We start from the raw sequence: 61,489 nt of genomic DNA on the forward strand, positions 1-61,489 counted from the left end.
CCATACTGCTTTCCACAGGGGTTGCACCATTTTACACTCCCACCAACAGTGAATCAGGGTTGCAGATTCTCCACAACCTCACCAGCATTTGTTGCTTGCTGTTCTGTTAAATTTTGCTATTTTGACTGGGGTGAGATGATATCTTATAGTTGTTTTAATTTGCATCTCTCTTAGGGCTAGGGATTTTGAGCATTGAAGAAAATGAATTTTTACTTTAGTAGATTCTGCTATTAATCATGCAAATGTTCTCTTAAGATAGAGTAGTTAAGTTGTTTGCAAATGTTTCCACAATAAAAATGTAATGATGAATTAATACATTTGTACTTGACTATATACACTATCTGGTCAATACTTTGGAAAAATTTATAAAGATAAAACTGGAGATTTAAAAGAATGCACATTTAAAATTGTACAGAAATCTGCATATTTTTCATTAGAAAATATGTATCAATCTATTTTCATATCAGTAATATGTTGCTAATAACAATTATTATTAATAATGGCATTAATAATAATAATAATTACTATGTCAGAGTTAGGATGGTGAAACTTTGTATATTCTTAAAAGCAAGGATGGTGCAACTTCATCTCATACATCTTGAATATGTTGTTCGGGTTAGGAGGGGCCCATTCATAAAAAGGAACAATGGATGGATGGAAATTCAGTACAAAAAAGAGGAGGAATTTCAGTGAGATGCACTGACATAGTGACTTTAACAATGGACTTGCATATATCAGTGATAGTGAAGATGGCACAGGACAGGGAAAAGTTCAGATCTGTTGTTTATAGGGTCACTAAGAGTCATAATTTACTTGATGGAAACTAACAACATTGTAACTAAGTTAGTTAATGATTTTTATATCAGACTTCAATACAAATTGAAGTTCAACATCAAGAAAACAAAGATTCTCACCACTGGACCAACTGGTAGCATCAGTATGGTTAGTGAAGAGATTGGGATAGTTAACAGTTTTAGTTTGCTTGGCTCCACAGTCAACACTCTTGGTATCAGCAGCTAGGAAATCAAGAGACGAATTGCACTGGGAAAGTCAGCTGCCAGGGACCTCTTCAATAGTACCGAAGAGCAATGACATCAGGCTGGAACTAAGGTGCACCTGATCTGGGCTATAGTTTTCACAATTATGTGCTATGCATCAGAGAGTTAGACGGTGACTACGGATGATAGAAAGAAAATTGATGCCTCTGAGCTGTGGTGCTGGAGAAGAGTGTTGGATAAACCATGCACTGCTAAGAGAACAAACAGATTTGTCCTGGAGAGGGTGAAGCCTTGGAGGAGCTTTGCACCTTGGAGTCAAGGATTCTGAAGCTTCGTTTGACATACTTTGGGTATGTTGCAAGGAGAGACTGATCCTTGGAGAGGGACATCATATTTGGGAGAGTGGAGGGATGGCACAGGAGAGGGAGACCCTCAATGAGATGGATCGATTCTGTCATTAGGGTGGTGGGAGTGTGTCAGAGATGGTGAGACTGGCATAGGATAGAGCAGGTGACTCAACAGCATGTAACAACACATTAGCCCTTTGAGGTGTGCATTATTATTCTCTCACACAGATAGTACTACTAAAACACAAAGAAAGTGATAACTAGTTATTGGCAGAGATGTTTTTCAAATCTAGAAAAGTATACCTGGATCAACATATTGAATCCGTTTTTACAATTACTCTCCTGCAGCATGTTCTACACCTTTCTTTCTTCCAGTTTCACTTATGTGAATTCATTATTTTCTATTAATTAATGCATTGATCTATCTCTAATGACTAAAGATCAAATGAGTTAAGGGATGACATCTGATATATCATACATAAACCAAAAGATCATTAAAAAGGCAGGAAAGAAAGAAAAGGACAAACTGATGTCAGAAGAGACTGAAATTTGCTCTAGAATGCACAGAATAAATAAATGCACAGCTTAAAAATAAATTAACAGAGATGAATGGAAGACTTCAAAGAGCTGCTCTAGATGACAAACCAAGGTATTACATGAAATATGAATGCAACATGATTGTTAGAAAGGGACTATAGAGTTACGGTTTAAAGCCTCTTTTTTTCCCTGCCAAATCAAGATATTAGTTCAAAGATGCTTTCAAATAATTTTTTTCATGTCTAAATTTAAAGATAAGCTGGAAATAGATTTTCTTCCACTCTGTGAGTGGCATCCACTTCATAAACAACATGTCTCTGGAAACTCTATGAACTTTGATAAATGTCGATAGTTATAGAAAGGCCTCATGTCTTTTGTTCTTAGGGTCACTGTGAGTCATGTTCAACTTGATGGCAATCAACAACTGTAGAAAGAAACATATTTCTTAAAGCAGATTCTTATAGATTGCAGTTTCACAGGTACTTTGTAAGGTGAAAATCCAATGTCCCTAAAGGATAGCTAAAACTACTGTGTCTAGGTATAAATGTTGTTGTTGTTATGTGCTGTCGAGTCGCTTGCGACTCATAGCGACCCTATGCACAACAGCCCTAAACTCTGCTCTGTCCTGTGCCAATCGCACTGTCTCTGATACACACATCCCGATTACCCCAGCCACTGAATCAATCCACCTCATAGAGGGCCTTCCTCTCCTGTGCCTCCACCCTCCCAAGCATGATGTCCCTCTCAGAAGACCAGTCTCTCCTTACAACATGACCGAAGCATGTCAGACGAAGCCTCAGAATCCTTGCCTCCAAGGAGCAGCCTGGTTTAACCCTCTCCAGGATGAATCTGTTTGTTTTCTTAGCAGTCCATGGTACATTCAATATTCTTCTCTACCACCACAGCTCAAAGGCATCAATTCTCCTTCTGTCTTCCCTAGTCATTGTCCAACTCTCTGACACATAACAAGTGATTGCAAAGACCATGGCCTATATCAGATGCACCTTAGTCTCCAGAGAGATACCATTGCTCTTCAGTACTTTGGAGAGGTCCCTAACAGCAGACTTTCTTATCACAATACGTCTTTTAATTTCCTGGATGCTGCTGCCAAGAATGTTGACTGTGGAGCCAAGCAAACTAAAGCTGTGAACAATCTCAATCTCTTCACCATCCATCCTGACACTGACAATTGGTCCAGTGGTGAGAATCTTTGTCTTCTTGACATTGAGCTTCAATCCATATTGAAGGCTGAAGTGCTTCAGGTCCTCCTCAATTTTAGCAAGCAGGGTTGTGTCATCTGCATAACGCAGATTTTTGATAGATCTTCCACCAATCCTGACACCACATTTCTCTTCACAGAGCCCAGCCTCCCAGATAATATGTTCTGTATACAGGTTGAAAAGGTATGGAGAGAGGACACATCCCTGGCATACGTCCTTCCCAACTTTGAACCATTCAGTGTTTCCTTGCTCTTTTCTACTGACTGCCTCTTGGTCCAAGTATAGCTTTCGCATTAGCACAATCAAGTGTTTTGAGATTTCCATTCTTTTCAGAGTCAGCCACAGTTTGTTATGATCCACATAGTCAAATGCCTTTGCATAGTCAATGAAACAACAGATAGACATTCCTCTGGTATTCCCTGCTTTCAGCCAAGATCCATCTAACATTAGTTACAATATCGCTAGTACCGTGACCCCTTCTAAACCCAGCCTGGACTTCTGGCAGTTCTCTGCTGATGTGTTGTTCCAGTCGTTTTTGGATGATCTTCAGTAGAATCTTGCTTGCATGTGAAATCAATGACATAGGCTAGGTAAATCTGTAAAATTCATTTCCATGTATGGAATCTCAGATTATAAGAATCTGTAAGGCTCTTTAAAAAATGCGCAAAGACCTGGAGATAGAACCAAAAAGGAAGAATATATTAGACATTTCTTAGTCCAATAATAATGGATTCCAAAGGCAAAATATTGAATGATGTGTTGTTGTCGTTAGGTACTGGCAAGTCAAGTATGACTTATAGCGACCCTATTATGAACAAAGATCTGAATCTGTCCTATCCTCAGAATCTCTGACACCCTTAAGCCCCTTGCTGCAGTCACTGTGTCAATACACCTGGCTGAGGGTGTTCCTCTCTTTCACCAGTCTTCCATCTTTCCAAGCATGATGTCCCTTTCCAAGGAATAACCTCTCCTAGCAACATGACCAAGTATGTGACAAAGTTTCATCATCTTTGCCTCTAGTAAGCTCTCTGGCTGCACCTTCTCCAAGACATATTTGTTTGTTCTTTTGGAAGTCCATGGGTTCTTCAGCACTCTTCTCCACCATCATAATTCAACAGGATCAATTCTTCCATCATCCTTATTCATTGTCCATCTGTTAGATGCATAGCAAGTGATAGAAGAAGACTATGGTCTGAATCAGGCACATCTTAGTCCTTAATCTGACACCATTGCACCTCAATAATTTGGAGAGATCCCTGATACCTAGCCTTTACCAATACATCTTTTGCAATACATCTCCTGTTCTCTGGTTGCTGGTATCAAGTGTACTGATTCTGGACCCAATTAAAATGAAGTCATTGACAGTTTCAATCTTTTCTCTAATTATCATGATGTTCCCTATTCAGTGATGAGATACTTTGTTTTCTTGATGTTGAGATGCAATCCATTTTGAATGCTGTAGTGTTTGATCTTCTGTAGTAAACACTAAGTCTTCTCACTTTCAGCAAGTAAGGTATTGTCGTCTGCATAATGTAGGTTATTGAAAAGTCTTCCTTCAATTCTCATGTCAAATTCTTCTTCACAGAGTACAGCATCTCAAATAATTTTCTCAGTACATAGATTAAATAGATATCCAAAAGATAGAAACTTTATGTCCACCTTTCTTAATTTTAAACTACGTCGTGTTTCCTTGCTCTGCTTGCAAAATAGTCTCTTGGTCTAGGTTTAGATCTTGCACAAACACAATTAAGTGTTCCGGGATTCCTATTCTTCTAATTTGTTGTGATCCACACAGTCAAATGCATTTGCATAGTCCATAAAGCCCAAATAAACATTCTTTTAGTATTCTTTCCTTTGTGCTAGGATTCATCTAACATCCTCAATGATATCCCTGGTTCCACAGTGTCTTCTCTATCCAGTTTGCACTTCTTGCAGTTCTCTGTCTATGCACTGTTTTAGCTACTTTGGAGTTCTGATGGCCTAATGTGTAGAGAGTTGTGCTGCCAACACAAAAGCAGGTGGCTAGAATCTACTAGCTGCTCCATGGAAGAAAGATGGGTAAGTCTCCTCACATGAGATTTTCTTCTTCCAAAAATTCACTGGAAGTCAGCTATGAGTCAATTCTGATTTACTGACAAGAAGAATATGTGTAAAAAAATTTCCTAGAAGTAAATTACTAGGTGATAAGGGCCATTGAATTAGATAGGAAGTATCAAAATACGATGGGAAGAATACAGAGCCACTGTACTAAAAATAATTGGTGGATGCAAAATCATTTCAGGAAGTATATAATCAAGAATCAGAAGATCTGAAGGAAGATGTCCCAGCTACACTGAAAATACTGGAAAAAATAAAGTGTTATAAATTAAAGGAATAATAATTGAGATAATTCAACAAATACATACAGCAGTGAATACACTCACTTGTCTATGTCGAGCAATGTGAAAGAAGTTACCTGGCTAATTAACGAGAAAAGATCCATATTTTTGCCCATTCCAAAACAGTTGGAGTCTCTGCTGGAGAAGGAGGAACAATTGCCTCCTGTACAGTCAGATCCAATTTGCTGGTAAAAAAGAAAATAAAATATTTTAAAAAATTATACAAACAAAAAACCCCAAACAGTTGGAACAACCACGGGGTGAAGATAAGGCTTAGTACATGTGAAGGAGGGATATATATACTCTGTTCCTAGAAACACCCCAGTCATAAATTATTCTCTCATTCCCAAGTTGCCAAGCTGCTACAAAACGGTAGTGCACAGCAGGGTAGTGAGTCCTTGGGTTTATAGGGTAAGGGCTAGGCCCAGGTAGGTGACAGAGGTGGTGCAAATGTTTGCTTTTTTTTTTTTTTTTTGAGAGTTATCTTCATTTTACTAAAAGCTTTAAAAGACAGTAGGGGCTTTGCAGTATTTTGGGTAGAGGCTACACAGAAGCAGATTGCTAGCATATTAAAGGAGAATGTTCCAGGGACAGGTTGCAAGGGCCTGTCTGAAAAAGTGGGAGCTATTTCTGAAGTTTTGAGATAACAAACTCTATGTAAGCTAATGTGAGAGGTAGGTATTAGCAGTTGTTGGGGGTTTTGCTGTTTTTTATGTGAAGATAAAGAGATCTTGAGAGTTAGTGTGTAAAGGAATAGTGAAAAGGTCATCCTTTAAGTCTAGACAGAAAAGTGGGTAGTGGGTAGTATTGTAAGGGATATAGGAAAGTAAAGTATATGATTTAGGAGCTCGTGGAAACACTGACGTACAACTTGATTAATGACTCTGAGGTATTGGACTAGATGATAGGTTTCATTTGTTGGTTTGGTTGGTTTTGTTTTGTTTTTTCTTTGTTACAGGAAAGATGAATTCATTAAACAGAGAGTTAGTTGGGCAGAGTAGGTGACTGGTTAGAAAGCAAGAAGTAATAACCTTTAGGATTATGAGAGCTGCCCGATGGATTGAATACTGTTTCTGAGACTGGAACTGAGTAGGGTCTTTAAGGGTAATATGGAAGGAGGTATGGTGCTTCGTTACGAAGGGTGTAAATGTATCCCAGACAATGAGATTGACAATAGATGGAGGAAAAGGAAAGGGTGCTGCAGGCTCAGGGCTGGTAGGGGGTGGGGGTGGAAGTTGTTGGAAGAGTAGGAGAGAAAAAAATTGAAGAGTCAGAGAGGTCACACTGTGTGTTGCTTGGGCCTTACGGAATGAGGGGGCTGAAGTGGAGAGTAGTATGGAGTTTAGCAAGTATGTTCCTGCTTAGGAGTGGGACATGAGAACTAGGAAGGAATGGGAGAAGGAAAACGTGTGTAGGGGAAAATAGAGTTGAGGGATAGTCCAGAGGTTGGACTCCATCAGTCTCTACAAGAAGGACTTGGGAGGGTTTGGTGGGTTATGAAAACTTGAGCCTAGCAGAGCAGGTTGCTCCAGTAGCAAATAGAAAGTATACTGGCCTAATTGCCACCACCAGGGTTATGGCTCAGATGAAGAGATGGTAGTTACAGTAACATCCGTTTCCAGGGCACTTTTGATCTTCAGTCACAAGACCAATGAGATCCAAGTAGGAAGGTTTCACAGCTGATATTGAGCTTCTCTGGAGGTTTCTTTCACAGAGGTAGTCAATCTGATTCCTATGTAAACCATCAGGTGAAGTCACAATTTATATTGCCTATAAAAGGTGTTTGCAATGAATAGATCATTGATTGTACAGAATTCTATCCTTCTGTCTCCAGCCTCATTTCCGTCACAAGTCCATGTTTTACAACTACTGACCCTTCTTCCCTGTTTCCCACTTTTGCATTCCAATCACCCATTATTATCCATGTGTCCTGGTTGCCTGTTCATTTGATTTCCTACTGCAAAAGTTGGTAGAAGTCATCTATTCCCTCCTCTTTGGCGCTAGTTGTTGGTGGATGTATTTATTTGAATGATAGTGGTATTAACCGATCTTCCTTGTATGCATGTGAATATTATCCTCACACTCACAACATTGTATTTCAAGACAGATCTAGAAAAAAGAACAAGAACTTTAACCTTCTGTTTCTGCTACTTCCTGAAGGGGGAACTCCAATACAGGCACTGAAGTGGGGGTGGAATTTGAGCTAAATATGGCACTTGGGTGGATGTGGGCAAAAGAAGCTGGAAGAAGATTTTGCTGAGGTTTTGGAGAAGAGAGTCTGCCTGGTAAGGGTGAAGGATAGATAGGGGTGTAATGTGGTGGGACCAACTCACATGGCTTAGGAGGGGGCAGTGGGGAAGGGGAGTGGTTACCAGTGCTACCATGGATGCTTGGAGAGGGGATTAGGAGGAGAAGTGGGTACTTTTTGGGACAACAGCTGAGAAGATGCAGGGGGAAAGACAAAGAAGAGGCTACAGGAGTTTGAGAGAATGATGATAGGGAGAGCTAAAGGCTGAGGATGGTGAACAACAGATAGCTGTGTAAGAAATAGACTTTAGATTGGTCCAATTTCAGTGTAGAACAAAAAGCTTGGGTAATAATTCACAAGCTGACCCAAAGGAAACAAATTGTTGACTGACATGATATACTACAGAGAGTGGAATGTGTAAGAAAAGGGGGGAAGGACAGACTATGGTAAAAAAGAAGACAAAAGAATGAAGGAGCCTCTGAAATGTGTATCCAAATAAGATAAAGGGGGGAGGGGCAGTTAAAAGTGTAAAAAAGGAAGATAAAAAATAGGTAAATTCTGAAAAAGTCTGTACATTTTTGAGTATTCAATTAAGTGGAATGGGGGAAAGAGATTTACGAGTTAGGATAAAAACATTTGTCTGTGAAAAGCATGTAAGTCTGCCGCTTCTCAGTTGCTGAGCACCCAGGAGAGCAAGAGATGCAGAATGTTGGTTGTGATCTGAGTGCAAGGGAGGCTTGGATATAAGGAATTTCAGATCATTTTTCCAGTCACCTGCAAAAATTTTGGTGGTGGTGGTGTTGTTATGTGCCATTGAGTTGTCTGAGGCTCAGAGAGATCCTTTGTACAACAGCCCTAAACCCTGCTCTATCCTGTTCCAATCTTATTGTCTGACACACCTACCACCATTACCCCAGTCACTGAATAAATCCATCTCATCGAGGGTCTTCCTCTCTTCCGCTATCCCTCTACTCTCCCAAGCATCGTGCCTCTCACCAAGGACTAATCCCTCCTTGCAAAATTTGTTTTGCCAAAAATGTTTAGGTCTGATAAAACTGCAGGGTCAAAAAATATATTTGCGGATCCTTTGGGCCTGTTATCCAATCCATCAAAAGCGGATAAGGTGCTCGGGGCGGATGTTTTGCTTGAGAGTTAGGGTCTGCATATTTTTAATAAGGCAGCCCAGGGGACTGGGTTTTGGAATAGAAAACTGGGTGTTCCCCCGTAACAGAGGGTGAACTCAGGTGAAGGAAGAGAAAAGCAGTCATTTGGGGCAGCTAGGGACAAAGGTAAAAGTCAACCACCATCACCCTCATCTCTTTCCACTCCCAGAACAGAAGATCAAATGGCTAGAGGTGACCCTCTTTGACCAGAAGATCCCCAAATGCACATGTCGGAGCCTTAGTGGACCAACGTTGAGTTCCTGGCAGGGAGGGGAAAAAAGCCAAGAGACTGTGGAGGAGTTTTTCCACTGGAGACTAGAAGTGGAATAATTCCTTCGTAATGGCTACTGTAGACTGACTGTCATTTGGGGCGGAGGGGTCAGTCCAGCAGACTTAATCCTCTCCTGAGTTTTGGCACCAGATGAAAGGTTTAATTCTAACACAGAGAACATGCCAACAAAAAAAAACAAACAAAAAAACACTGGAGGCCATATGTATCAACAAGCTGTTTAATAAACATGTATGTGTAGATGGGCTGAGACTAAAAATGGCCTCAGCACCCAGAGAAAGAAGGGCAGGGATTTTTATCCAGCGGCTGAGATGTTATATGGGCCAGCTCCTCTTCCAGTCTTAGAGCCTATTGTGCCTTCTGGCCAGCTATCTTCTTCTGTCAACTGTTAGTACACACTGCTGACACAACTGGCCCTGCACCCTGCATGGGCTTTAGAAGAGAAGGGGTGATTGGTTTTCTTTTCTTTCTTTTTTTAATATTTTTTATTTTCAGGAAAGCTTACAAGTTGGAATCAACTCAATGCACCTAATGCCAGAAGAATGTCTATTTGTATTTTGTTGACATCAAAGGCATTTTACTGTGTGGATCATAATAAATTATGGCAACATAGAGAAGGCGGGAAATCCAAGAATACTTAATTGTTCTCACGTGAAACCTATACCTACAATGAGAAACTATTGTCTGAACAGAACAAGGGAACAGTACATGGTTTAAATCAGCAAAGATGTGTGTCAGGGTTGTATCCTTTCTCTATACCTATTCAATTTGTATGCTGAGCAAATTACTCACAAACTTGGACTCTGAAGGGGAGTGTGGCATCAGGACCAGAGGGAGATTCATCAACAGCCTGTATTATGCAGATGACACAACCTTGCTGTCTGAAAGTGAAAAGGACTTGAAGCACTTGCTACAGAAGATCAAAGATTATAGCCTTCAATATGGATTGCCTAGCATCAAGAAAGTAGAAATCCTCATCACTGGACTGATAAGCAAGATCTTGGTAGATGGAAAAAGATTAAAATTGTCATGATTGCATCTTACTTAGAGCTACAATCAACACCCTTGATACCAGCAGTCAGGAGATCAGGAGACATATTCCTTTGGGAAAGTCTGCTGTCAGGGACTTCTCCAAATTACTAAGGAAAAATGATGTCAGTTTAAAGATTAAGGTGTGCCTGATTCAAGCCATGGTCTTTTGTTATCCATCTAAGAGCTGAACAATAAGTCAGAATAACAGAAGAATTGATGCCTTTGAACTATGGTGTGGGAGAAGAGTAATGAATCTCTCATAAACTGCTAAAAGAACAAATATGTATTGAAGAAAATGCAGCCAGAATGCTCCTTGGAGGCAAGGATGACAAAGTTTTCACTCACACTTTGTACATGTTGCTAGGAGAGGCTATTCCTTGTAAAAGGACATCATGCTTCATGGCTAGAGGGTTAGCAAAAGATAGGAAAACCATTGATGAAATGTACTGACAGTGACTGCAACAGTGGGCTCAAGTGTGTCAGAGATGATGATGGCACAGGGTAGGGTTCAAATCTATTTTTCATAGGTTTGCTATGAGTCACATTTGACTCAAAGGCAACTAACTATAACATTACATAGCTGAAACCATTTATATTTTAAATGGTTTAACTCTATTAGTTAAACTAATGAATTTTCCAAACATTTAAGGAAGGACTATCCCCAATATAAACAAACACTGCCAGAGTAGAAAAAGGAAATCTTTCTTGGATTATTTAGAGGGATGGCATAATTTGGGGGCTTTAATAGCCAAATTGCTAATTGTGGTTCCAAGCAAGATGAAGCTGTTGACAGTTTTCAATCTCCTCTCCATTCATCATGATGCTACCATGATGGTCCAGTGGTAAGAATGTTTGTCTTCTTAACATGGAGGCGTAATCCATACTGAAGCCTGCATTCCTTGATCCTCTACAGCAAGTGCTTCAAATCTTCCTCACTTTCAGCAAGCAAGGTTGTGTTATCTGTATAACACAGGGTATTGATGCATCTCCCTCCAATCCTGATGCCACATTCCTCTTCATAGAATCCAACTTCTGAGATAATTTGCTCAACATACAGATTAAATAGATGTGGAGAATACAACCCTGATACACTCCCTTCTTAATTTAAACCATGCAGTGTCCCCCTGCTCTGTTCGCACAACAGTCTCCTATCCAGGTATAGGTTTCACATGAACACAATTATGTTCTCTGGGATTCCCAATCTTCTCAATGTCAGCCACCATGTGTTATGATCCACACAATCAAATGCCTTTGCATAGTCAATAAAACACAAATATACATTCTTCTGGTATTTCTTAGTCAGGATCCATATGAAATAAGCAATGATGTCCCTGGTGCCATGGTTTTCTCTAAATCCTGCTTGACCTTCTGGAAGTTCCATTATCTATGTATTCCTCTAGATTTTTTTTTATTATTTCCAGCAATATTTTGCTTGCATATAATACGATATTGTTCAACAACAGTTGCCACATTCAGTTGGATCACCTTTCTTGGGAATGGGAACAAATATGGACCTCTTCCAATCCATTGGCCAGACAGCTGTCCTCCAAATTTCCTGGTGTAGACTTGTGAGAGCATCCAAGGCTCCATTTGTTAATTGAAACAAGTCAATTGGTATCCCATCAATTCCTGGGACATTATTTTTTTGTCAATGCCTTCAACACAGCTTCTACTTCCTCCTTTATGACCATGTTCATATGATACTTCCTGAAATTTTTCAGTGTCAATCAATTCTTTCTAGTACAGTGACTCTGTGTATTCCCTTCATCTTCTGTTGATGCTTTCTGGGTCATTCCTTTAACACCCGCTGATCAGGAAATAGAGAGACACATTGCACTGGAAAAATCTGAAGTTAGTGACCTCTCCAAATTATTGAGGAGTAATGATGTCAGTTTGAGGATTAAAGTGCATCTGATTCAGGCCATAGTCTTTCCAATTACTTGCTATGAATCTGAGAGCTGGACAATGAATAAGGAGGACAGAAAAAGAATGAATGCCTTTAAGCTGTGGTGTTGGAGAAGAGCACTTAATATCCCATGGATGCCAAAAAGAACAAACTTATGTCTTGGAGAGGGTGCAGCTGAAGTGCTGTTTGGAGGCAAGAATTATGAGGCTTTGACTCTCACATGTTGGGCATGTTGTTAGGAGGGGCTATTCCTTGAAGAAGGACATGATGCTTGGAAGGGTAGAGGGTCAGCAAAGGAGAGGAAGAACCTCAACCAGGTGAACTGACACAGTGACTGCTGCAATGGGCAGTGTGTCAGGAAGTGTGAGGATGGCACAGGATAGAAGAGGATTCAGATCTTTTGTTCATAGGGTTGCTATGAGTTGTACTCTTTTCAATAGCACAACAACAATAGCAAAATTATAAAGGACATTACAAGATATAAAAATTAAAGATGTGTCCTTCGTAGAGATGAATATGTCTGATACATACTCAGGAATATATATCCACACAAATGTTGAAACTGAAAAATTGGAAAAGCAGAGAGAACACATGGACTTAAAAAGGCACATATTTTCTCTATGACTTTCCTATGCACACATAAGAAAATGTAAATTAAAAAAAATATAAGGAAATAAAATCTTGTTAGGTGCCACTGAATCAAGTACAGTACAACTCATAGTGACCCTATGAACAAAAGAGCTGAACCCTGCTCTATACTATGGCATTCTCACATTTCTTGATAAACAAGAGCCCACTGCAGCAGTCACCATGTCAATCCACCTGGTTGAGGGTCTTCCTCTCCTTTAATGACCTCCACCCTTCTAACATCACGTCCTTCTCCAAGGAATAGGCCCTCCTAACAAAATGTCTAAATTATCTAAGGTGAAGCCTCATCATTCTTACTTCCAAAGAGCACTCTGGCCGCACCTTCTTCAAGACATATCTGTTTTTTTCATTTGGTCATTCACAGGATGTTCAGTGTTCTTCTCCAACACCATAGCTCAAAAGTATCAATTCTGCTTCTGTCATCCTTATTCACTGTCCAGCTCTCAGATGCATAGAAGTCATCAGAAAGATAATGGCCTGAATCAGACTCACTTTAGTCCTCATTACTCCTCAATAATTTGAAGAGGTCCGTAACTGCAGATTTTCCCAGTGTAATGTGTTTTCTTATTTCCTGACTGCTGATACTAAAGGTGTTAATTGTGGATCCCAGCAACATAAAGTTGTTAACAGTTTCAGTCTCTTCTCCATCCATCATGATGTTGCCTATAGGTCCAGTGATAAGAATCTTTGTTTTCTTGACATTGAGATGCAATCCATACTGAAGGCTGCAGTCCTTGATTTTCTACAAGTGCTTCAAGTCCTCCTCTCTTTCAGCAAGTAAGGTTGTGTTATCTGCATAACACAGGGTATTGATGAGTCTCCCTCCAATCCTGATGCCACATTCCTTTTCAGAGAGTCCAGCTTCTCAGATAATTTGCTCAACATACAGATTAAATAGATATGGAGAACACAACCTTGACACACACCCTTCTCAATTTAAACCATGCAGTGTTCCCCTGCTCTGTTCGCACAACAGCCTCCTGTCCAGGTATAGGTTTCACATGAACACAGTTAAGTGCTCTAGGATTTCCATTCTTCTCCCTGTCTGCCACAATGTGTTATAAGCGACACAATCAAATGGCTTTGCATTGTCAATAAAGCACAAATAGACATTCTTCTGGTATTTCTTACATTCAGCCAGGATTCAATGGTAATGAAGGAAGAAGTGGAAGCTGCACTGAAGACATTGGGAAAAAACTGAGCCAAATGAATCAATGGGATATCAATTGGCTTGTTTCAATTAACAGATGCAGTCTTGGATGCACCAAGAAAAGTGATGCAACTGAATGTGTAAACTATCAAACAATATCATTAATATTACATGCAAGCAAAATATAGTGGAAGATCATTCAAATAAATTCTAGAGATATGTAAAAGAGTAAGTCAACAGAACTGAGAAATATTTATTCCAGAAATGCAAGGATCATTTACAAATTAAAATTCGTTTGTAGTTCACTGTATCAGCAGAAAGAAGAACAATAAAACCACAGGATCACCTTCATATAGGCAGAAAAAAATTCTAAAATTAAATTCATTTTCCCTTAAAATAATCTTCTTCTCATTAGGTACAATTGAGTGAACTCTGACTCATAATGTTCCCATGTACAACAAAAAGAAATCCTGTCTGATCCTGTGCCACTCTTACACTATGCTTTGTTTCAGCATATTGCAGCAGTCACTATGCCAATCCATTTCATTTGAGAGTTATCCTCTCTTTTATTGATTCTCTACCTTTTCAAATATGGTGTCTTTTTCCAAGGACTGGCACCTTTTGCCAATATGACCAAAGGATCTGAGAGGAAGTTTCATCATCCTTGATTCTAAGGAGCACTCTTGCTGCCCTTCAGCCAAGACAGACTGTTCTTTTGGCAGTTGATCGTATCTCTTAAAAGCAAGCAAACAAAATCACACAAACAAAAATTCCAACAAAAAAACCTTCATTACGGTAGAGTCAGAAATAGTTCACAGTTGATCTCCAGCAGGTTTTGAGAGGCTATAAATCACACAGGAGGAAAGTGACCATCTTTTTTCCAAGGGACCACTGATATATTCAAACTACTAGAGAGCGTCACCTTTGGGTTAGCAGCTCAATTCTCTATAGTCTATGGCACCAGAGCTACCAAATATATATCTAAGATGATAAACAATAGCAAGTAGTTATTATGTGTATTTATCAATCAGTAAACAGTAGTTTCTATTTTAAAAAATTAGCATGCCTCATGCTTTGTGATGCAATTTTGATAGCTTTACTTCTAGTTTAGGAATAAATTAAGAATGTCCATTATGGGCACTTCTATTTAATATTGTACTGAAGGTTCTAGGCAGTTCAATAAACCAAGAAAAAAAAAATTACAAAGATCAGACAGAAAGAGCACTGATTTACACTTTTGAACTGTGAAACACTTCACACTCCTTCACCCCTCTAATACTGTCTGTTCTATTCTCCAACTCTGTCAAGTCGAAACTAACTCATAGCTAATCCTCCAGTGGGATTTCAAAGGCAGTAAATCACATGAGAGGAGACTGCCAATCATCCCGTGGAGCAACTGGTGGATTTGAACTGCTTGCCTTTGGGATTGCAGCAGATTCTTACCATTAGGCCACCAAAGCTCCCTTCCTCTGTGTATGTTACTACTATGTGGCTTCCCTGCTCTCCTCACCCCCTTCATACCTACTACATGTAACTTGTCTTTTCCTTTGTCTCTGACTGATCAGTCCAGATGTGTTCCCCTCCTCCTCTCATTCTTGGTACTCTTGCTGCAGCAAGGGTAAATTTCCAATTTGCATCTATTGTCATCTTGTGCACCCTTTATTTTTACTTCAAAAGAATTGCTGCAGGGCAGAAACCATGGCCCAGCCAGAATCATCCTGACATGACTGATCCAGTGACCAACTTTTTTCCTGAGTCTTGTCATTTTAAAAAACACCAAAAACCCATTGAATACTTATTTAAAAATTAACCATGTAAGCACCTAACCACTATGAAAAATAACTGATTTTTTTTTCTTCTGGGAATTGTCTTTGCCCATTTCTCCTGTCTTATTTTCTGTGTTTGATTTACAAGCATTGATAATAACAGAAAAATTGGTAACTTCTCATTCTTAATTGATCCTGGTGCCTCCAGAAATGCTATTAACTGTAATAAATATTGATAGTTGTAGAGGGACTTCAGGTCTTTTGTTCATAGTCACTATGAGTTGTGCTCGACTCTAAGACAATCAAAAACATACTGCTAAATCTTGGCTGAAAGCAGAGTACCAGAAGAATGTCTGTGTTTCATTGACTATGTAAAGGCATTTGACTGTATAGATCACAACAAACTGTGGCGAACTCTGAGAATGGGAATCCCAGAACTTGACTGTGCTTACATGAAACCTATACTTGGACCAGGAAGCAGCCATCAGAATAGAGCAAGGAAACAACTGCAAGGTTCAAAATTGGGAAGGGTGTGTGCCAAGGATGTGTCCTATTTCCGTATCTTTTCAATCTATATGTGGAATACATTATCCAGGAAGCTGGTCTCTATGAGAAATGTAGCATCAGTATTGGAGGTAGCTCATAAACAATTTGCGCTATGCAGGTGACACAACCCTGCTTGCTGAAAGTAAGGAGGACCTGAAGCACTTGCTGCAGAGTGTCAAGGACTGCAGCCTTCAATATGGATTGAAGCTCAACATCAAAGAAAACAAAAATTCTCACCACTGGGCCAAATGGCAGCATCATGATAGATGAAGAGATTGAGATTGTTAACAACATCAGTTTGCTTGGCTCTACAATCCACACTCCTGATATCAACAGCTAGGAATTAAAAGGATGAGTTGCATTGGGAAAGTCTGCTGTCAGACACCTCTCCAAAGTACTAAGGAGCGACGATGTCAGTCTGGAGACTAAGGTGCACCTGATAAAGGCCATAGACTTTGCAATTACTAGGTATGATCAGAAAGCTGGACAATGACTAGGGATGATAGGAGAGTTGAGGCCATTTAGCTGTGGTGCTAGAGAAAAGTATTGAATACACCATGGACTGCTAGGAGAACAAATTTTTCCTGGAGAAGGTGAAGCCCAAGCTGCTCCTTGGAGGCAAGGATTCTGAAGCTTCGTCCAACATACTTTAGACATGTTGCAAGATGGGATCAGTCCTTGGAGAGAGATGTCATGCTTGGGAGGGTGGAGGGACAGCACAGGAGAGGAAGAACTTCAATGAGATGGACTGATTCAGGTCACAGACTGGGGTAGTGGGGGTAGGTGTGTTGGGGACAGTAAGATTGGCACAGGATAGAGCTGAGTTTAGTGCTGTTTTACATAGGGTCACAATGAGCTGCAGACGACTCGATGGCACATAACAAGAAATGATTTGAAATGTTTCAGTCTGAGCCTAGGAATTTAAAAGTGCATCAGTTATGGAATTTAACCTCATAAAGAACATTAATTGTTTTTACCTTTACAAAATAGAATCTCTTAGAGAAGCAAGCTTTCTGTTGTAAAAATACACTGCAATAATCAGCTTTCTGTGTAAGGTAGCCCATCTTTTGAAAAAAAAAATCTTAGAAGCACAATTTCTCTATCAGAAACTGAATGCATATTCAAGTCTGCTATCTCCAGCCAGACTAACATTTGTAGTAACTATCACTTCTTGTCCATACAAAGAACATGTAAGTTTTACTGGGTGTACTAGTACACTATTGTAACATATCAACCTGGCAGGCAAGATTGAGTCATTGTACTTGTAGTTTGTTCATATTATGTTTCAAATCAAAGTCCAGTCAGGGAGAGAAAATACATTAACAGAAAAATTGAAGTAACAGTAAACACTGAGTAGGTTTCAATGGATTTTCTAGACTAAGTCCAACTTTAAGGTTTCAGTAGAATTTCCCAAAGTGCAACTAGGAAGTTGTCTAATTTTAACCCAGTTGTCCAACTTTCAGGTTGGAATTTGGGGGCCTTGCTCAAGTGTTCCAGAAGGGCTGGAAAAATTAGTTACTGGAAACCGTGGAAAAGTTTACCCTGACTCAGCTGAGTTAGAATAAACTCTACGACAACTGTTTTTAGAAGATAGGGACAGAATTCCCACATAAAGTAAAGCTAGCAACTTTTGCCACTCCAAGCAGGATTTTACTACAAATCATGCCGGTAGGAATGTTATGTCCTCTTAATATACTGCAAGCATAAAAATAATTGTCTTCAAGTCTGATCCTTGACTTGGAAGAAACATGTGCTTCATGGCTTTTCTCCTCCCTTTTATCTCATCATGGCATAAAGGTGTTTCTCTTTATTAATAATCTTCAACACCAGAAGTAAAAATAGAGGCTCAGTATGTGCAATCATGTTTTCTATTCCCTGTCCACTTTTGAGGCACTACAGTAAAGGGTTGCCACTAACAGAACCTTTATACTCCCCTCTCAAAAGTTCAGGACTACGTTTACTGTTGAGAGTCTAAAGACCTTCCAATTCTGCTTAGACAATCACTAGATAATTTTGCCACTCTCCCTTCTTGTCAAGATGGCAGCATCTGCCTCACTCCAGCTATTTCTCTTCCCAAGAAACCACAACTCAAGATTTTTAGAGTAGCAGAATTAACTTTCCCAGACAAAAATACTAAGACAAAGTCACTTAATAAAATGACTTGGGAGTAACAGAACATTATCTAAGCAGTCAAACATCAAGTCTTCTTTAAAAGATGACCTTCTACAAACAATATACCTTGTGGATACACTATTGGATAAAACGTGCAAACAAAGTCATCTTCTATGATCTTGTACTCAATCATTTAAGACAAAGAAGGGTTAAGTTTGAGGGGTGGGGGGACAGGCAATACAATCAAAAGCTGTGACTGCAGACCTATAGTCTAAATCATTAATTTTAAAGAAAAACAAATAAGTAGTACACAAAATACTAAATTCTTTATTTTTATGGATAATTGTCATTAATACAACAGGAAGAGCTATGATTATAAAAGATACTAAAAACCCAGAATTGTAGCCTGTAACAGAAATTCAAACCTGAGCTGAACACTGATGAGAATGTTAAGACACCTGGGCCTATTTTGATTTAAGAAAGAGAGCTACTAGACTTCTTAAAATTATTGTAATTCAGAAAGTTAAATTCCAAAGTTGCTACAATGCACTGGCACTTGACTTGCTCTTAACATTTGCTTAAAATAACAGCAATTATCTAAAGATCTCAAAGGTGAAAATAAACTGTTTCCTTTTAATTAGTAAGATATAAATTGAGATTTTTGTGTTGGTACACTACAATGTGATTATTTGTCCATATAAATCCAGAAGGTTGATTCTTTTAGAGCACAAGAAGCTAAAGTCAGGGATATGGAGATGAATCAATGTTAAGCCATTATAATTGTAGAAACCAACTAATAATGCCACCACAAGTATTTATAGGAATGAGATATGGTTTCAGTTCTTAGTTTGGCTTCTGTAATTTATTTTACTAAGAATTTTATGATAAACAGGGTAATTTTACTCCTTTAATAAGTTCATAAGCAGAAAAGAATAAAAGAAAGCTAACAGTGTTGATTTAGAAATCTGTGAATGTGAACATTTTAATGTGGTGAATCTTTAATTCATATAAGACGTTTATTAATACACTACAAAACTTTACAAGCAACATAAAAATATCTAATATGCTGAATCCCAAAACAAAAGGAATTATTTTTCTCTCCCTTTTATTAAATCATGCCTTCCACAAGGTCCTAAAACAGTAATCAGTGGTACATGGCTGCACTTTTAACACAAGCCATAAAAAAAGTTTCTGGTAAAATGTTATGAGGCTCCTTCAAATGAGGTCAAAAGGGCACCTATTTTCTCAAAATTTATTTCCACTTCTCTGTATGCCAAGCTATATTTTTAAGAACTCAGAACAGCTGGACTCACATAATTTGTTTAATAATGTAATTATATTCCAGTATCTTGATGGCTGGCAAGGACCCAGTACTTATGTGTTCTACTACAAGGCATCTCCAGTGGACAGTCTTTTCTATAAGAGAGCTAAAGCAGTGTCCTTTGTTTATCGGAGACGAGCCACTGACTTCCTTCCAGAACCAGCTTTCCAAGGTGATACTAAGTGAGGTTTTGATCTGATATTTTTGCTCCGGGTTTTACGTGGTTTCTCTTCTTTGTGCACCTTCATGTGCTGCCTGAGATGAGAGCTCTGGCTGAAACATTTGCCACATTCACTGCACTGATAGGGCTTCTCCCCTGTGTGTGTTCTCTGATGTTGAATAAGGTGGGAACTCTGGCTGAAACATCGGCCACATTCATCACACTGATAGGGTTTTTCTCCAGTATGAATTCTTTGGTGCTGAATGAGATTTGAGCTCTGTTTAAACCTTTCTCCACACTCATCACATTTATAGGGCTTTTCTCCTGTATGGATCCGTTGATGCTGAATGAGATTAGAACTCTGAAAAAAACTTTTTCCACAATCAGCACATTTATGAGATTTCTTTCCAGTATGGATTTTCTGGTGCTGAAAAAGAGTTGAACTTTGACTGAAACTCTTCTCACATTCAATACATTTATAAGGTTTCTCAACCAAGTTTCTTCTCAGCCTACTCAAACTTGAGTCAAACCGAGCTGTCACTCCCCATTTTTGACGCTGCCGCGCTGTTTTGCGTGGGTTCTCATAGCCTTTTCCTTGGTTTGAACTCCGAGAAATACCTCCTTTAGTCTTTCCTAACTTCATGGTGAAGAGCTAAGTCCAATTTCTGCCTTCCTCTGCACAACTGTTATTTTGCTTTCTTGGGCTGAAATTCTGAATTTCCTGTGTACAAGAGAACAAATGGTAAAGACAGGTTATCTGCTAACTGATAGACCTGAATGCATCTCCAGACAGGAAAAGCTGCACACGTATTTCATTTAAAATGTATTTAAGAAAAGTGAACAGATAATTCTGGAGAATAATACTTGTAAAATATTTATAGTAATTCAATGTTTAACAAATAAATGCTTCTCACTCTTTATTAAATTTAAGGTTGGAACTTTCTTCGGTTAGGAGAGGGCACTGATGAGTAAAATAAATTAATTAGATATAAGCTTTTATTAAGCATTATTAAAGAAATATTTAATTTTGGAAAATTAAAGTGGAGACAGAATGGTAACAGATAGGAGAAAATCCACAAAATAATTAAAATTCAGCTATTAAAAATAACGCTTTATTATTTATTATCAAGTTAAACTTCTATTTATTCATTCAAATGATATTCAAATTTGAGAAGAATCAACAAACAATACTTTATAAACATTTCTAGTTGTTCTTTTTTGTTTAATCATTTTATTTTCATAACTACAGAAGACTGACTACTTGTAGTAGAAAATGTTGTGAAAACCAATAAAAACTCATTGCCATGGAGTCATAAGTGACTTATAGCCGACCTTCCAGTGAGTTTTGGAGGATTTTAATTGCAAGGGAAAAGATTGCTCCTTTTTCTCCCTCACAGTACCCACAGCTGGTGGATGTGAACTGCATGCCTTTGAGTAAGTCACACCACTATTTACCACTAGCCCACCAGAGCTCTGTGGCAAAAAGAAAAACCGTAAGAGGCTTCCTGTAAGTCTATTGAGTACATAACCGAATAGAAAAATATGCATCCTTTTTTCTTCTAGATTTTAATGGTACAATAAAGAGGGATAATTCACAAAGAACCTGAATTATGAGGATTCCAAAAGAAACTATTTACAATTTAGTAGAATGAATACTAAGGGAAGAAAAAAAAAAAAGTATGTAGAAGCCTCAAATGAAAGAAGAATAAAAAAATGAATTTTAAAATGTCTAAATACTCCAAAAATTTCACGTAAATAATTTTTACTTATGTATTTACAGGGCAATGGTGATTCAGAGGTAGAATTATCAACTTTCATGAAGATTCCAAGTATGATTCCAGCTAATGTACTTCAAGTGCAGCCACTTTCTAGCAGGGTTCTGCCAGGTTTTAGCCAAGGTTCTACAGTAAGTTGGACTATGAAGAAAGGTGACAGTTTGCTTCTGAAAATTCATCTGTGAAAACCTATGGATCACAACAGTCCAATCCACAACTGCCTAAGGGTATGGTGCTGCACTGGACAGTGTTTTGTTTCGCTGTCCATGGATGGGTCACTGAGTCTAGGGTGGCCTGACAGGATGCAGAATTATTTATAAGGCTGATTTATAGCTGTTTAAAACAACTGCTATAAACAAACTTAGGGGGTAGAGGGACACCCAAACTTCAAGTAAATGGTAATGTGGCAGAAGCTAGGACTAAGGGAGTAATGAATCATAAGGTCTATTTTTCCCTACACTGCCATCAAAATAAGAATTACCCTGAGTCTCTACATACAAGCAAACAGTGAAAACACAAATTACCTTCTTACCTAAGTGTTTCTTCAAGTTTACTGGTACTTTAACTTAATCTAGATTATTTTGTGATTCAACGACTCATTGCTATTGAGTCAAATCTACTCATAGCTGATCCTCCAGTGGATTTTAGAGGTTGTAAATCACACAAGCAGATTAACTCTCTTTCTTATGGGAAGCTGGTGGATTCTAACAGCGTGCCTTTGTGCTCACAGCAAAACTCCTTACCAGAGCTTCCACAGATCCGCTACAATTAAGGCAGTAATGAGCATTTAAGGTAGTAATGAGCAAATGGGAAATTATTTAAAATTACAGAAAGAACAAAATCGCTTAACATTAGTAAATACTTCTAGAACAATTACCACACACCAAGAATTGTGTTAAGGGCACGGCACTGGTATTCACAGCCCCGACCCTAACTATATATAAAATCTTTTCTCTCAGTCATGTCTTACATGAAACTCTAAGCTTATGTAATTAACCTAAAGCACTGAAAATGAGGATATTCTAGCTGACAGGGTCGCCTATATGCCGAACACTGCACTATCCTAACGGACACCGAAGCTCAGAGCTGGTAGACTTCGCCCTGGCCCTGAACCCTTCCTTGCCTCTAACTCGTCCAGAGCAACGCTTCCAAAGCCACTTTCTGCGCTGCGATCAATAGCAAATGCGAATCCTGTGCTGAACCTGAGCGGAGAGGGGAGATGACTCCATCCTGCTTCCATTAAACAGGGGCGATCACAAAGCACTTCCAGGGCCCTGGAAGTTTAAATCAGTCATTATCTGTAGAGCTCTGTGACTAAAGGGGTAAGAACCGAGCGTCAACAGCCCAGTTTTGTCCGCTCTCGGCCAGTTCGCTACAGCGCGGCCTGGGATCCGCTCCCCGGCCGCGGCCCTCCTGCCAGGCCCGACCGCCACGCCTCACGGATCCGGGCCCTGCGCGCCCGCCGCCTGCCTGACTCCAGTCTGTCCCACGCCACACTCCTGCCATCTGCCTGGTGAGCGCCTGCCCACGAGGCAGCCACGGCAAGACCCACTCACCACGCTGGGGTCGGCCGACACCCTGCTGCCTCAGCAACGCGCTCCACTCACCGGAAGTGAGCGCTGCTTCGTACGTCACCGCCTCCTAGCCTTTCTAGGCACGTGGCGGAGCACCCCTCTATGGTCCCCGCTCCCCCGAAATCGGGTTGTTTTATTCTACTTGCATTTTTAAATTTTTTTAATTAAAAACTCTACGGGCACTTAACAACAATAACAAAGTTCATGAACAACGAAAATATTTAATATCTTATTTTTAGGCAAATATTATGTGCGTAACTTGTAGTTCTTTTCCCTCCCTAAATTCTTATTACGATTTGAGTGAGTTTACATAGTTGTTTTCCTCCCCCAATAAATCCTTCATGCACATTTTGGTCCATAACATTAATTACAATACACACAATGTCTGATTGTCAATTCATTGCATTTTGTCCTGCTTTTTCAACAGGCAAGAAAGCAATACATCTCTCCTTATCTCCTGACTGCTAGTACCAAGGGTGGTGGCTGTGGCTCCAAGTAAGTAAGAGAAAGTTTTTAACAATTTCAATTTTTTCTGCATGTATCATGATGTCCAGTGGTGAAAATTTGTGGTTTGATATTGAGCTGGAATCCATATTGAAGACGGTAGTCACTTTCAGCAAGCAAGGTTGTGTCATCTGTAGAACAAAATTTGTTGATGAGACTTGCTCCAATCCTGATGCCACATTCTTCTTCATAGAGTCCAGCTTCTTGAATTATTTGCTTAGCATATAGATTGAATAGATATGGAGAAAGGATACTGTCTTAAAGCACACCTTGCTTAATTTGAAACCATGCAGCATTCCTTTGTTCTGTTCAGACAGGAGTAGTTCCTTGGTCTAGGTCTAGGTTTCACAAGAGCACAACTAAGTGTTCTGGGATTCTCATAGCACATATGAGCCACTGTCATTGTTTTTACCGTTAAATTATATTACAAGTTGATGATAGTAATTAGAGAAGGTTGGTGGACGCAGTTGCCAGATATCCAGGACAGTTTGGAAAAAAACTCAAGAACAAAAATACTTTGCTAGTTTTGAACCATGCAGTGTTTCCTTGTTGGAAAAAAAAAAACCCCACACAAAACACATACACACAATACTTTGCTGGGCGTGTTTGTCCTATTCCTTTGAAAGAGTACATTTAGGAACTTATTAGTTCAAACTGGCTTATTTTCATATTGCAGATAAGGGTGGTTCACCCGATATTCCTGTGCCTGAAAACTACTGGGTCAGTCACAGAAGGCCTAGACATATGTATTTGCAGAAAGTAGGAAATGTAATTTTAAATAAATGAATTTTAAAATATTTATTTATATTGGTTTGCTTACAAAATTCATATACATTGTGTTTCACAGTATCCTTCATTCATATTGTGTTTCACTCCCATGCATTGTGTTTTATAAAATTAATCACCATTGGACCTTGTCCATCTGTCTTTCCCACATCTTTTCTATTTCCTTCACTCCATCCCTCCTCCCACCAAACCTGTGGTTTCATCCCACCCAACCTCCCCCTCTTTGTGTGTGTGTGTGTGTGTTGGGAGAGGAAGAGAGATACAACTCCAGCTCTTTATTTGGTTTTGAAAATAACATGTCGCAAATAAGGGCTGATCCTTAGAATAAAAAATGAGGACAGGTGATCATGGCCACGGAAGTCAACTTGGAACTGACTACAGTCCCAGATACCAAATACAACCCAGATTATCTACATGTATCATGAAAGAGAAAGAGATCATGATGTAGCCACTAAACTTTTTTTTTGGTTGGATAAAACTGCAGCAAGGGCTAATAAGCATTTTAACAAGCAACCTTAACATATGGAAACTGCTGTTTTACAGATGAAGACAAGCAACTTGGCCAAAGTCACACTTCTAAATGGCAGAGGCTGACTTTGACCCAGACAGAGAATTTGGCTCCAGACTCTACATTCTTAACCTCTAAATACAAGCATATCTCTGAGATAAAGTGCTAGGTAATTTTTAAGCAAATTAAATTATTTAAAGTGATCAGACATTTAAAAGGAAAGATGAGGCAAGGAAATGGGAGAGACCCACAGGTCAGAAAAGACTAGTTATGTCACCATCAAATCCTAGTAGAGTCCTTCTTTCTTGGGACTCTTGTCCAAGAGCAGCCAGATACTAATGGTTGACTTTCTGGGAAATTGCATACCATGTGTCTGAGGCTCTTAGTATTTGAAGGACCATTCTAGAAAAAGCACGTTTGTAAAGTGAGGGGAACACCCCCCCTTTTATTATGGCTTTTACTGATTTTTACTATGCACTCTCCTTTCTGGTAGATAGGAAGGCAGGCAGGCAGACAAACCAATGTGGTCTTGGCAGGGTGTGCTGCTGCTTGGCACACACTGAACAAGCAATCTGGTCACATCGTTGACCCAGGTGCAATCACAAGCCAGTCTGTCTCACCTATTGCTTTCCAGTTGATTCCAACTCATAGAAACCATCTGTCAGGTTTCTGAGACTGTCAGTCTTTCTGAGAAGAAACTGCCCATCTTTCTCTTGCCAAGTCACTAGTAGTTTCAAACTGCCAATATTTGGCAGATAGTATGTGATTATCACTATGAGAAAAGCAAGTTGGTTTTGAGCCCTTCCTTATAGGCAAACAAACTCGCTCTTTCCTGGAGTGGTCTATTTGTTCAGTCAGGTTGATTTTATCCTGGTCTGTTTATTTCCCCCCCCCCCGCCCCCCGGTATTTGAGGCCTGCCTTGAGAGGACAGTCCTATATCAGAAGTTATTCTGTGACAAGAGAGCTTACTTTGTACTAGTTGCTGATGAGTTGATTCTGTCTCAGGGCCATTGCATGTCACAATAGAATTTGTCTTGCAGAGTTTTCAATAGATAATTTTTTTGGAAGCTGATCACCAGGTCTTTCTTCTGAGGTGCCTCTGTTCAAGTTGCCAAGTTTCATTTAATAATAGTCTTGCATTTAACCATTTATGCCACCCACACAAATCACAGTCTTTTACTTATTATCTGAGATTTGAGTAAGTGAACGAACAAGCATATACAAAATATCTGGGGGCCTAGAGAAAAAAGCTGTGCTGCAATCAGAAAGTGTGTATTTCAAATCCACCAGCTACTCTGCAGGAGAATGGGCAATCTCCTCCTATATAATTTACTGCATCTGAAAAATCTGCTGGAGGGTTAGTTATGAGTCAATTGCAACTTAACACAACAGCAAAAGCATTGAGAAGGAAAATGAAACTCTGCACACAACAGCTGGAAACAACAGATCCCATCACAGAGAGTCTGAATTGAGGTGTGAGGTGGACTTAAGCAGCACCTTTTCAGAATACTTCTAAAAACCAAATATGGCACTTAAAGATATGTTTGTTAACCCTGCAAGTTATTATAGAAATGGCTATTTTCCCCTTGCCTGTACGGCTTTTAGTAATTTTTCTTAAGACATAATTTTCAGCAATTAGTTATAAGAACATACTTAAATGGGCTTTGTTGTTATGTGCACCAAGTCACCTGCAACTCATAGCGACTCTATATACAACAGCCCTTAACCCTGCTCTATCCCTTGCCAATCTTATTGTCTCCGACACACCTATTTCCCAGTGACTGGGCCTTACATTAGAAAATATTGTAACAATTCTTAAAAAAGATCAATGTGTGTAGAAGGGTTTCTGAGTTTCCATGAGCTGCTCAGCTGTGGACTGAAGATGTCTTCTCTCCCTGGCCTGTGATGCCCACTCCAGCTCAGCCTCAGGCTCCTTCTGGCAGCTCTCCTAGCTCTCACTCCACACTGTCTGGCCTGGCTTCTTCCCAGGATATCTTGAATGATGGCTGTATAGTGCTCCAATCCCTTTGTCCCTCCAAGGCTGAGCACAGGAACTGGTGTTAGGACAGTAATCCACCCATACTGAACAAATTGAAGGATAGTTATTTACCTCTAAAATTCTAAGTTAGGGATTTGGAGTAAAATATCTGAGGAGCTCCTGCTTCAGTTCATTTCCCACCCTCACTTAGCCTCCTCTCATCTGAGAGATCCTGTCCATCCTGATGATAAGATCTTTGTGTATTGTCTCATCACCCAAGGCCTCCACCAGTGATTCCTATTCTGTTTCTTATGACATCTTCTCAAGCTGGACCTTAACTGAAGGGCATACACAGAGACAGGCATTGATCCAGAGTGGTGGGCTGTGGTTCAGTTTTGGATCATATGCCAAACAACATTAATTAATACTGCAGAGATGGGAGAGGTTAGAGGTAAGAGCCAGATTAGATACAAAAAGAATAAGAAAGCCCTTTCCTAATTTCTTCAGTTCAACCATTGCACAACAAAGTTGAAGCATTGCAATCCATAGGGATTTTTATTAGTTGGTTCCCCTAGATCATTTCTTGAACACCGAGGAAATTCTGCCATGTAAGGAGAATACAGACATTAGAAGTGTGGTCACAGCTTCCTGAGGTGTTATGTCACATCTTTCTCTAATGATTCAGCTGCCTTGATAGTACAAGACAGAAGCAGGAGGAGGGGGCCCTGGTGCAACGGTCACTTTGGTGGGTAAGAACCGAATGCATGACTGTTCTAAGTCTCTCTGACCCTTAAGGTTGCTGGTTGAGTCACCTCCATGTGCTCTGGACACAGAAGCTTTCCTATCACTGGAGTCCTTTATGGTTCTTTCTACATGTACCATTCACAGAGGCTACTGGGATAAGCATTTGAGCCTTTAGTTGCATTTGCTTTAGGTAAGCACTTCAAGTAAATAGGGTAAACTGTTGCATAGTTTTGCAAAGCTATTTCATTCTAAAAATTCTCCATCAGCTGTTTGGTGTCTAGCCCCAGAATTCAACATTTCTTTCTTCCCAAAGAGACATTCTTCTCATCATGCCCCTTTGAAGGAAAGTACTGAGAGTCATCTGTTTCTCACCAAAGCATTGGCAAGAAGATCTGGGGAAGGCAGGCAATGCACACCTCTCTTCAGGGCAGCAGGAATGGGATGGGAATATCATACAACGCTTCTGCCAGGCAGACCCGGAGGGTATTTGTCCCCATGAGGGCTGCGTCCTTTCAGTGCCATGTTGACTCAACAGGATCAAATGGATAGGTTTCTTCCTCCGGTCTCACTGGTAAACTAAGACGAGTCCTATAGAGAAGGTGAATGTCGATTTGGACTTGGCCAGGGATGCTGGGCTGGTGAGGCTCCCTGGGTAATGTCTGTGCTAGGAGGCCAGGGATGTTGTGGGTAAGTGGTGGCTGGGAGCAGGGTCACATACACATTTGACTGATGCTCCTGTTCTGAGCAGGGCTGGGCAGACAGGGATCCCATAGTTGTGTGGGTGATGAGGTCAGGGACTATAGCCCTTCACAGGATCAGGCACTAGAGAGCAGGTGAAGCACACCTGAGAAGCTCAGGAAGTCCCTGGTCTCCTGAGCTGGACATGTGTGGGACGAACAGGACTTGACACAGGCATCAGGCCACACAATGTGGCAATGCTACAGGTTCAGGGCTCCACTCTGCATGGCCAGCTTCTGCTCCTCTAGAGTGGTTAGGCCTTGTGTATGCTTACCTGGAAGCAAAGGGCTGGGGATAGGAGGCTCAGGACTTAAACTTTACATAGGTGGGAAGAACAGGCACTGAGTGTGCAGGCAGGGCTGTCAGTCACCTAGTCAGCAATGGGGGGCAGGGTCTGGCCCTAGGAGGCAATGCACTCTGTTGCTTGGAGACTGTAAGAGTGGCTGGCATTGGTCAGCTACTTGACTTCCACCAACTGCTCCAGACGCTTCAGAATTGTCAGACGCAAGGCTTGGAACCTAGTGAAGACACAACCAAAAGGATTCATTGACCTTGAGGAGGTTGAGGAGTGTGGCTCCAAGAGACCCACTACTTCTGACCAATTGACAATGGCTAGCCACTCTATTCTCAAGCAGGGAGAGGGACCGCTGCTGTGAGGGTGATCAGGCATGGCTGTAAACTATGCTGTGAGCTTTAAAGTAGAATTTTGTTTCCATTGCATATGCTACAGTGGAAAAGAACTGCCTCAAACAGGGTAGGAGAGCAGGAGGCAGGAAGCTGGCTGGGCTCCAGCCTAGCTCTGAAGTAGCTTGGGGGACATTTTTCCTTATCTAGGGGCCTCCGTTTCCACATTGCACACTCAAAAACCATAACTGATTCCCATTCTGGCTCCAAATCTACAGCAACACTGTTTAGTATTTGGTGTATTTATGTCCTCTGATTGGGGTCTCTGCTGTCCCACTAAGGCAGGCCATACTGCACAGATAGTGGCCTAGGATGTGAGGATGTGGTTTTCTGAGGGTTATTCAGCTAGAAGCCAGAACTGGAACTAGGTCCCTACTTAATATTCTTACACTGTGCACCTCTGTCCTTTCTCTCCTTAGTTGGAGTCTAACTTGAGCATTAGATGAACGTCTTCCATATTTTGGGAAACATGAATCAAAGCAAGAAACTGATCTTCAGGACAATATGTCTGTCAAGCTTCACATAGTTGGCTGGCCCCGGTGCAGCTTCCCCAGGAGTCTCCAGGTGACACTTGTTCACCCTTCTTCTCAGGTCCTTGCACTTCAAGGAGCTACCAGGCCTGCCAAAACCTGCCATTGAGCTGGGAAAACTCCCACATATGGAGTATTAGGCCAGGCCAAGTCTGCACTGAGCAGGCCCTCTACATCCTGTGGTCCCAGCACCCTCACATGTGAGACCCAGTGCCCACTGAAGTTCCTGGCTCTCTGACCTCCATGCCATGTTTTCAGCAGCAAGTGGCTCAAGCTAGTGAGGATGCTGGCTCTGGAGAAACACCCTGGACTATCAGTTGCCATTCTGGCAGCTGTCCTCCAGCCTCAGGTCAGTACTGAGCAGAAAGACACTTCCCAACCCTGGCCTGGGTATTCCCTACCTCATAGACTGGCCCCTGGCATTTAGGTGCCACAATTAACTTTTTATGTGCTGCTTACTTCGTGGTCAGTTTGATTACTTCTCTTTCCTCCTCTTCTTTTAATTTCTTAACAAAACTGTCCAGCACCGGCATTTCAAAGTTAATGTACTGAGCAACCTAGAAAATCCAAGAACATTTTAAAGTGCTTTACATGAAAAGCCAAGAGTGTGTTCTCTTATCCTATGGCTTTGATAAGGGCCAGTAAAGGACATACGTGTGTACAGGGTAAGGCTGCTGTTTTCACAACTCTACAACTGCTAGTATATGCTACTATATGCTAATATAGGAGAGGGGAATCCGTTCTCATCTTGAATACAACACTTAGCCCTAGGAGGATATATTAAATGAACATTTGGAAAAACATTCAATAGTAAAATTGAGTTATACAGTAAGATGGAAGGAGTACGCTTGTCATTGTTCCAAACAATGAAATGAAAATTCCCAAGTCCTAAAAGTGGCTTGAGAAATGCAGGACCATCAGGGTCCAATTCCTGCAAGCTGTTCTGAGAAGTTTGGAAATTTGATCATTGTCTGAGCAAGATTTAGGCTGTTGCTAAGACTGGAACACTTCCTATCCTGTCAAATCTAGGACTCTTTAAGGAGATCTGAGGTGGGTGATGAGCATAACAGCAAAACATTCTAGTCAAGGGTTTACTTGCATGATGAGAAAGGACTGAGCCAAAGTCCCTTTACCTGGGTTCTAGGACCCAAGATCTTAATCTTCACTAAGCCAGCTGGTACAGCTAGTGGTTACCAGGGTGACTGAAGGCAGAAGCTAAGCCATCATTGTGCTGGGCCTGTGGCACTCAGGACAGTAGTTGGAACTCTAGCAACACTCATCCTCAGATGCCTCAGGAGTCTCCCACTCTGCCACATAGCCTGTCCCTCAGGAATGGGACACCAAGCCACAAGCCCTCACTCACATCACAGGGGACTTCCTCGCCCAAGTCTGTTTCCATCAGGAAGAGCTTAGCAATCTTCTCACATGGCCCATGCAGGATTCTGGAAACTAAGGGGTACTCACAGTCTTTTAACTTTGTTCGTTCTGAAAAAGAAAAGAAGAAAGAAAGATAAAAGGAAGGCAGGCAGGAAGGAAGGGACAATCTACAAGATTCACAGGACACAGAATTGCTTCTCTTTTATGCAGGACAGCAACATGATGGAAAACTGATGCTGAAGGGAACTTGTGGAATCTTTTCCAGACTTTCCTGATATTGCTGCTCTGAGACATTGCCTCACCAGCAGAGATCCAGCTTATAAAAACAGGGGCTGAGGGAGCAGAGACAGGATGTGAAGGGAGGGAAAGTCCTGTTCTCTGCCAACAGGGTCCCTACACTGTGTCATAATAGAGTAGCAACAGAGAGTTTAACCCTGTCTCTCAGGTTATGGCTTGTTCCAAACCACTCCTGATTATGCTCGCTGAGATGAAAATCACTTATTTAACTTGTGGCAACTTAACATACAGTTATGGTGGAATCTGAAGAGAAAAAAAATAAAAAAGACATGTGTCCTTGGGTTTAGGATGGAGAGAATAATTTGTGTAAGAGGAACAATGTGTCCAGGGCAAGAAGGACCTGATTTGGGCCCCTACACTTCCCAGCACAGAGTTTTGCAGAGAAGCAATATGAGGCAAGCTGGCCAAGGGGACAGGGACAGTCTATCTTTCAGTCCACAAATGCAGCCAGACACTTACCCCCAGATTCGTGTACGATGTAAAGTGCAAACTCTCCAGGGTCATTTTCTACCTGTACCAAGAAGTGTCGGAGTCAAAGCACAGTGACAGAGCAGCCCCTTTTCGTATGACAGCCTGGTGCCACACACAACCACCACGGACCCTTCTTTGCTTGAGATCCCAGAGATGCCCCCTCAGCTGAGGAAACCTACATAGACTTGTCCAGGAGCCACAAGCAAATCACTGGCCTTCGAAAGAACTCCTTCCATGACTCCTTCCCTTGGCTGCTCCTTGGCCCCCAAACACACAATGATAGATTACTATTAACACTGACAGCAATGCTCCACAGTCAGACTTACTCGGAATTTGTTCAGCAGCAAGGTGAGCACCTGCAGGGTCGTCATGGTGCTGTTGACCCTCACATTGGTCATGGAGCCAAAGGCAGGTGTGAACACAGAGGTCTATACAGAGGTAGAAATAGAGACAGTTCAGGTCACGTCCAGGGGACACCAGGGTTGACATCATGCAGGAGTCTGGGCCTGCATCTGGCCAGACCATGTAGAGCAGACAAGGACAGCAAAGGAACCTCTCCTTAGGCTCTGGGAAGAGTCATGTCTGTCCATTCAGATGGATTCTTGTTCAAGCTATTCCCATACTTAGGAGTGCCTCTGTACCTGAAACATCCTGTAAGGAAGATACTTATGTATGTATCACAGCTTTCTGGATTCTAGGATCCAATGCTAAGAATGGAATTCATAAGTTGGAGTGGTGGTAATAACCAGTCTCTTCCTCTCCCTATCAGTTAAATTTTAAGGGGTCTGTTGATTTTAAGGCAAAGAGTTCTCAAATCTGTCCTCTACCTCTTCCCAGACTGGCACAAGCTAAGGTCCTCTGTTGACATCACACTAACCTTCTGGCTTGTTACCTTCTAGTCTATTCTCTACATAGCTACCATGATACCCATCCAAAATGTGGTCCTTAGGGTATGATTTGGTAGTGTCATGTGAGAATACAGCCTTAAATTGTCACTTACCCCACCATCCTCACCACTTCCCAGCTCTATTGCATGTACAGAAAACAAATTTGAGAGTGTCAGGTAGTCATTCTGTACTGCACAGTTTGAGAAGTGTTTCTTTAAAATGCAGTTCTTAGGCACAGAGAGTGATGAGAGTGGTGCAGAGAGCTATGTGTGTGGCGTAGAGAGTGAGCAGGACAGTAGGAATTTGAGTGAGAACTAATATTAAAACAATGTGTTTGGGATCCACAGGAGCAGTGAGCTGTGGGCCCTGGCAGGAGCTTCCAGCAGAGCCCCAATGGGAGCCACCAGCTGAGATGCTATGAGATTCACCTGCCAGAAGCAAGCAGGACAGCAGAATTTGAATGAGTTGTCTTAAGCCCTGACAGACTCAGAGCCCTGATGGGCAGGAGCCACAGGGGGAGAGTCAGACAGCTGGAATTTAAGTGAGGAACTCATGCGAGCCTACTTGGACAGCTGGACTCTGAGTGAGGTCCCCGTGTGTGCCCACCCCACACCTGTTCCACTCCACACCCATGCCTCCAAGTCCAGTCAACTAACTTGCCTTTAATCTGGAGTGCCTGATCTGACTTAGCTATAAGAGGCTGCTCTCATAGGCCCTGAACTGAACTTTCTCTTGGCTTAGAAGTTCAGAGAAAAAGACAGGGGTAAGGTAGCTGCCTCACCCTATTCTAGAGCAGTGACTTCAGATCAAGAACCTATCGTCTCAGGCATGAAAAACTCTACCACAGCAATGTCACACAAGAAGCAGGCTACCTCACACCCTACACAAGCCCAAAGCAAGATGTCATCCCCAAAAGGTGAAACAGTATCAATAGAGAAGCCATAAAGTGTGATGGAACTTTCTGACACAGAATTTAAAAGAACAATGACTGATTATTTTCAATGGGTGAAAAACAAACTTGAAGAATAACAGGACACTGCAAGCAAAAACCAGGAGGAGCTTAAAAAAACAATCCAAAATGCTACAGATAAAACAAACGAGGCATTAGAAGCTCTGAAAAAACAAGAACCCACGATCCAGAATATGAAGTCCAATGTTTCAGATGCTGTCAACATGAGCAGAGTTGAAGAGATGGAAAACAAAACCAGTGAAAGAGACAATAGAATTCTCACCACTGATATGCTAGAGCAAAAGCAGAATTAAAAAGGAAGGGAAAAGAAGAAAACCTAAGAATAAAGTGGGACATCATCAAGAGAAATAATATGTGCATCATTAGAATCCCAGAACAGAAAGAAGAAAGTGAAAGTACTGAAAAAGTTGTGGAAGAATTATTAGAAGAAAACTTCCCAGGCAAAATGAAGAATGAGTGAATATATATTCAAGAAGCTGAGTGAACACAATTAGAATAGACCCCAAAAGAAAAATACCCAGGCATATCATAGTCAAATTTGCCAGAACCAAAGATCAGGTAAGAATCTGAAAGCAGCAAGGGAGAAACAAAGAGAAACCTATAAGGGAGAACAGATAAGATTAAGTGCAGATTTCTCAGCAGAAACCATGTGAGCAAGAAGACAGTGGAATGACATATATGGGACACTCAACACAATTGCCAACCAAGAATACTGTACCCAGCAAAATTGCCCATCAAATATGAAGGAGAGATCAAGATATTCCTAGAAAAACAGAACTTAAGGGAGTTCGTAAAATCAAGACCAGCAGTGTAGGAAACACTGAGAGATGTCCTTCTTACAGAGGTGCCACAGAAAGCAAGATGGACCAAAGTAACTAGCAACAACACCAAAAAGAACCAACAAAATGACAGCAATAAAACCTTGCCTCTCAATAATCACACTGAATGTGAATGCTTTGAATGCACCACTAAAGAGAAAAGGAGTAGCGGATTGGATAAAAAAAAAATCCCAAATCCATCAATATGCTGTCTACAAGAGACACCCCTGAAAAATGAAGATAAAGAAAGACTAAAAATAAAGGGAGGGGGGAATATACCAAGCAAATTGCAACCAGAAAAAAAACCAGGAGGGTATGATACTAATCTCTAATAAAAGAAATTTGAATGCAAAAACCATCACGAAGGAAAAGGAAGGTCACTACATAATGTTTAAAAGGTCAATAGAAAAAGAGGGCATAACAACAATAAATATCTATGCACTAAATGAAAGACCTGCAAAATATATAAAACAAACCTTAACAAACCTGAAAAAGGAAATAGACTACTATAGTAGTTGGAGACTTCAATACACCACTCTGAAGAAAAGACAGAACTGCTAGAAAGAAAATCAACAAAGATGTTGAAGAATTAAACCACACAATAAACCAACATGATCTAATAAATATTTATAGGCTAACACCCCCCCCCCCAAAAAAAACAATGCATGGAATATTCTGAAGAATAGGCCACATTTTAGGTCAAGGCAAGCATCAATAAATTAAAAAAACATAGAAATAATATAAAGCATCTTCTCAGACCACAATATTACAATACTAGAAATTAATAACAAGAGGATAAAGGAGACAAAAACCATACATTTGGAAGCTGAACAACACCTTGCTAAACATTAGTGGGTACTAGAAGAAATAAAAAAAAATGAAATTAAAAAATTTCTTGAAACAAATGACAATGAAACACCACTTACTAAAACCTTGGGGAAACAGCCAAAGCAGTAATCAGAGGTCAATTTATAGCAGTAAGTAAACACATGAAAAGGCAGAAGAAAATGACTATTGACTCTTTAAACCAACATCTCCAACAAATTGAAAAAGAACAGCAAGAAAATCTAACACCCTCCAAAATAACCTGAAATTATAAAAATTAGGGCAGAAATAAATGAAATAGAAAGCAGAAAAATAATTGAAACCATCAACAAAACCAGGAGTTGGTTCTTCAAAAAGGTCAATAAAATTGACAAACCACTAGCAAAAGTACCAAAGGAAAAGACACAAATAATCCAAATAAGAGATTAAATGGACAATGTCACAACAGAACCAACTAAAATAAAAAGGCTAACAATGGAGTATTATGAAAAATTATACTCAAAATAAGTATGAAAACCTGGAGGAAATGGACAAATACTTAGAAATGCACAACATACCTAAACTGACACAAACTGAAATTGAACACTTGAACAGAACCATAACAAAAGAAACTGAAAAGGTAATAAAACAACTTCTAGTCCAAAAAGCCCTCAATCAGATAGTTTTACAAGTGAATTTTATCAAACATTCAGGGAAGAATTATCACCAATTCTACATAAACTATTTCAGAAAATAGAAAAATACAGAATTCACCCAGACTCATTCTATGAAGCAAACATATCTTTGATCAGGAAAAGATAGGACCAAAATAGAAAATGATAGGCCAATCTCTCTCTTGAACATAGATGCAAAAATCCTTAATAAAATCCTGGCTAATAGAACCCAATGATACATCAAAAAAATAATTCACCATGATCAAGTGGGATTCATAACAGGTATGCAAGAATGGTTCAACAGAAGAAAAACAATCAATGTAATTCATCACATTAACAAAGAAAAGAGCAAGAACCACATGATCCTATCAGTTGATGCAGAAAAGGCCTTTGACAAAATCCAACACCCTTTCCTGATTAAAACACTCAACAAAATAGGATTAAAGACAAATTTCTTCAACATCGTAAAAAGTCTAAACCCAAGAGCCAGCATTGTTCTCAATGGAGAGAGATTAAAGGCATTCCCTTTGAGAACACAAACTAGGCAAGGATGCCGACTATCACCTCTCTTATTCAATATTGTGTTGGAAGTCTTAGTGATAGCAATAAGACAAAAGAAGGAAATGAGAGGTATCCAAATTGGCTAAGAGGAGGTAAAATTATCTCTTCATGCAGATGATATGACAGTAAAATTAGAAAACCCTAAAGACTCAGCAAGAAAACTGGACATAGTTGACTAATTCAGCAAAGTGGCAGGATACAAGATCAACATACAAAAATCAGTTGGATTTCTCTACATTGTTAAAGAGAATGTAGAGTAGGAGCTAAGAAAAACAATACTCTTCACAATAGCTAATCACAAGATTAAATACTTGGGAATAAGTAAATCTAACCAGAAGCACAAAGGATCTATTCAAAGAAAATTACAAAACATTACTACAAGAAACAAAAAAGAGATGTGGAGAAATGGAAGAATATAACCAGCTCATGGATAGGAAGACTCGATATTGTGAAAATGTTACTACCAAAGGCAATCTACACGTTTAATGGAATCCCAATATAAATACTAATCCCATTCTTCAACAAGATGGGAAAGGCAATCTCCAATTTCATTTGGAACGGAAAGAGGCCCAGAATTAGCAAAGCACTCCTTAAAAATAGAAACAAGGTAGTAGGTATCTCACTCCCTGATTTCATATCCCATTATACTACCATGGTGGTCAAGATAGCATGGTACTGGTACAATGACAGACACATAGATCAATGGAATAGAATTGAGAATACAGAAATCGACCTATAGTCAACTGATTTTTGACAAGGAGATGAAATCAGTCAAGTGGGGAAATGAAAGCCTTTTATAAACAAATGGTGTTGGTGAAATTGGAAAACTAACTGTAGAAAATGCATGCAAGATCCACAACTCATTCCATACACAAAAACCAACTCAATGTGGATTATGGACCTAGGACTAAAACCAAACTCTATAAACTTCATTAGAGAAAAGCTTGGAAGAATTCTAGAAGTCCTAATCCACAACATAAACAGGTCTTCCAAGCATCCTGAAAAACCTACCACCAGGAGAGGATAAAATAGATGAATGGGACCTTCTAAGAATCAAATCCCTATGCACATCCAAAACCTTCTCCAGAAGGGTCAAAAGGGAAGCCACAGACTTGGGGGAGGGGCGGGAAATTGGTAATGACATATCAGACAAGGGACTTATATCTAGAATTTATAAACTACTCGAGCACCACAACAAGATAAAGGTAAACAACCCAAATGAAAAATGGGCACAGGATATGAACAGACCACCAAAGACGACATTCAGATGGCCAACAAGCACATGAAGAAATGTTCAAAAATCCCTAGCTCTAAGAAAGATGCAAGTCAAAACAACTATGAGATATCATCTCACCCCAATAAGAATAGCACAATTTAACAGAACACCAATCATATGCTGGCGAGTTTGTAGAGAACCTGGAACCCTTATTCACTGTTGGTGTGAGTGTAAAATGGTGCAACCACTATGGAAGACAGAAATACCATTTGACCCAGCAATTCCACTACTGGGAATATACCCTAAAAAAAAATAACTACCTTTCAAGTAGATATATATGCACATCCATGTTTATTGTAGCTTTGTTCACAATAGCAAAGAGTTGGAAACAACCCAAGTATCCCTTAACAAACGAATTGATAGAGAAGCTGTGTTATATTCACACAATGGAATACTATGCTGCATTGAAAAACAAGGAAATCATGAAACATTATACAAAAATACCTGACCCTGGAGGACATTATGCTGAGTGAAATATCTTGGTCATAAAAGGACAAATACTGCATAATGCCACTGTTATGGGACTGACATCGGGCTTGGAGGTAAAACTAAGAAAAGTGGGGATAAATAATGTATCAGTATACATTGAATTATACATTGAAACTGATAAGGGAGAGAACTGTTTAAAAGGAATGTATGATTAGGTATTATTGTCATGACAGGAGTCCAGAATGAAGGCTACATAGTGGAGTGGGGGGTGGGGGAGGGATTGTATAACAATGAAATAGGGTGTTTTTTTTTAAATTTCTCAAAGACAAGAGCGAATTGAGGGGGGAGGGGTGGGCTGGGAGGAAAGTGCGCATCAGTGGAAATCCAAAGTGTCTGTAAATTTTCATTAAATTAATAAAAAAATTCAGTTCTTGTTAAAAAATCAGTGGCAAACCCTGGCCCATATGACATCTCCTCATAGATGATATTTCAAAATCAATCACCAGGCTGTCCTTCCTTTTCTTGTCTGGAAACACCATTTAAGCCATTTAGCAACAGCAATATGGAAGCCTGGATGATAGATAGGTTGTGACAGCAAGATTTCTCAGCTGCGAAATGAAACTGGAATTCCTGCATGAAAGGCAAGGTATTCTGTCTCTGAAGAACCACCACTGTCCCCTTTGTTATGGGGGTAGATCTAACAATTCCAGGGTCTATAGTAGGGCACAGCTGTGCCTGGGCTGGTGACAGACTCTCTGAAGTTAGTCTCTGTGACTAGCCCCAGAGATAAGGTGGCAAAGGGTGAGGAACAAAGAGCACGATGGGGCCTCACCTTGTGGTTGTAGAAATGCCCGTTTATGGAGAAGCGGTGTCGCTGGATCCTCTGCGCCTCACTAGGTGTGCGCCCCTTGGGCCTCCTCTGAATCATACAACTGGCATCACTCCTGGTCCTCAGTAGCTGTGGGACCTCTGTGTCCTCTTCCACGGCCTCTACAGTGAGAACTGGAGGGCAGGACCAAGACACTGGTTATGGTGATAGCAAGGCAGTTGGTGCCATTCACAGTCCTGCTGCCTGTGGGGTCTTATTCTACCACCTTGTCAGCTTGCCAAGTGGTGAGAAAGGCCAGAGGGAGGCCTGCAGTGTTCCTGTCTGCATAGTGGAACAGTGAGAGCCAGAGTCTGACCCAAGGACAGAGCTACACTTGGTCTCAGGACAGCTCAACCAGTGGGTGGGAGGCCCTAGACCTGTGGAGTATTCCCCCCACCAATGATTAGGATAGTTTTATATGTTTTTCTCCCAAAAAAAATTGGTTTGTATATCATATACATCATGTTTTGTAAATGTACTTTGTATTTTATATAATTATTCATATACATTATATTTTTATATAATTAATTATCATTGCTTTATGACTATTATCATCCTATCTTTTCAAGTCTGTATTGAACCTTTCCCACTACTTCACCTCCTGACCCACTAGCCTCTGCTAACCCAGCAATTTTTTCTCTCTTCCCCTTCTGTTCCTCTCATTCTTTCCCCTTTAGAACAATCATACACATCTTACCCAGTTATCTTCCTATTTTCACAATAGTGACTTTATGAAACATTTGTCCTTATGTAACTGAGATATTTCACTTGGCATAGTGCTTTCTAGTTTCTGCCAAGTTTTATAGTATTTTACAAAATCATTGTTCCTTAGTATTGTATAGCATTCCATCATGTGAATGTAACATACTTTCTCAATCCAATTATTTGTTGACAGACATCTGTCTGTTACCATTCTCTTGCTATTGTGAATAGCTCTTGCTGTGAACATAGGTGTACAAATAGATGTGCATTCATGTCTCAGTTCTGATTTTCTTGGAATATATTCCTAGCAGTAGAATAGCTGGGTTAAATGGGATTTCTGTGGGAAAGGTCCTGTGCTAAATGCTGAGAGATGGAAAGAGAGTGAGGAGAGGAGGTTTGTTGGTTTAAGACTGTGGTTGTTATTGTGTGTTGTCAAGTCAGAAGTGACTCGGCTGACCCTCCAGCAGGTTTTCAGAGGCTAACTGAACGACATTTTGGTTAGGAAATCTAACGGGAAGAGATTGTTTATTTTTCTTCCACAGAGCAACTGGTAGATTAGAATCACCAGATGGTGATAGAACCATTTATATACTTTGTCACCTCTACCAGACAGTGCCTCCTTTTCTGTAAAAGAAAGTCACCACTGTTACCTGTGGGGATGCTGTGAGGAATGAATAAGAACATCCATAAAGCATGTCATCTGAACAAGTATTTCCTGATGACTGAGGCTGAAGACATATGAAGTTGCTTTTTTGCTACTTTACACAGGTATTCTTCAGAGTACCCTTCCCATCTCACTGAGGCCTGACCCTAGTAACTCACAGGCTCTCACCTGAGCTGTTCCTGGCGCTCTCTGGCTTCACTGAAGACCCAGTGCCTGGCTCTGCAGCTGAATCTCTGCCACTGTCCTGAAGAAGTGCTTCCATTCTGAAAAGAGAGATGAGTGAGTTAAATCCATCGGAAAAGCTAAGAATCCAGCTACGAGGGCAGATGTGAGTTAGAAGCTGGGAGGGCAGGCAAGGCTGAAGCTGGAATTTCACAGTGCCACTTAAATAATTTGCTGCATTTCTGTATTGCCTAGTAATATCAACATCCTCAACTGATTATTTGTTTTCTTTTAAAAATTTATTTTGTGAGATTATTTTTCTGTTGGTCTATGTTAATATTTCTTTGGCGTTTTAGTTTACTTCATATTGGTGAGTCCGAGGTTTTACATATTAATGTCATAAAAAGTGTTTATAGTACAGATAGGGAGCTCTGATGGCCTAGTGGCAAGAAGCTTCACTGCAATCGTGAAGGCATGCAGATCTCTTCCTGTGCTATGGGTTGCTTCCGACTCTATGGTACACAACAACAACTGTACATATTTAAAATACTTTTTATTAATTTATAATTTGCTTCTTTCTTTTGTTTTTCATCTGTAATGTTCAAAATTCCAAGAATTTGTGCATATTAACACTATTGTTAATACTGTGATTTTTATCTTTTGTTTTTACATTTTTTTGGAAATAAAGTCAGATACCTTTATCAGCTACATATATAATTTAAAAAAATTATTCCCATGTAAACATTTAGGAAGCAAAGATCTCTTCATGTGTCTGGAGGAAGGAGAGGTGTCTGAGCTGGGGAGGCTGAGGACCTGTTGTGTGCACACAGTGATATGCCTAGAAGAGTGTCACGCAGGGACTCTGGGCAAAGGCCACTTAAGGGGCAAAATGTCCAAGCCTCTCGGCAGAACAAACTCCCATGCAAGGGCAACAGTGTCTGACAGGAGACAGAATGGTATGGTGGGAAGAAGCTTCAGAAGGCTTGGAAGCACGTCACCGGATTGGGGAGGAGGGACCAGAATGTGTTAAGCCAGCTGAGGCCACTGAGGATACTGCTGAACCAGCAGGACTCAGGGAGCACTCTGGCTGGGATGCTGGGATGGAAGATGGGGAGAAGTATAAGCTAAACCTGGAGTCTTCCTGAGTGATGTGGACTTCACCCTCTAAGTCCACATTCCTAAAACTTTCTACGTGTGACCCACACAGAGGGAATTGGCAGGGGCATGTGATGCTGAGGCACCTAAGTGCTGAATCCTCTCTACCAACTCTACTTGAGAGGAAACAAACACTAATTCTTTTGTCTCTGGAAAAGATTTATTGCACTCAGAAGCAAGGAAGAATTCAGCTAATTTCCTTTTGGGGAAGCTGGAGAAGAGGTAAAAATCAATTAAACAACAAGGCAGGTGGCAAGTGATTTCCTCTTGACTGAAATATTCTTCTGATAATAAAATGGGGGAAAAAAGTAAGGTATTAGGAGTCTGGATTTGTTGTTGTTGTTGTTGTTATGTGCCGTCGAGTCGCCTGCTTTTAAGGTAAAACAGGAAACAACAGGAATTCTGTCTTACAGAGACTGTTTAGACTCCTAGTAACACAGAAAACATAGTTGGGAGCATTTGTGAAATATGGCTGGAGGTGCTCAGAGTCTGGAATGTTCTGGGAAGGGACTGCAAAGCCCTGGCTATAATCTAGAAAGGACCCTCTAGAATGAGGGTATATGCTGGGGTGTGTGTGTGTGTGTGTGTGTGTGTGTGTGTGTGTGTGTGTGTAATCCTGAGGTCAAAGACACACCTCCAACAGTATACTCAGGGGGATAGTGACCAGCACTACCTGGCCTACCTGTCCAAAGCCAGCACTTACTGCTCACAACTGGACTGCCCGACTGCCCATGAGGTGGGGGTGAGGGGCAGCCGCTCCCAGTCATCCTGCATCTGGAGTCGGATAGGCCGCTTCAGTCCCCAGGAGATGTTGAGGAGCCCCTCGATGATCAGAATCCCTTCTTCCTGTGGAGTGCACACAGCGTCAGCCTCTTCCTTGAGCAGCAGCCCTCAGGGGTCACTGCCCACTTTCCCTGTGACTCTCCTGAGCTCAAATACACAGCCCTTTCCTCTCTCTGCGTTTGCTCAAACAGGTCCTGCCATCAGAGACACTCGACTCCTTCTATCTTAAATCTGTACATCTTAAATAATTTTTGAGGGCCTAGTCAGACTGACAGAGTCAGTCTGAAAACAGTTGCAGGAAAACTCAAAATCCAGAGGAATCACTTCCTTGACAGGCCCCAACTGTTGGCAAAGAAATGACATTTTGTTTAATAGATAAGTAACCCTGAAGGGGAAGGCTCCAATTTGGTAAGAGTGTGAGAGACAGTCAGGAGGAGAAGACACAGACCAGGAGAACTCCCCCAGGGAATAATTTAACCACAGGAGCTGAGAAGAAGAGAGCTGCTGGGGGAGGGACAGCAGCCTCTCTCTGTCTTCTCCAGAGTCCATGCAGAGGCCTTGTGTGCCTAGGCCTTCTACCACATGATCTGGGCACATGGCCCTTTACTATCGTCCTTAAGCACAACCAGAACACTCTTATCACACACTGTACAGATATCCCACTGTTAGATTTTCATTTGGTTCTCTGCCTCTCCATGACCACTATCCTCTCCTTAGAAGATACCACTGTCTGTCTGCTCTCTGCCCATCTTCTGCCTCATGGCCTTTTGTGGGGTGGTTGGTGGTAGTTTATTCATCCTATGTGTCCTATATACACCAGATAATGTGAACACTTGCTGGACATTTGCTGAACAAAAGGGCAAGGAAATTCTTACTTTAAAGTACACATTTTGTTAAGGGGCACATATAGGTCCTAGAGGCAAAGGCTGCAAACTTGGTCTCAGCTGCCACTGTCAGGTGAAGGAGTCTATGTCACTGGATCCTATCAGTCACCTGTCCAGATCAAGCACTCTGCGAGAACACATGAGGAAACATTTCTACATAGTGGTGGTGGTGGCAGAGCCTGGGAGAGTGACCCCTGGAGCCCTCACCCCTCTATAGTCCATCCTTCCTCAGGCCACAGAGTCAACAATACTGACCTCCCAGGCTGGCTGGCCAGGCCCTGCCCCAGGCTATTATCGCCAGAGTTCTTGTGAGCAGCTGTAACTGAAGGTTGGTGAGAAGGTATAGACTCAGCTGCCAGGCTGTGAGGCTTATCAGACATGCTAGTTCATCTGGATACATAGCCCTCCCTTCCCTTCCCCAGCCAGTCATCCTGAGGGCTATCAACTGATTCCTGACATTCCAGGACTCCCAGCTTCAGGTAAGAGAGCAGTACTATAAAAAGGCCCCACTTTCTCTTTGGTAGCAGTTCTCAGGCCAGCCCTGAGCAGCCTGCCTTCTTGGTGAAAAAGCAAGAGTGCTGCTTACATCAGGGTGAACGAATGCGTGTCTGTAGAGTTCTGGCTTATTTATGTACAGTTGTGGAAAAAAGGGTCTCAGTGTGGTATTTCATGTGTTTTCACACAAGCCCACAATGCAGGTGTTTACAATACTGTTTTAGGGATGAGTAACCAGGTTGAGTACTTTGCCAAAGGGCACAGATGGCAGATCCCAGATTTAAGCCCATTTCCTCAGACCTAAGTCCACTAAGCTAGGCTCTCTTATTTATACACATCTAAAATAGCAGTAATAACAAAGTCTTGAGCCCATGGATTTCTTTTTTTTTAAGATAATTTTTATTTATTTATTTATTCTTTGTATGTGTGTACCGTCAAATTGGATCTGACTGGTACAGGAGGCAATTGTTCCTCCTTCTTCAGCAGAGCATCTGGTGGATTTGAACCGTGCACCTCTGGGATTGCAGTGCAGTTTCCTACCACTAGGCCACAAGAGCTCGCCAAGAGCCCATGGATTTCTCAGATGGGCAGGAAGAAAGAGTTTAGGAGTCTTCTCCAGAACAGGTATGAGCATCCCCCAGTTCTCAATCATCAGATGTCAGAGCCCCTCCTCACATGACAGTCAGTCTCCCTTGCCCATGGACCCCAGGTGGAAATGGGCTAGGGAGCCCAGGTGGGCAGTCTCAGATGAGAGTCTGAGTAGGAGAATGTGAGACGGGCATCAAGATAGCCACACAGCCCCTCACTACCCTTCCTCTCTGATTTACAGGCTGTTGTTCATCTACCCTAACCAGTAGTGACATGATCTTGGCTTCTGATCTCCGTGCCCTTCCTTCCCACAATTGGAAAGCCTCAGAGGAAATGCCATCCAAGAGCCCTCATCCTCTCAGCCTGGATGTTTATGTAAGGTCCTTCTGTCAACAGGCCCAGTCTGTCTCTGTGCTAGATGAGCCCTTGCTGGAAGCCAACCCAGCAGAGCCTATGCGAGGAGCACCCTGCTACAACTGCACCCCCTGTTTCAGTGGCCAGTAGTCCCTACTGCCAAGCAAGAAGGGCCTATTGAGGAGGACTGGCCTTTCTGTAAACCCTTAGGTTCTATACAGACAGGTGGGTCATTCACAAAATCAGGAGTCTGATCAAAGCTCTGTGATATGAGGGCTTCTGGATACTTACCCATGAGCTCTTACAGGAAAAACCAGGGCTCTAGAAAACCCAGCCCAGAGCCTATCCTATGGACAGCATCCTCAGAACTCACTGCTCATGCCAAGGACAGTACCTGCAGGACAATTTGTTCACACCTCTCTGTGACTTATGAACTCTGACTCCCCTAATAAAAGCTTCTGTAAGGAGAAACCCTGGCTGGTGCTATCAACAAACTGTTTGCCATGCCACACCCCTCCATCTGCTCTCTTCCCTAGGGCGCACTGTCCCTATAGGCCTCTGGTCACAGTGGCTGCTTGCTTTGACAATTCAGAGCCAGACCTCTCTGCATAGAGGCAGGAAGAAGGGCCAGTCAGTTGTCTATGACTGAGGCCACTGAATCTACTTGCTCTGCCACAGTGCTTCAGTTTCATCATGGCCAAACCACAGTCCCTACCTCCTTGCTGTTGTATGCATGCACACACACCCACACAAAAAGAACTCATGAACAGGGAAGTAGTTGTGGTCAGTTCATAAGCAGGAAGTGGAGCAGAAGACAATGTCTGCATACCAGGGGGCTTGAAGTGGGTCAGCTCCTACACTCTGCCCTCTTAGTCAGTGCCTCCACCCCCATTGTCTCCACCTCCTTACCCCCAGTGCTGAATAAATCTGGGGCTGGCAATTGAAGACCGAAATCTGCAGCAGGGCACCAAAATTCTGGATCAAAAAGTCCTCACCCCTTCTCTAAGGCCATTCTCAGAGACCACACTTTAAAGCCAGGCTGTAGGCTGTGTGTGTGTGTGTGTGTGTGTGTGTGTGTGTGTGTTTTGAACAACAGAAGCCCAGTTGTATGCCTAAGACAAAATGAGCTGGGTCTGCCCTGATTAATCCTGGTTCCTAAAGGAGCCTGGCAAGTGAAAAGGTGAAGGTGTGGAATGTAGGCGAAGGGTGCAGTCCTCCTAGAACTAGGAGTCAGGCCTCACAACCCTCCTGGCTGGCCCTGCTCCCTTGAGTTGAAAATAGGCTGACTCTGGTCAGGGAGGATCCCCAGAACAGGGGAGGTACTCAGTGAAGGCAGGGGGAATCAGATGGTGGTGTGGGCTGGGTACTGAGCTTGACTTCACCGCTTCCACCCTTCCTCCCTCTGTATGATCACTTTTTGCCCCTGGCTATTCTGAATTGCTTTGTTGTTGTTAGGTTGGTAGGTGCTGTCAAGGTAGTTCTGACTCATAGCAACTTGGCAAAATGAAACACTGACTCGTGCTGCTCCATCGACACAGTCATTGCTGTGTTTGAGCCCTTCGTGGCGACCACTGCACCAATCCATTTTAAATGCCTCTGCTCCTGCTTTTTATGTGTGTTTTGTGCAATATCAGAATGTAAATCACACATATAGATAGAAATTTCAGACAACTTCTCTGTATAGTTGTTGTCCCCACTTTATATCCTGCAAGGTGGAGACTAAGACTAAGCAAATAGACTTGGAGTTGCTGTTTTAAACTCTCTATATACATATTTGGTGTCTGCGTAACCTTCTGCATCTTTAGACAACTCAGCTATCTTGCAAATGCACTAAGGCAGCTTTAGCCAAAGTGTTCTTGGAAGGTGACAGGACAGCTGACCTGCCTGGCAGGTGACTGAGTGGACTCACTGGGCCAGATGCTGGGTGTGTTCAGCATCTCATCTCAGCCTTCTGAGAACAAATGCATTACTGCTTTTGAGTGGGAAGAGACTCATGAAACCCTCTAGGTTTCTGGGTTAAATCACATGGGAGGAGATTGTTTGTCTTTTCCCTCAAGCAGCATGAAAGCAACCGCAGGATCATGCCACCCATGACACTTTCCTTCCTTCTTCCCAGCTCAGAAGGCATGCTGCCACATCTGCAGAAGCAGGCAGATATGGGGTAAGAGTACCTCTGTGCTTTGGGCTCCTCTGTTCATATCCCTAGGGATGAAAGAGTTAATGGCACCTTCAAAAGTTGCCAAAAAGCAAATAATGGGCTTTTGGCATTATTCCAAGCTCCTGCTAACCAGGCAAAACAAGCAGCAGAATTCCCTTCCTTCCTCTCAAGGTTCTCCTGGTGAAGGTCACAGGAATGTGACTGTCACATTCATCCTTCCTTCACTGCTGGAGAATGGAAGGAAAATGGAGCCTGTCCCCTAGAGAGCAGCTTGGGGTTTCATAGCTCCCAGGGCAGGGCTGGCTGTCTAGATCATTTAACCTTGAGAATGTAAACGGTCCTTCATTTTCTGTCTTCAGGCCATAGAAAAGAGGATGGAAGAAACCTCCCAGGGAATGAGACACAAGATTTCTATTCCCCTATTTTTGCTGTGTACATTAGAACCAACTTATAGTTGATTCTCCACAAGGTTCTCAGAGGCTGTAAATCACAGGTGGATATTGCTCATCTTTCTCCTGTGGAGCAGCTAGTGGATTTGAACCGTGTTGCCTTTGGGTTAATAGCACAATTCCTTACCAAGAAGCCTCCAGAACTCCCTTCTGTTCCACTGAGAAAGCGATAAAGCTAGGCTGAGGCACAAATGAGATTATAGAGTCTGGAGCAAGAAGGCTGGGTGCCATACACACTATGTCCGCCAGAGGGAGACTCTGAGCACACCAAGTGCTGAGATGCAGAGGGTATGTCCTCAGCTACTCCAGGTCTAAGCCTTCCCAGGAGTTGTCCACTTGGCAGCCAAGGTCCAGGGCCATTGTGGAATCCTCTAGCTCACATTATCAGATGTGAGTGATGGATTTAATGACCAGTGCTTAAAACTCTATTTTCAGAAGATGTATCTTGCTCCTGGTTGTTTGTATATTTCATTGTAATATAAGCAAAATTATTCCCAAAGTATGGTTTTCAATACAAGAAATTAAACCTCAGGCTGCATGAGGGTGAAACTCTCCCTCCAAACCCTTGGATGCTGGGAGAAAGTTAGAAAGGAAATACTGGCCCTGGGGTTGGTTCTGTCATCCACCCCCTTAGAACACCTGGCCTCTCCAGATGAGACCATGGGAGAGAAAGTTCGCAGGATGCAGTGAAGAAAAGAGTGGAGATCGCTCCATGGCTGTGTTCATGGACACCCAGGTGTTGAACCTGTGGCAGCCTGAAAGTAGTTTAATTTAACGACTAGGCTCTTACTCATATTTCTGTACCTTGTCATTGGTGCCCGAGTAGAGAAGAGATGTGCTGCCAACACATATGTTCCATGGGAAAAAAACGGGCAGTTTCCTCCTGAGTGATTTACTGTTTCTGAAAAGCTGCTGGAGGGTCAGCTATGCATCAGTTCCAACTCGAGGACACATACCAATACCTTCACTACCAAGACTTCTAAAAGATTAAGGTTTTAAATGCCTTTGATGGATTATAAACTATGGTGCTATACCTGGAAACCTTGCTAGTATCTTTCATTTGCTGCAATGTGATGTTAGATTAGTTACTTGAGGGCTTCAAGCTCTTTGTCTATAAAATTGAAAACAGTCGTTCTTATACTGCAAGGTTCTAAGCATTGAAATAAGTAAGAACAAAGATTAAGTCTAGAGTCAGGGCATGGAGACTGGGAATTTTCCTGCCTGCCCAGCTGTTCCATCTGCAGGAAGTGCCAGTACTGCAGAGCTCCCCCTTGCCCCATCCCAGCCCTGGAATCTGAGAAACTGCGGAGCGAGGCTCACCCTCCGAGACCCTGAAAATGCACTGCATATATCCTTGTCAGAACTTTGCCCCTTAGCCCCAGCCATCTTTGTGGCCAGGTTACCTCACAACAGTGACACCTGAAACATTCTGTATCTAAGGAAGACAAGCTATATACTCACATCCTCTTTAGGTTAAGAAACACAAAACCCCATGGTTTGGGAGTGGCTAACCTCCTGCTACTGAAACTATCAGGAATGCCTCTTCACCGCTGTGGAATCCACCTCCTACTTGCAATATCTTGTCACATGTAAACAGGGCACAGGTTAGGGGTTTTCCAAACTCATGTCCCCACAGATCTTTTGACAGAGGTGAGCCTTCTGGGGACTCCCAACTGATAAGACCATGCTCTTAGTTAGAATAATGGTTCTCAGAATTGACCATGCTTCAGAATCCTCTGGAAGATGTTATTGTTACATGCCATAAGGTCAAGTATGATGCAGAGACCTGAAGGACTGGAGGAAGACCTGAACCTTGCTCCATCATCCTCATGATGTCTGTTCTGCTCAAGACCATTGTGGTAGTCACTATGTCAATCCATTTTGTTGAGTGTTTTCCTCTTTTACTGATTCTTTACCTTTCCTAGTATGATATCTTTCTCCAAGGACTGGTTCCTTCTGAAAATATGCCCAAAGTCAAGGAGAAGTGGTTTAAATATCCTTGCCTCTAAATGGCACTCTGGTTGCAAGATAGACTTGTTTGTTTTTTGGCAACCCATTCAATACTCTTTGCCAACCCAACAATTCAAAGGCATCGTTCTTCTATCATCTTTATTCACTGTTCAACTTACAGATTCATAGGAAGCAAATTAAAATACCATGTCCTGGATTAGGTAGGTACATCTTAGTCTTTAATCTGATATCCTTGCTCTTTTGGAATTTTGGAGAGATCCTTGACAGCAGATTTCCCCAAGGCAATACATCTTTTGGTTTCTTAACTGCTATTACCATAGCTTCATCTTGCTTAGATCCACAATTAACATCCTTGGTACCAGCAGTCAGGAAATAAGAGACACATTGTAGTGGGAAAGTCTGCAGTTGGGGCCTTCTCCAAAGTATTTAGGAGTAATACTGTCAGTTTGAAGACTAAGGTGCATCTGATTTGGGTTATGGTCTTTCCCATCACTTGCTATGCATCTGAGAGCGGGCAATGAATAAGGATGACAGAAAAAGAACTGATGTCTTTGAGCTGTGGTGTTGAAAAAGAGCACTGAACATCCCATGACGGCCAAGAGAACAAACAGATATGTCTTGCATAAGGTACAGCCGGAGTGCTCTTTGGAGGCAAGAATGATGAGGCTTTGTCTAACATACTTTGGGCATGTTGCTAGGAGGGGCTATTTCTTGGAGAAGGACATGATACTGCGAAAGGTGGAGGGTTGGCGAAGGACAGGAAGATCCTCAACCAGGTGAATTGACATAGTGACTGCTGCATGGGATCTTGTGTGTCAGGAAGTATGAGAATGGCACAGGATAGAACAGGGCTTGGATCTTTTGTTCATAAGGTTGCTAAGAGTTGTACTTGACTCAATAGCACCTAACAACACAACAACTACCATGGGTGCTGATTGTGGAACAAAATAAATTGAAATTCATAGCAATTTTAATATTTTCTCTATGTCTCATGATGTTTCCTATTTGTCCAGTGGCTAAGGGCAGTGAAGTAGCAAAAGCTGCCGTTTCCCAGGCTATGCGGTGGGATGAGTTTAAGCAATAGCATGAGGCAGCATGGCAGAACTGAGGGAATGGAGAACAAATCTTTGTGGCTGCAATCAAGGTACTGTACAGGATAGGGTAGGTTAAGGAGGAGAAAGATTATGAGAAGCTTTCATTCCAAGATGCCTGACTGTCATGGGCAGCCCACAGCCTGGTCCTGGAGCTAGAAGCAGGTCCATCCACGTGACCAGAGCTCCTGAACTGCAGTGACTGCTGGTCTGGCCTGATGGGGAGCCTCAGGCTGCTGACAAGGCCATCTGGTGAATAGGTTCTTGCCAGCCTTTATTCCTCCCTGGTAGCCTGCCTAGCTTTCCAGGACGACATCAGGCTGACTCTCTGGTCTAGGAATGATTAGAAGCTTTGTGCGGTTTGAATAAATAAACAGAAGGAGGATATAGTAGTAGCAGATGGGCTTCAAGGTGGGAAAAATCTCTGTGAGGGACCCCAGGGCACTGAACAGCTCATCCCCTTATTTGCAATCCCCAAAATAAAACTCACAAAGATGAAACCTTTGCCATCAGATTTTGAAAACAGTTTGAATTAGACCCAGTGGATTGATGGTAAGGATTACACTGCCAACTCAGAGGAATGTGATTTGAATCTATGAGTTGCCCTATGGGGAAAAAAAGATAGGCAGTCTCCCTTCCATAATTTACTGCCTCTGAAGGTCAGTAATAAGTTGGTTCTGACTTGATGGTACATAACAATAACAGGGAGAAAACTTCCCTGCAGGATATCTGTGACGTACACAGATGTTATTTTCCCAGAGATCACCAGTAACTGTTGCATCAAGTTGATTCCAACTCTAGCTGACCTCAGAGGCAGTGGAACTATATGTGGGTCAGAGTAGAACTATATTCTATTTGGTATTCATGAGTCAGTTTTCCAGATATTGGTCACCAGGGATTTCTTCTGAGGTAACTCTACATAGCCAAACCTGTGAACTCCAGCACTCTTCATCCAGAGCTCTATGAAACATTCGCTCAGTGTCTAACTGGAGTTCTAAGGGCTTGCCTGTAGTGTAGATAGCTCCCCACCCCCACCCCCCATTTTTTAACTCTCACACACATACAGTATGTTACTAATTGGGAACTTAACACTTGAAAATCCAGATACTTTGAGGAAGCTCTGGTGGTTCAGTGATAAGAAGCTGTGCTTCCAACTCAAAGGCAGACAGTTTGACTATATTAACTATTCCATGAGAGAAAGACGGGCAATCTCCTCGCATGTGACTTACAGCCTCTGGAAATCCAGTGGAGGGTCTGTTATAAGTCAGTTTTTACTTGATGGCAAAGAACAGTAACTTCTTTTGAGAAGTCAGAAAGCATCAACCCGTACTTAGCCCACCTTCTTAGCACAGCAAGGATGTATTTGACCAGATGAGCAGCTATGTGCTCCAGAATTCATCTCTTCCCACTGTCCCAGCCCACTTTCCCTCTTCTCATGTAACCTGACTAATTCCTGAGTTTGTAGCCCCTGCTGATGACAGAAAATGAATTGAAGCTTTTGAGCTGTAATGTTGGAGAAGAGTGCTGAACATACCATGGACAGCCAAAAGAACAGATATGTCTTTGAGAGGGCGCAGCTGGAGAGCTCTTTGGAGGCAAGAATGATGAGCTTTGACTCATATACTTTGGGCACGTTGCTAAGAGGGGCTAATCCTTGGAGAAGGACATGATGCTGGGAAGGGTGGAGGGTCAGCGAAGGAAAGGAAGACCCTCAACAAGGTGGATTGACACGATGACTGCTGCCATGGGCTCCAGTGTGCCAAGAAGTGTGAGGATAGCACAGGACAGAACAGGGTTCAGAACTTTTGTTCATAGGGTTGTTATAAGTCGTACTCGACTCGAAGGCACCTACACAACAACAAGCCCCTGTAGAGCCCAACATTTTATTTTACAGAAGAATAATGGTATAGAGGTCCAGGGGAGACAGATGGCAGGTGAGATTGTCTCAGGTTTCCTGACTGGTGGGGAACAGAGTTCTCACCCTTTCTTTCTAATATCCCATCTTCCAAGTGATGTCCTTTCCGCTCTTTTGAGGGAGGGTGATGGGACCACTTCCAGAGATATACTGAGGAGAAATACAAGGAAGAGATGCCAACTCTTCAACCTGGCAATTTCAACACCTAAATAGGGCTATCTGGGAGCCAATGAGTATCCTCCAAAGACACATTTGAGAAGGGAGGTTGGTGCTACCATCAAGTGCTTTTAAATTCTATGTAAGCAATGAAATACAATTTTCCATAGGGAATTCTTCACTGCCCTCTGCTCTGTTCTAATCTTCATCATCCCACTGACCCTGGCCAGTCCCAGAGCCATGCTGAAATGCCACAGTTGTGAGCATCAATTGACACCCCCTGGACTACATGTCCTAGGACAAGATTCCTTCCTACACAGGGTTTAAAATGCTCCAAAGAACAAAAAAGCTGGATAAGTTTGGACTTCAAGAAAGAAAAGCTTGTACGCTCCAGCTCTGTCACTCCTAGTGTGACCTTAGGAGAAGGGTTTCATTACTCTGGGCTTGAAGACAATCATCAATGTTTATGATAATCACTGGGGTTGTTCATGAACCCTCTCTAGTTCTACTGTCCTATGAACAAAAAGAACTGTACTTCCACATTCTTTGAAATCTAGTGTGGTTAGAATCTTTGCTATCTCACAATGCCACATCTGGATTAAGGACTGAAATGTGCTATTTAAAGGTGGCACAAATGGCAGGTGGTCTATAACTCCAAATGTTAGCTGTATGAATCCTGGGTTCCAGCAGCACTTCAGAAGAAAGGCATGGTAATCTGCTTTAAGATGCCAAGAATTCTCCAGAACTGTGAGGCAATAAAGTTCTGGCCATTGAAGAAGGAAAAAAAAAAGAAAAAAAGACTACAGCCAAGAAAATATAAGAAAGTTGTTGACATACATGGGACCAGCATGAACCTGAGGTGACTTGATGGCAGTGGGCTTTGTGTATGTACTAACCACATTTTCTTTGTTCTTCCCACTGCTGTAGTGCACTCTTGAGTAGCAAAGATGACCTTCCAACTCACATTGAATGTACAATCTGAGTGAGAAGAACTCTTTCTTGTATTAAGCAGCTGAGATTTGGGAGTTACTTGTTACTGCAGGGAGAGCAAGTCCATCATGATGGATAGAGTGCCTGGAAGATGCACTGAGATAGAGCAGACTTGAAGATGCTACATAAAATAGAAAGTGTGTATTTGGCATGATCGAACCTTCCAGGTGTCTGAGCCCTCTCCCGGGGCCTGGTTTGTCTGGATTAAGTCATCTAGTCTATTAAGGCCTCAGAATGCTGCCATGGAGATGCAAGAGAACAATGAAGGAATGTTCTATGCTGTTGTTAATTTACTATGAAAGAGCATGTGGCTGTGGAAGGTGGGAGGAGAGCAACGACTTACATTCACAGTGATATTAAAAGGGTTTTATGGACCCTACCAGACTATATGGCAGAAGCTATGGGGGATTCTTAAAGACTAACCATCCCATAAACATGTACAAGTTTCTTTTGGGCACCTCCCCTACTTCTGAAGGATTTTCTCTGATGCATATTTGGATTGACCCTGTGATTCTGAGCAAAACATTTGCTGAATTACTTACTTCTGAATTTCAGACTCTGATGTTTCCGAAATTAATCTGAACCAAAGTCCTTGGTAGAGGAAAGAGGCCCACAAGGTGATTACTAGTGGTCCACAAAACCACTTTCTGAGACACCAAGGGAGGTATGCTGGCCACTAGAGTAACCTGGCTCCAGTCTCCATATGACTAGATATAACATGATAACATAATGACTAGAACTAACACATAAATTATTCTCTAAACTAGGATGATCTGGAAGTAAACAAGATGTCATGGTTTGAATTGTATTCTCCCAAAATATGTTAGCCTGGCTAGTCCACGATTCAGTGTTTTAGAATCACTTGTACAGGGATTAAAGGTGGATGCAACAAGCATAATCTCATCACCACCCTGATCTGACACAATAGGAGTTTGGCCTGTAATACCTTTAATCCTTTTACAAGAAATGAAGGGAGATATAAGGTTCAGGGGTAGCAGGAAACTCCTAAGAGTTTCTTTCCTCCATAAAGAAGAGCTGGGAGCAGAGTGTGACTTTTTATCAGGTTCTTACTCTTGGAAATTCCTAGACTCAGGAGACACATAGAGAGAAAGCCACCCCTTACAGTTTGTGCCCTAAATTCAGACTTTGAGCCTTTGTCTTTGAGAGAATAGATTTCTTCTTGTTAAGGCCATACATTACGTTTGTTACAGCAGCACTAGATAAAATTATCTAAATAATTATTTTGAAACAAGGTACAGACCAGTAGTATCTTCAACAAATCAGGATGAATGGTGATCGGATGATGAAGACAAGAACTGGACCTACCTCTCTGTGTCTCAGCTGGAAGCTTTTCCCCTCATGGTAGCAGTTGTAGGTTTTTAGCAGGCTTAAGAGCTCTGATCTAAAAAGATAAAGAAACCAGACATTTGTGAGAGGAGTGGACAGAGCCCTGGACAAGCCATTCTGCCTCTTTGGTCTCAGTTTCCTTATTTGTAAAATGGGTATAATAGTACGCATATTCCATCTATGCCTAATCAAACTAGGTCATTATGACCTGTGCCCGTTAGCCTTACAGAAGACTTTCCTACAGATCCATCCTGGGGCTGAGCATAGAAGGAACAGAAACTCACATGATGGCCCCACCTCTGCCTATCTGGGAATTTCCAAACTCTCATTACAATTTCCACACAGACTAATAACCTTACACTCTCCATGTCTTTGAGCACTAAGGTACCTCCTCAGACTAAGAACCTGAACCTGAATTATTGAGTCAAGAGGTGCAAATATTTTGAAGATTTTTGCTTTTAAATCATATCACTTGCTACAAAGGTAGGAATGACTGTTGTAGTGGGAGCAGCATGGAGTTTACTCCTCTCTTCCTCACCATGATTTCCAGAGGGTACAATACAGGGACAAAGTAACAACAATGAGCACATAACCCCAAAGGCCCTCAGAAGACCACCCCAACCAAATGTCTCCCAGAATAAAGGGAGATCCACAGCCCGTGTCTAGGTGAATGTGACAGATTGAACTGTGCCCCCAGCCTGTGAATATGACTATGATTGGAACAGTCAGGAGTAGGATGGGTCCTGATTCAATGTGAATGTTGCCTTCATAGATGTTTCCTCTCCTGTGAAGGCACAGTTGTAGATAAAAGAGCAGCCATAAGATGATGAGGCAGCTACAAACCAAAGAATGCCAAGAATGGTTGAGAGCCTATAGGAAAACCCTGAAGGTGAGGGTGCAATAAGAAGATGGCAGGCATGGAGCCCCTCCTTGTAAATAAAAGCTTACTTGAGAATGGACTTCCCATCACTGATGGGCACATGAGAATTGGGTAGAAAATCTTCCTTCATTTCTTCTTGCTCTTGTCTGCACAATTAGAAGTTACCTGCTGGGAAGGTAAATAGGCAAACCAGTAAATAAGCATCAGTCTCCACAGAGCCCAGAGCCACCCAGATATGGAGACCACAGCGACCCAACCCCAGCACGAGGCAGCCAAGTGCCACTTGAGAAGCCAGGTTTGAACTAGCACTGCAAGGGTGTAACCTCCCCTATAAGCCTGTACTCCAAACTCTCCATAATAACCAGGAATTTCAAATAGTCTTCTCAGTAGATCACATCCAAAGTTTGCTCCTGTCTTGCCAAGACAGCCTAACAATGGTTTTTCTATCAGCATTGTTCTACCAGTCCTGTCCAGAGACCCCAGGAAGTTCCATGAGGTGGCCCTAGCACTCCCACTGGAGTGTGCCCCTCAGGCCAAACTTCTGAGATGGGCCCATCAGCACTGAGTGCTCCCTAGTGCCAAGGCTGGTGCTGAATATTTCCTATGAAGTTGCCTGAAGACTTTATAAGATCTTGAGGTAAATATCATATTCCCATTTGATGGGTGGGGACATAGAGATGGATGGAAATGTTAAGTCCTTTTACAATATTACACAGTTACAAAGTATCAAAGCCACTGTTCAAACAATCAGATTCAATTCTGGTCCCTTCACATCTTCTCTATACTGATTTTGAACAAGTCCCTTCAAACACTTATCTCCAGCTTCATCTATACATTGGCATGATTGTTGTCCTGTAAGATTGTTAGTAACTTCACATATCATACTCTATTTTTTACCAATCATAACTTTGAAAGGTTTGAGAAACCTTCCAAGCCTCCTCAGTTTCTTTCATGGTGTGCAAAGCCTGTTGGTATTATCAGAGCAGGTTTCTCCTTCTCCATATAATTCTAGCAGAACACTCTCTTGTTTTTGTTGTTGTTGTTTTTCTTGTGTACCCTCACATCAGATCCAACTAGCACAGGAGGAGATTGCCCCTCCTTATCCAGCAATGCATCTGGTAGATTTGAGAACATTCTCTTTTATCTGGTCTTCTATATGCAGGTCAGTGAGTTAAAGTGTTACTCGCACTTGTACACACATTCATGCAGAGGCATATGGACAGATGCATGAACATGAACATGTCCACAACAGACATATACATCATGCACACAAACAGTAACATGCACACACACATGCCAAATACAAATATACAAATGCATGAACACAATTCACAAACATACATAAACATACATATGAACACATTCTCCAGTTCTGACTCCATGTTTAACTCTCATCTTCCACATTGGAGCAAGGGATCCAAAAGTCTAAGAAATTGTGGGAGATGACACAGTGAGGTATGCACATTCAGGGTACAGTGTGGCCCAAAAGAGAGTCACATGGAGTTACTCTTTCATAAAACTTTAACATGTTTTCCCACAAAGTTCTACTCTGTCACATCTTTCCAGCCCATGTGTGCAACTGCCACTGCCTGTGTGTGCAAATGCCATTGTGAAGCTCAAGGTCTAGACTGACTGTTGTCCTTCTTACTGTCTTCCAGGTCGATGTGCTGAGCACTACTATCCCCATCCTTGAGTTGGCCAAGCCAAAGCTGTTCCCCACCTCCCAGCTCTGTGCTACCTGGACACGGTGCACTTCCTCCATGTGCAGTCAGTCCTGAGTGAGTGCTTGACTCTGGAAGCAGGTAATCCTGGTTGGTCTGCAGGAGGGGCATGGTTTGAGGGTGGGGCTTCTCAGCACCCTCAGAACCACCATATACTTTCCTTCCTTGCTCCAGAGGCCTTGGAGCATCTTTTGTCTTGTGAAGAGATTGGGTTCCTTGCACAACATCACAGGGAAGGGAAAGGAAGTATGAGGGCCTTGGGACTGGAAGCCACTACATTGGTCCTTGCAAAGAAACAGAGCTCTTAACAACAGTTTCAGTTCCTCCGCCTGGCTTGTGGAAAAAGTGACCTGCTGAGGCCCTTCTCTGGGTAGTTCCTCTAACATCTTCCATGCACAAGCTAACTTGAGCTCATTCAAGGCCATGTGACTGGGTTTCTAAGTCAACATTGTTACTGTGTGTCCATGGCACAATTTTATCTAGAACAAGAGTTGGAGGTTTCTGTGCCAGCCTTTCTCCCATTCTCTCCCCATTTTCTATTTGAGTCTTAGTCTTCCTGAGCTGTTCTTGCTGTCCAGTCAGACCCAACTATAGTGACTCCATGCTTTATGGGACAATGCTGTCCAGTCAGCTACCGATCAAACCACTGTAATCTTATAATTTTTATTGGCTGATTTTTGGAAGTCAGTTGCCAAACCTTTATTCCTACTCTGGCATAAGCTGGAGATGCTGTCAAAATCTATTCAGCATGACAGTAACATTTGTGCCTCCATTGACTGATGGGTGGTGCCTGGACATGATGTGCACATGAGGGCTGGGAATCTGACCAGCTATGGAATCTGGGTCTTGAGCAGAGCAGGAGAGAATTCTACTCCTGAACCAGCACAAGCTTTATCCTGCATAAGGTAAAGTCCCTTAATGTGTTCTACACTTTTCCTCCCCTAGGGCTTTTTGGGGTTCTTTTCCCTATCTAAAAAACTCAATTCTCCCTTTTTGTTCTGATGTTCTCTTCTTCAGAAAACCCTGGCCAGAACAGTCCCTCTGGGCCCCAGTACCTCACCTCCTCCTGGCTGCCCAATTTCCCTGCAGGAACACAGGAGCAGACAGGACAAACAATGATTTTCCGCTTTGCCAACAGTTTCTAGAACCTCGTGCAAGCCTGCCATGTCACAGGAGAGCCCAAAGTATTTGTTAAATGTGTTGAATAAGAAGCTTCTTAGAGTAGAGGGGAGGGGCAAAAGTCAGCTTTCCCAGGTTTGGGCATAAACCGTTGGAATAAAAACATCAGTCCCTGGGAACCAGAAAGGCCCCAGGGTGGGAGCATCAGTCAGCAGAGTCCTCGAGAAGCTGGAGGCATCTTTCCACTGTAAGATAACCCTACTGGTTTGTCACAAGATATACAATCTAGGTTTTATGCACTACATCCGACTGTTTAAAGCTGGGCAACTATGGCAGAGACATTTACTGACCCTAGGTGGCCCTGTGATCTCTCACACTCCCCAGCCTCAGGCAATGAGCAGGGCTGTGGGACCAACTCTGACAAACTCAGTGCTCAGAACTGACTCATAGCTGACCCTCTGTCAGTTTCTAAGGCTGTAAATTGCTGGAAAAGAGACTGCCCATCCTTCTCCTGCAGAGCTGTGGGTAAATTAAAACTACCAGAGGCCAGGCTTTTGCAACAGCACCACTCACTGAAAACCACAGAGAGCTCCCTAGCTAGAGAATTCCCTAATCAACAAATAAGTTACAAGCAGAAACATGTCTGTCACTTCCTGAATATTTAAGAGCCAATGCACAACCCTCCTGCTCTCAGTCCTTTCCATGCGTGACCCAGAAAGTCTTGTATTTAAACTGGTGCAACTACTCACTTGTCAGCTTTGGTCCCCAAGTGACTATTTGGACCACAGTCCTCTCTGCCAGCCCACACTGGATATGAACTAGAAAGATAAAGAAATCTGTGTTTGGGGGTAAGCCACTGGCATCTCATGGATCGCTGCAGAATAAATTAGACTATCATAGATGATTCTTCCCAAAAAGCTCTAGACTGGAAGCTGTGAGACTTCAGTTGTATCATTTTTCCTTAATTATCCTGTCTGAACAATAAGAACATTGACCTCTGATGGGTCTGACATTTTCTCAACGGCAGACTTCTTTGTTCAAGCAGAATAGTAATGTTGTTCAGGACTAAGGGGGGCTTCTTTAGTTGACAGTGAGGCAGGAGCCCCACGCAGGGCTGTCTAGGGCTCTGTATAATACTACCTGAAAACCACTGTGCTGAATCTCATATAGGATCCCCTGCCCTGACCTTTGGGAAGGCTCTCTCTCCTTTAAGTATCTGCTCACTAAAGGGCAAGAGGAGCACATTAAATGCTGGCAGTTAGAGTTGGTTGGAAGCATCTAGCAGTGGGTTCTCAGAGGAGAGAATCAAACAGTAAGAAATCAAACACTAAGAAAAAAAAATCAAACAGTAAGAAAAGTAGAATCAGAAATGAGAGATGGCAGAATGAAGGCAGAAAGGGGAAAGAGGGCTGCTAAGGTAGTGCAGCTTGGCAAAAACACAGAATGACACACAGCATAACAAGTGAGAGCAGGAAGTCAAGAGCAGGGTTGGGGTTGGTTGAAGGCACTGAATGGCCAGCTTAGTGAAGCAGGCTCATCACACCTAATGAAGGGGAGAGAGGAGGTGCACAGAAAGTTTACCCTGAAAGAGAGCCACATACTTGTTTTCTAATACTTAGTGGTAAGGAGCTGTGCTGCCAAAGGCGTATGTGGTTTGAATGCACCAGCTGCTTCACAGGAGAAAGACAAGCAATCTCCTCTTGTGTAATTTACTGCTTCTGAAAACTCACTCGAAGGTCAGCTATGAGTTGGCTCTGACTTGACACACAACAACAACACTCATTAGTTATGTGATTCTAGGCAAGCTGTTTGTACTCTCTGGTTCTCTCTTATGTGATTCATCCCTGGATTTCAAGAGGGCAAAGTGTCTGTCTTATGTTTTAGGATCTGGACTTTGGGTTCACTCAAAATTCTGCTTTATGTTTGAACTGATATCCTTTGCTAGGCTGAAGTAGGGTAAATTTGCATTCATTTTTCTACTCCCAATATCTGGTTGAGTTCTAAAGTGAATGAACATGTATCTAAGGCACGTTCTTTAAATTACTAGTGACAAAGGGCATTGGAGAGAGGTAAGAAAGGAGCAGAAAGAAGCAAGAGAGAAAAGACTCCAACAGTAAAACAAACTGCAACTCTCCCATTTTAAAACTACCTCTTGAACTGTGCAAGAATAGGCCTTTCCAGATTTGTTGAATGCTTTCTGAACTTTAATAAACAGCACAATTGGGGAGCTCTGGTGGCCTAGTGGAGCTGCAACTACAATCCCAGAGGCTCACGGTTCGAATCCACCAGATGCTCTGCCGGGAAAGGAGGGACAATCTCCTCCTGTACCAGTCAGATCTGATTTGACGGTACACTCACACAAAAATAAAAAAAAAAAATAAATAAATAGCACAATCTTATCTTTAAATAAACGGATAGAATGGAGGTTGCTGTGGTCAAAGCAGGAGTGGGGAGGTGGGTTGGAGTTGATGCCTTCAGCTCTGCCCCTCCAGGGAGCCTCCATTTCCCCCGAGGCACAATAGGAGAGCTAAACTGTAGTCTAGGAGCTTGCCTCCTGGAGGCAGGTCCCAAAGGGCTGTGGGCAGAGTGCCAGCCCCAGTTAGTGTCCCCAGTGAAGGACAGTGAGCTGTTTTTGTTTGGAGAGGGGTTTTTTCCCCCTCCACTTCCCTGGCTGCTCTGTCAGTATGAGAAGTGACTGCTCACCACAACAAGATAAAGGTAAATAATCCATTTGAAAAATGGGCACAGGATATGAACAGACACTTCACCAAAGAAGACATTCAGATGGCTAACAAGCACATGAAGAAATGTTCAAAATCCCTAGCTCTAA

At 41.9% G+C, this 61,489-nt stretch overlaps 2 protein-coding genes across 2 annotated transcripts; both read right to left on the minus strand.

Moving 5' to 3' along the window:
• Positions 1 to 19,758: 19,758 nt before the first annotated feature.
• Positions 19,759 to 20,471, minus strand: LOC102868186 (zinc finger protein 22-like). Its single transcript, XM_006897724.1, has one exon. The coding sequence runs from the start codon at positions 20,462 to 20,464 to the stop codon at positions 19,787 to 19,789; it is 678 nt and encodes a 225-aa protein (XP_006897786.1). The 5' UTR covers positions 20,465 to 20,471; the 3' UTR covers positions 19,759 to 19,786.
• An 8,415-nt stretch (positions 20,472 to 28,886) lies between these two features.
• Positions 28,887 to 55,949, minus strand: LOC102844414 (ras association domain-containing protein 4-like). Its single transcript, XM_006897736.1, has 10 exons — positions 55,888 to 55,949; positions 54,919 to 54,994; positions 42,462 to 42,604; positions 40,610 to 40,704; positions 39,040 to 39,197; positions 32,115 to 32,216; positions 31,777 to 31,828; positions 31,007 to 31,128; positions 30,103 to 30,200; positions 28,887 to 28,947 (listed from the first exon to the last, which is right to left on the minus strand). The coding sequence occupies exons 1-10, from the start codon at positions 55,947 to 55,949 to the stop codon at positions 28,887 to 28,889; spliced, it is 969 nt and encodes a 322-aa protein (XP_006897798.1).
• Between the last annotated feature and the right edge of the window lie 5,540 nt (positions 55,950 to 61,489).

The sequence above is a fragment of the Elephantulus edwardii genome, unplaced genomic scaffold (genome assembly GCF_000299155.1).
Source record: "Elephantulus edwardii isolate Elephantulus edwardi_28Jun2011 unplaced genomic scaffold, EleEdw1.0 scaffold00213, whole genome shotgun sequence".
In the NCBI taxonomy this organism is placed as follows: domain Eukaryota; kingdom Metazoa; phylum Chordata; class Mammalia; order Macroscelidea; family Macroscelididae; genus Elephantulus; species Elephantulus edwardii.

Excerpts from the sequence above, each read along its gene's own strand:
- LOC102868186 (XM_006897724.1), bottom strand. The coding sequence starts at position 20,464 with ATGAAGTTAGGAAAGACTAAAGGAGGTATTTCTCGGAGTTCAAACCAA.
- LOC102844414 (XM_006897736.1), bottom strand. The coding sequence starts at position 55,949 with ATGAAGGAAGATTTTCTACCCAATTCTCATGTGCCCATCAGTGATGGG. Across the intron at positions 42,605-54,918 it reads TCCAGCTGAGACACAGAGAG|GAAGAAGGGATTCTGATCAT; the intron begins GTAGGTCCAGTT and ends TGCACTCCACAG. Across the intron at positions 31,129-31,776 it reads CATCGTACACGAATCTGGGG|AACGAACAAAGTTAAAAGAC; the intron begins GTAAGTGTCTGG and ends TTTCTTTTTCAG.